The 70,849-nt window shown below is 51.0% G+C and overlaps 1 protein-coding gene across 1 annotated transcript; it reads left to right on the forward strand.

Annotated features, from left to right (window-relative positions):
- The first annotated feature begins 10,554 nt into the window (after positions 1-10,554).
- On the forward strand, positions 10,555-51,827 carry LMO1 (LIM domain only 1). Its single transcript, XM_061132855.1, has 4 exons — positions 10,555-10,658; positions 47,162-47,375; positions 49,885-50,010; positions 51,451-51,827. Exons 1-4 carry the CDS (start codon positions 10,637-10,639, stop codon positions 51,554-51,556), a joined length of 468 nt encoding a protein of 155 aa, XP_060988838.1. The 5' UTR covers positions 10,555-10,636; the 3' UTR covers positions 51,557-51,827.
- The last annotated feature ends 19,022 nt before the right edge of the window (positions 51,828-70,849 follow it).

Genomic DNA, 70,849 nt, shown 5'->3' on the forward strand with positions numbered 1-70,849 from the left:
TTCTGACTTACTTCACTCTGTATAATAGGCTCCAGTTTCATCCACCTCATTAGAACTGATTCAAATGCATTCTTTTTAATAGCTGAGTAATATTCCACTGTGTATATACCACAGCTTTCTAATCCGTTCATCCGCCAATGGACATCTAGGTTGCTTCCACGTCCTAGCTATTGTAAACAGTGCTATGATAAACATTTGGGTACACGTGTCCCTTTCAATTCTGGTTTCCTCGGTGGGTATGCCCAGCAGTGGGATTGGTGGGTCGTATGGTAGTTCTATTTCCAGTTTTTTAAGGAATCTCCACACTGTTCTCCATAGTGGCTGTACTAGTTTGCATTCCCACCGACAGTGTAAGAGAGTTCCCTTTTCACTGCACCCTCTCCAGCATTTATTGTTTGTAGACTTTTTGATAGCAGCCATTCTGACCGGTGTGAGATGGTACCTCATTGGGGTTTTGATTTGCATTTCTCTGATAATGAGTGATGTTGAGCATCTTTTCATGTGTTTGTTAGCCATCTGTATGTCTTCTTTGGAGAAATGTCTGTTTAGTTCTTTGGCCCATTTATGACAGCACCATTTTAAAAAATAACTTTATTGGTATATAATTCACATACATACAATTTACCCATTTAAAGCATAGAATTTAATGTATTTTAATATATTCTTAGATAGGTGAATCACCACAGTCAATTTTAGAACCTTTCATTATATCAAAAAGAAACCTTGTACCTTTTAGGTAGAGGATGAGATGGTTCGATAGCATCATCTACTCAGTGGACATGAATTTGAGCAAATTCCGGGAGATAGTGAAGGACAGAGAAGCCTGGAGGGCTACAGTCCATGGGGTTGCAAAGAGTCAGACACAACTCAGCAAATGAATAACAACAACAACCTTTTAGGAGCTAGCTTGTTACTACCCCTGCAACTACTCATCTGTTTTCTGTCTCTATAAATTTGCCTACTCTTGACATTTCTATAAATGGAATCATATAATATGTAAACTTTTGTGACTGCCTTTTTTCACACGGCATAACATTCTGAGGCTTATTCACTTTGTGGCACGTATCAGTATTTCATTCCTTTTTGTGGCCCAGTAATATCCCTTGTCAGTTGATGGCCATTTGTTTTTTTCCTACCTTTTGGCTATTATAAATAATGCTACTTTCAACATCAGTGTACAAATTTTTTGTGCGGATATGTTTTCAGTTCTCTTGTCTACATACCTAGAGGTAGAATTAATGGGTCATATGGTGATTCTGTGTTTACCTCTTGAGGAATTACCAGGCTGTTTTCCAAAGTGGCTGCACCATTTCACATTCTCACCAGCAGTTAGGGGTTCCAATTTCTCCACATGTTCACCAACATTTGTTTTTATCTGACTTTTTGAATTTAGCTTCCTAGTGGATGTGAAGTGGTATATTATTGTGGTTTGATGTGCATTTCCAATAGTGATGAACATCTTTTCATGTGCTTATTGACTTATTTGTATATCTTCTTCAGAGAACTATCTATTCAGTTTGATCTATTCATTGTTTTCTCTTATGAACTGAAATGAAACTTTATCATATATTAAATTATTTTCTAATTTGGATCTACATATTGGTTCTTTGTTCCTCTGATCTATTTACCACTTCCTAACTTATCCTGTACTGTTCAGATCCTGGTGGCTTTGTAATATTGTTTATTATTTAATAATGCAAGTTCTTGTCAACTAGTCTTTTTTTTCACGTTTTCTCAACAGACTCAGACACGTATTTTTCAAATATAATTCAAATTAATTTTTTTTTACATTTCTGAAATACCTTTAAATTTGAGATTCTAATAGAAATTGCATTGAAAGTAAAGTGAAGTGAAAGTCGCTCAGTCATGTCTGACTCTTTGAGACCCCATGGACATACAGTCCATGAAATTCTCCAGACCAGAATACTGGAGTGAATAGCCTTTCCCTTCTCCAGGGGATATTCCCAACCCAGGGATTGAACCCAGGTCTCCTGCATTGCAGGCAGATTCTTTACCAGTTGAGCCACAAGGGAATTTCAAAAGGCTGGCTTGTCAGGGAAATGAATTATTTTTATGAGAATAAGTCTTTTCTTTGAAACATGGCTACATTCTATATGTTCAGATTTTGTTATATGTCCTTCAATATGATTTCATAACTTTATCCAAAGAACTTTACCTTTGTGATTGTTGTTTTAAAATTATCCCGTAGCATTTTACTGTTTTGTCACTATTGTAAATTAATTTTTTGTCATTTACATTTCTAATATGTCATTGCATTGAGAAAAAAACTATAGATTTTCCTTTACCTTGTAGTTAGTCACCTTCCCAATTATCTAATTCTAGTAACTTTTAAACTAAACTTTGTTGGAATTTCTTGAAATACAATCATATCATTTGTAAACAAACATGTTTGTCATTTTAAAAAAGCAGCTATTTATTCCAATTAGTTTATTTTTGTCTTATTGAATTAATTAAAATCTCCAAAAAAATGTTGAATATTAGTGATGGTAATGAGCATCTTGGCAAGAGATGCTCTTGCCAATTTCTGGCAAGAGCTTCTGAATATCATATATTTGTTACCTAATTTTGATAGATAGTCTTTATCAAATTAAAATATTTTTCTTTTTTTGGCTTTGCTTTGTATTTTATGAGCAATATTTGCTGAATGTTATGAAATGATTTTTGACATCTATTACTATAGTCATATTTCGATCCTTTCATTGGTTGATGTACTGGACTTATATTGATAAATTTCTTGATGCAGAATCATGTTTTTGATGATAAACTCTCCTATGTATGGTGTAAATTTTTGATACTCTTCCCATATCTAGTAGCTAATATCTTATTTTAGATCTTGCACTCATTGAAACTGGTCTGTAATTTTTTCTTTCTTTTTTAATTCAATCTTTATAAGTTTGGGGAATTAAGAAGATGCTAGAGAATAAAACAAACCAGTAATATTTCCAAATTATTCTCTTGTCTGGAAATAATTTAGGTAACATTAAAAATCATCTGTTTTTAGGTTAGATGCATGAGACAAGTGCTAGGGGCTGGTGCACTGGGAAGACCCAGAGGGATGGGGTGGGGAGGGAGGTGGGAGGGGGGATCGGGATGGGGAATACGTGTAAATCCATGGCTGACTCATGTCAATGTATGGCAAAAACCACTACAATATTGTAAATAAATAAATAAATAAAATTAAAAAATAAAAAGAAAAAAAATCATCTGTTTTTAAAGGTTATATAAAACTCATTTTTGCTATAATCTGTGGCTTGTAATATTTTTATTTTATGCTTAGTTATGGTAAAATACACTTGACATAAAATTCACCATCTCATCCATTTTTAAGTGTACATGTCATTAAGGGTAAGTACATTTACATTGTTATGTAGCCAATTCCCAGAACTCTTTTTATTTTGCAAAACTGAAACTCTATACCCATTAAACAAAAACTCCCCATTTTCCCCTTCCCTCAGCCTCTGACAGCCACAATTCTACTTTCTGTCTCTATGAATTTGACTGTTCTAGGTACCTCTTTGGAGAAGGAAATGGCAACCCACTCCAGTATTCTTGCCTAGAGAATCCCGTGGACAGAGGAGCCTGGTGGGCTGCTGTCCATGGGGTCGCACAGAGTTGGACACGACTGAAGCGACTTAGCAGCAGCAGCAGCAGCAGCAGGTACCTCTTATGAGTGAAGCCATGCAGTATTGGTCTTCCTGTAATGGTCTTTTTTTACTTAGCATAATGTCCTCAAGTTTCATTCAAGTTGTAGCATGTGTCAGAATTTCCTTCCTTTATAAGGCCAAATAATATTCCATCATATATATATACATATATGTATATTTTTATGTATATATACTGCATTTAATATACCTATTCATCCACTGATGAACACTTGAGTTGCTTCCCTCTTTGGGCTATTGTGAATAATGATTCTATGAACAAGGGTGTACAAATACCTCTTTAAGACCTTGCTTTCAATTCTTTGGGGTCTATTCCCAGGAGAGGAATTGCTGGATCATACAGTATCTTGTGGGCTTCCCAGGTGACTCAGTGGGTAAAGAATCTGCCTGCAATGCAGCAGATGCAAGCAGACACGAGTTTGTTCCCCAGCTTGGGAAGACGCCCTGGAGGAAGACGAGGCAATCCACTCCAATATTCTTGCCTGGTGCAGGAAGCATCAGTTCACTTCCTGGGTTGGGAAAATTCCCCTGGAGAAGGGATAGGCTACCCACTCCAGTATCCATGGGCTCCCCTGGTGGCTGAGACAGTAAAGAATCTGCCTGCAATGTCTGGATTCGATCCCTGGGTTGGGAAGGTCCCCTGGAGGAGGGCAAGGCAACCCACTCCAGTATTCTTGCCTGGAGACTCCCCATGTACAGAGGAGCCTGGTGGGGTACAGTCCATAGAATCGCAAAGAGTTGGACATGACTAAAGCAACTGAGCATGCATGCACATGGTATCTTGTAATGTTTTAATAGCAGAGTTTTCATTAAAACAACAACAACTTCTGTTTATTGGCCTATTTAAGATTTCAACTTCTGTGCTCAATTTTGATAATTTTCTACTTTGCCTGGAAAACATCTATTTCCTCTAGGTTTTCACAGGCATATGTACGTTATTGTTACAATTCTTTAACCTTTTCTCTACCTGTGATATGCCTCTTTTCTTATATCTAATATGGTATGTTTTTGCTTTCTTGTTTTACTTAACTAAGGTTGCCTGGAAAAGTTTATCAATTTTGTTGGTCTTTTCAAAGAACCAGGGTTGGGTTTTCTTTTAATTATTTTTCTATTAGTTATTTTCTGTTGCGTTAGTTTCTGATTTTTATAACTTTGTTAATTTCATTTATTTTCTTTGGGCTTAGTTTGTTCTTTTTCTAATTTCTTAAATTAAATACTTGGTTAAAATTTTTTTAGTCTTTGTTTCATTGTTAAAAGCACTTACGATGCAACTACTTTTTAAATTTCTGTTATATCTGTAATAAATATATAAAAATACAAAACATAAAAAATATTTATGGCTATATTTTTTCCTCTGAATACAGCTGTGTCTTATAAATTCTGTATGGTATGCTATTCTCTTTTTCATTACTAGGTCATTTGTAATTTCAGTTTTGACTTTATTTTTGATCCAGTAGTAATTTAAAAGAGTGTTTCTTAATTGCCAAGCAGTATATACTTTTGGCCTTGAAATTAGTCTTATTTATATTAATATTGCTGTTCCTACTCTTTCTCTGATTGCATTTACTTGGTATATCTTTGCTCATTGCTTTATTTTCAGTCTTCTTTGTCACCTTGTTTTGAGAATATTTCTTGTAAACAGCATGTGGCTGTATTTTATGCTTTAAATCACTCAGACAATCTGTTTTTTGATAGGGAAATTCAGCCTCTTCACATGTAGTGTAACATACCGATATACTTAGCTTTACTTGTTCCATCTTATTCCATATACTTGTTGTTTCTTCCCCCCCCCCCGCCCCCCCCCCCCACACACCTTTATTGTTGTTGCTTTTGCTGGCTTGGTTGAAATTCTGCTTTACTTCTAGATTTCTGGTATTAAGAATTGAGTGGTTGGTTTACTGAAACAAGATGAAGAAAGATTTGGGAAGAAAACCATGGGCTCAATTTGGATTTTAAATTTTAAGATACATCCAATTGGAAACATTCAATGGGATGAAACATTCAGCGGGAGATGTCAAGGGGGTATGTGGGAATACCAGAGCAGAACTCAAAGGGAGAGTCCTGAGCAAGGGCCACACACACCAACAACCCGAGATGGCACCTCAAGGTGGGGAAGGTGTTCAGAGATGCCTGGGGCCCGGGCCTGAGGGATGCCACAGTTAACAGCTGATGAAAGAAGAAAAGCTGGCAATACATGAAGACTAGAAGGAATGTCCACGGGGTAGAAGGAAAACTCAGAGAATGTTTCTGTCTGAGGAAGAAACATGCTCAAGACAGAAGGGATTATACGCATTAAATTCTGAGAGGTATGGTGAGGCCTGAACATAGTCTTTTAGTGACATAAAAGTCACTGGTGACCTTGACAAGCCTTGTGGAGGCTGAAGCCAGATAGCTGTGGAGGAGGAGAGAGTAGGTGGTGAGGAAGTGCAACAACAAAGGGAATAGATGGCAAAGGGTCTCAAGGCAGATGTGAGGTCCAAGGAACTCCTCTGTTCACTTGTTTCAGGTGAAACACCAGAGTTTGTCTGCCTGCTGTGGTGAAAAGTCCATTAGAGCCAGGAGGTCAAAGGGAAGGGGAAGAACCAATGGGACCCTTTGAACAGTGGTAGCTGGTGGACCAGAGCACGTGCTGAGAGATAGGGCCCAGCAGGAAGAAGGTCATGTTCTCCAGGAGGGAAGGTATGCATGACCAGGTGCCTGTTGCAGATGTGGAAAATGATGGTAGGAACACAGACCTGGGGCAGGAGGACCTGGGCCTTTCTGTCTGACACATCTCATCTCTTAAGGTAGGAAGTGACATCACCTACTGACATTGCAGTGGAGCAGGGGAATGGATCAGACAGCTGGGGAGACAAGAAGAGAAAGAGGACACGAAGAGAAAGAGACAAGAAGAGAAAGAGAGTGTGGGAGAACACGTGTGGCTTCAGGAGACCTTCCGGGCAGCGAGGGGCAGTGGGAGCAAAGCCTTTGGTTGGCCTGATGTTGATGACATTGATGATGCCCTTTGCATCTCTGGCTGAGCTCTACTGGCCCCCAGGCAAGGCTGGCTGTGGGTGCTATTCTGGCCCATTCTTGCTCCCACAGCCTCTCCCTTCATGCCGGTCACATAACTAAAATAGGTGGGAACATGGAAGCTGTATATGTCAGGTACCAGATCTCACACATTTATAACAATCAGCTCCAAATTCTGATTCCTCTCTTCTGGGTCCTCCTCTCCAAAAAGGTGTAAGACCTTCTAGGAATGCTTACACATGTAATCCAGGTGTGCTCTGGACACCATCAGATTTTGAGTTCTGGATAAAGTCATTTTCTAACATTCCCAGGGTTGGGAGGTAGGGTTGATAGGCTAGGGATACTGATGCCTCCCATATAATTAGGGTTGCTCCCTGATACTCTCGCCTTCTTGTCATCACAGCATGCACATGCTTCCACCCATGCCACTGAGCTGCTGACGCAGGTACTCTTGACCCTCTCTGCAGTTACTCATCATTTCTAGTGACCAGCTGTTTTAGAGGAGGCTTTGATAGTAGAGCTGTAGGACTCTTAGTGACCTGCTTCCTTATCTGCATCATTGCTCTCTTCTCATTGGAGTGCTGGGCAGAAGTGGGCCAGGCTCAGCTTTGCACCATACCTGGAACTGTTACCCTTCCAAACTCCAGGCCTTGCTACTCAGTCTAGACCCCCATGGGGGATCTCCTCTCAGGACCCTCATTGTCTCTCCTCCAGCATGGTCCCCACTGGGGACCTTGATCCTTATAGTATGTCCATCCATGTCCAGATCTCAGGGATGGACTAAGTTCAGTGTCCTTTACTAGTGCTTGAGGCCCATATACATTCAGAGATGGGGCTGGGCATCTGTTTCAGTTTCCCTGACCACCCATCATGGTGAAGCTCTAATTTTCTCTTCCACTGTGAAAACCACAAGGCTGGTCTTCAAGGAGCTCACACAGGCCCTCAGTGTAAGTGAGGGTGGGGGCAGTGAAGCTGGGTGCTCAACCCCTTGGGCTGGACTCAAGTGTCAGGTCTGGCCAAGCAGATAACCCAATTGCAGGGCCATGCTCGTCCATACAGTGCTTTTCTGAAAATTAGTACTCTGTTTTGGCAGGTGCAGCCTATGTCAGGCACATGGTTTGGAGAGCAGAGAAAGGGCAGAATTTCAGCCCCCTCTTGTCCTCTTGGCCAGAAGCCCTATGCCAGGAACAGCCAGCACCAGTCTAGACAGTGACCGTGCCTAGCAACACAGAGAACTAAACAGCATGGAGATCAAAATATTGGATTCACAGGAAGCATGCACCTGGGTTCTGGTCCCTTTCCATCTGAGATCCTGGGGGAACAAAAAGATGGTACCTAAGGTTCTCTCCTTCTGAGCCTCCATTTTTAATTCTAAATTCCTCCCCTGCCTCTGTGGCTCCCATTTTCTCCAGTGACCCAGTGTAGACTCCTCATATGGTATTTGTGCTTCTACTCCAGGGGAGAGCTGAAACTGTGCCCTCAGGGACTGACCTTATTCTCCAGGCTTCAGTGGAGTAATGCACGTACCACTCACAAGTCCAGACTTCACACAGCGACACTCACTTAGAGGAACACAGGGGAGATGTTTCCTTAGAGGATTTTGAGAGGTGGGCAAGGGCTTCCTAAGCAAAGGGATGCCATGAGAAGAATCACTAGAGCAAGAACCTGCAGGGTGTGTTCAATTACAGCAAAGCAATCCAGAGGGGCAGGAGTGTGAGGCTGTTGTTGGAGGTCAATAGATAGCAATTAAATTGAAGTGAAGGGCAGTGGTGGTTACAAAGGCTTCCCCAGATCTGGTGAAGGCCCTAAAAGGATCTGATAAGCAGTTAGGGCTTGGTCTTGTGGTCAAAGGGGAACCACAGAAACTTTCTGAGCAGGAGAGTAGTTAGGGTCAGGTTTTGGCACCAGGAAGATGACTCTAGCAGCTTGTGCTGGATGGTGAGGATGATTTTCCAAACTCGGTCACTGCATGGCTATGTCCGATGCTTGTGGAAGATGAGAGCAGCAGACTTGGGAGGTCATTCTGAAGAGCACCTCTGAACAGCTCCCTTTTCTTCACTGAATTGAGTATAATTAATTCACTCATTTCACAAACTTTGCCCCATACGAACTATGTGGGTCAATGTGCAAGGATGGAGGAGGGCAGGAGGAATCAGGATGAGCCCTCCCTTCCCCTCCCCTAGCCCTCTCTCCACCCCTCAATCAGAATGTGTTTTGATAAGTGGGGGCTTGGGAGACAGCATAAGGGTGACAAACTGTGCCTCCTCCACCAATTAAATTTTTTAAAAAGCTGCTATGGAAGGAGCGAATATTAGTTTCCTGATTTATAAAGCCAAATGGATTAAGCTCATTCATTGCCCGAGGAAACAAAAAGGAAATCTTCAATACCTCTGTGCACATTGAGAACAGGAACAATACTGGTCTTTAGAAAGCAGAAACCTAATTTGGGGGAATCAATTACCCTCTGTGTCCCTGTCTCTGTGGGCTCTCTCACTGGCTTTCTCTCAATAGAGATTTCCTGGGAGGTAAAATGTGGAGAAGTTGGTCAACCATAGGCACACCCTTCGTTTAGCCTTTACAAACAGGAGGCAAAGAACTAGGGTTTGTGGAGTGGGAGTGGGGGGTGCACCTAGATATCAGACACTTGTGGAAATGGGAGGAGGCAAGCTGAGGCTGGGGAGGGCTTTGGGATAAAACCTGGAGAATGGGTGGTGGGGGTGGATATAGGGATGTGCAGTGAGAGGGCAAGAGAAGGGGATGATGGGAACCTGGAGTTTATAGCTGGGGGGAAGGGGAGCATCCTCCAGGCCGTGATGGGGTGAGGAGGACACTCTCAGCCTGCCTCCACAGACCACAACCGCCTCCTGATTCATCTCTTCTGTGGTCTGCCCTTGCCCTTGCAGGTTTGAGCCTGCAGAGTGCAATGGCCAGAAAATTAGACAAAATGAAAGGGGATGGGGCGCCGGCCACAGTAACCACAGAGTCACACTCACAGCCACACACAGAAGCAAGCTCACACATTCCTGTGCTGGGCCTCAGACGCTACCCCACGGTCTGCAGCCCCAGAGCCGCATTCACCCCGATGCACTCACAGTCACACATGGGGAGTCCCACACTCACAAGGACAGGGTCACAGACTCAAAACGACACCCCACATACTCCCCCCGGAAACCGCACACACTCCGCCTGCCCCAAGTCCGAGCTGAAGCTCCCACGGTGTCTCTTTACCCCACACAGCCCTCACTCTGGCATGCGGTCACACACACACACACACACACACACACACACACACACACACAGAGTCCCTCACACGCACACACTCTGGCTGTGCTTTTGTGTTTTGTCAGAATTAATGAGAAAAGTTCCCGTGCCCTGCGGGTAATTAGTGTCCTTGGAGTTAAATAAGCTAATGGCGGGCACCTCTGGCCCAAGCAATTATGTTTGTGTATTGAATAATTGATTCAAAGGGGGGGAAGGGCCGCTAATCAGATCTGAACATAATGAATTGATTTAATTAACAGGGGAATCTGAGGGGCCCTGGGAAACGCAGGCTTCTTCACTCGGCTGAGAGAGCGCGGGCCGCGCGGAGAGAAGAGCGCGCGGCGGCGGCGGCTCCGGCGGCTCCGGCCCGGCCCGGGCAGCGGCTGCCGGCTCGGCTCGGCCACCGAGGCCGAGCGGACTCGCCCCAGCCCCAGCCCCGCCCCAGCCCCGCCCCGTCCCGCCCCGCCCCCGGGTCTGGCCGGCCCGCCCGCCCGCGGGAGCTCCTCGCCGGTGGGGCTCAGCTCCGAGCGCGGGTCGATCCGACCCAGTCAGCGGCCGCGCTCGCCGGGCGCGGAGCCCGCGCGGGGCCGGCGGGAGCAACGCAGACGGGCGACGGCGGAGTCCGAGCCGCCAGCCCCTCCGCGTCCTCGGCCCGGGCCGGGCTGGAGCCGCCGGGGACCATGGTGTTGGACCAAGAGGACGGTAGGTGTCCGGGGACCGGCGGGGCGCAGGGCGAGGGCAGCGGCAGCGTCCTCCGCGCCCGGCCCCGGCCGCCTTTGGCCGGCTCCCCGGAAGCCCGGCGGTGGAGGTGCGCGCGGGTGCGTGTCGGAGTACCGGGCTCAGCCCGAGGCTCCTCAGCCGGATTAGGAAGTCACACGGGCCAGCCAAGCCCGGCAGCCCTGCACGCTCAGGCAGGGAACTTTCTCAGTGGCTCTTGCCGCCTCGCGGGCAAAGGAGCGCCTTTCCGATCCGCGCCGTGGGCTTCCCCGCAGTGCCCACTGACTCCAGTCTCTCTGCCTCCCCACTGGGTATCTGCATGTTCCCGCTTCTGCACCGCTTCGGAAAGGCTCCCCCAGGAGGATGCCCAGAGAACCCCGGGGTGAGGGTGCCGTCCAACAGCACCCTGGGGTCCCTCAGGTCTGGAACTTCATAGCTGCGAGATGGGTGACATGGCTTCACACCTGGTCGGGCTGGGGAGGACTCTCGCCGATGAGTTCCCCCAGCCCAGAGTGCTGGGAGGTGCACTGCTGATTAGGGCATGTGGATGGGCTGTATATCCAAGATAGCAGAGGCGGATTCACCTTGAAGGAATAAGTTTTTAAGCTTCAGAGCCCTTCCGTTGTAATTTTGTTTAGTAAATCTCCTATTCTTTTTCTTAAAGACCCTTAACCCACCCACCCCAACCCTAGTTGCATAAGGAAGCTTCACTCTCGCAAAACCACCCCTGGGTCCAGCTTACACCCTTCCCATCGTAAATGCCAGTCTCTCAGGAGATCTCACAGCTCTGCTGGTCTGTGGAGCATCCCCAGTTGCTAGGGCAGTTCTCTGGTGCCCGGGAAATGAAGCCCTGAGGCAGGAGGCTGGGAAATTGGGGGTTGGGAGGCAGCTACTGGTCTGCAGGGAGGGGTCTGGGTGCCTGGCCTTTCTCTCTGGCTCCGCTAGTCCCTTGTCCCACCCTGCTACCTCCCAATAGGGTGATCAACTGTCCTGGTTTGCCCAGGACCATCCCTGTTTTATCACTGACAATCCCAGGTCCTAGAAGCCCCTCAGTCCAGAGAACTAGGGCAAACTAGGACATCTGGTCGACAGCCTATATCCACAACCTTCTCTGGGCTGTTGTGCAGGGGTGGGTTGGCCTTCACTGAAGGGGCGGGGAGACTTGTTTTCTGGAGGGCAGATTCTGCATAGGCCCTCACAAAACCTAACAAGTTATAACGGCAGCTTCCTAGAAGGCCTGTCCTGGGCTTCCAGAAACTGAAAGAGGAAAAGTTTGCCAACTGTGTGCTTTGCCACTCTAGTTTGTTGCAAATCCCTATACATGGGCTGCTTTGTGGGAGTAGGGGGCTGGGCAGGACAGGGCACCTGAACTTGGCCAGCAGGCATCCTGATTGTACGCAAAGTCTGTAGATTCACTCTGTCCCACTCTGTGGCGGCCACTGGGAACGGGCCTTTGTCACTCCAGATACCCCATTTGAGTGTCACCTGTGAGGCCAGCTTGTAACTCCAGCTTGGAGCTGGAAGCAGGCCCTCAAGCCAAGGCACATGTGACAAGCCCCGCTGAGGAGTTCTGGAATATCTGGTCTGCTGGGCCCCCGGGGGCATCAAGTCTTCAGCCCCCTCCCCCACAACCCCAGTGCAGGAATCCTTCATCGAGACTTTACTGCCAGATGCAATGACAAACTGCTAGGACCTGCCCAAAACTTTGTAAAGCAGCCAGGCTTACCCGCTTTCTGCTCCCCGTAACCTAGGGGGTTGAGCAGCTGGCCTCCCTTTGCTGTCCCCAGAGGCATTTCAAGGGCATTTTGGAGCACTCTTGGCAGAATCACAGTGTGAGTACATGCTCATCACCTGTGGAATGTGTCAGGTGCAGATACCCCCACCTCCATCGACCCCCAGCCCCAGGTGACATGCGAATTCCACCTCAGTGTTGTGGGTGTGCCCCTGGACCTGAAGGCAGCTTGGGTGGGAGTGAGCATAGGCACAGGAGTTACCTCCCTGCCCAACAATTACCCATAAGCTGAGAGGGAGGCTGCTGGAGGAGCCAGGCTCCTGCCTGGATTTGTCAGCCCAGCAGGCCCCTTCCTGGGTGGGAGCTCAAGTCACCCAAAGCATCCAAAGGTTGCTGGGTAGCTCTGTCCACCAGAAGGCCTCTATGGAGGCCCTTCTCCAGATGAGTGTGGCAGCTCAGTGCTCATCACTGGGGCTGCAGAGGAAGCTGCCTGTGGGCAAAGGCAGCTAGCCCTTCACACACAGCACCAACTCCCTGCTCATACTCCAGCCTCTTCTACAGGCCATTGTTCTGTAACCCAGGCCTGCTCCAGTCCCTGGGTTGGGCTGCAAGGCCCCTGACTCCCAAAAGAGCTGCTGCTAACTGTGTGGCTGCTAATTGGGCACCTTGGGAGCTGGGGAGAGCTGATGTTGGGACAGAGTCCCAAGCACAATACCCGAGAGTGAGAAAGTGGCCCCAACTAATCAAGTTCGGGTTTGTGGGTCAGGGCCAGACCCTGAGAGTGAGGAGAAGCAGTCCCGGAGGCCAGGAGTAAGGCCACAGCCCTTGTAGAATGAACACCTCCAGGTAGCACAGAGGTGTCTACAGAAAGAAGCTCCCCCTTGCCAGCCTGCCGGGTCCAGTTTTTGCCGCGCTGTCAGGCCCCCAGCTCAGGCTGGGGTGAGGGGCTGGCACTAAATGTGCCGGCGGCGGCAGTGCCAAAGCCTCCTTCAGACCCTCAGGGCACAGTTGAGCTGCAGTGGCAGGGGAGAGATCAAGCTCGCAGTCCTGAGGGATGGTGAGTCTGAGCAAAATGATATATTTAACATCAAATATACTCAAGGACTATTAGGATTAAGTATTCAAGATGAAGGGGAAAGCGAAACTCTCTGAGCTGCGGATGAAGCATCTCATTAGAAGCAGCCTCTCTTCTGTTTTCTCAAAGCTTGACTTTCCTACCTAGGGTAGAGGAGGGTGGGCTGCAGCACCAGCCCCTCTCCCCTTCCCCCTCCCATCAAGCACCCCACATTGGGGCCCCCTAGGGCTTAAGGGGCATGACCTGGCCTTCAAATCTCCTTTGTACCCACTGCCTCCCACTCCTCCCATTGTCCGGGGTGCCACAGTTTACAAAGCACATTCATATGCATTGTCTCATCTGATCCCCACAGCAAATTTGGAGAAGTCTTCTGCTTCACAGACAGGGAAACTGAGGCCCTAGGGAGAGAAAATGACTTGCAAAAGTCCCCTATTGGTAACAGGCAGAGACAAGATGAAGTCGTGGTGGCCCTTTGCCCCTCCAAGGACTGCAGCTTCCTTCTCCTTGCCTGGATCTAATCCTTAGAAGTGACTGCAGGGGATGAACATCTGGCACATGTGTCTGGAGAAGAGCTGTTTAGATTTCCATCCCATTCTGGAACTCTGCACTGTCAAGAGAAAAAAAAAAAGCCCTTGATATTGAAGAGTGGCCTTCCTGGAGAAGGCAGCCTGGGCACCAGCCCCAGGGTGCACAGAGAAAAGCAGGGTTCAGAAGGAGAGGAGATGAATGCTGTATCCCTTCCTGCCTCCTGCGTTACTAAGCAAGGATCATCAACTCTGAAATAGTAGGAATCTGTTTTCACTGCTGTATCCCCAATGCCTTAGAATAGAGCTTGGTGCATAATATGTGCTCAGTAAATAGTTGTGGAATGAAAATAGTAACCTTCCAGGCCATGCTGTGGTTGCTCAGATAGAAGTTGAGACAGGATCTCATTCTCTGTGAAATCAGGATGCTCTTCCGAGGGGCTGCTGGGGTAAGGATGGTGATGAAAGACTCAATAGTGAGAAAATCTGTGCCCTGCAGAGGGTTAACTTTGCCAAACAATCCAGGAAGCAACCAGGAACCCCGGAGAGAGGAGGTAGGAAGGGAGTGTACGTGGTCAGAGAAAGAGTGCTCCTTGGGAGGGGGCCAAAATCAAGGCTGAGGGGACTGACAGACGAGTGGTCTGCCAGGCAGTGATTGGGAATGAGGACCCAGGGTCCTGAATAGAGCCACGCGCCGAGTTGAGTCCTAGAGGCCTCCAGGTGGCGCTGCGGAGCCGGGCAGCCGCGCGTCTCCACTCCCCATTAACTCGGGAGGGAGGGGGGCCTCGGGAAATGTGTGCATTTATTCAGTAGCAGGAGTGCAAACCTCATACATTGAGGGAGAAAGGCAGCGGGAGACGGCCGCCGAGATTCCCCCATCTCTTTGAATATAATTTTAGATTGAGATTCAGATTAAATCCGAGGGGAAAACACTTTATGAGGCTGAAAGCTGTGTCGTTGCCAGAGCCAGGGTTATGAGCTATCAAATGCAATTACATTAAGACAGATTATACTGGGCAAATTGAGCCATTTAGAAGGTGAGAATCAAAGAAACGGCTCTGCTCCTCTCTTCCCCCTTCTCTCTCCCTCTCCCTCTCCCTCTCCAAATTGCAGTTCGTAGTTCCTTGCAATTCTGAGGCACAAAAGTAGGTGAGACTGCTTTTGTATCTGCGAAGTGCTTCACTCCTGAATGTAATTCTAGCTGAGTGCAATCTAGGTTAAGAGCCGGACAAGCGGGTAATTAGAGTCCGCTCGCTGCCCGAGGACCGGCCGCCCCGCCGAAGCGCGCCCGGAGTCGGCGCCCTTCTCCCGGCCGAGTCGAACTGCGGCTGGACAAGGAGCGCCCGAGATGATGGTGCTAGACAAGGAGGACGGTAGGTGGCGGGCGGGGGTCCCGACGCCCCGCGCCCCTGCACCCCCGCCGCGGCGCGCGGGAACACACACGCCGGGACACGGGCGCGCACACGCCGGGCTGTGCTGGGCTGGCGGGGCGGGAGGTCCCCAGGGGGCTGGGGACTGGGGTGGGGAGGCAAGGGAGCTCTGGGCTGCGCGCCCCCGGGGCCGGGCCAGGCCGGACCGGACCGCGGGAGGGCGAGCTACGCTCTGGCAGTGTGATGCTCTGCGGGGCCGCGTGGAGGCTCCGGCTGCCCTCCGATCTCGGCGCAGCAGCGGTTCGCGTAGAGCGTTTCGTCTTTGCGGCTGCTCCTCTCACCGCAGCCATCACCCTCGCGCCGCACGCGTAACCCGAGAGGCGCTGAGCGCCGAGCAAATCAGTGGCTTCGGGAAATCGGACTCCAGAGCTTGCGGCCGGCTGGCGCGCAGAAAGAAGGTGACCACCCGGGTGCCCGGCAGGCCAGGGGGAAAGCCGGCAGGACCACTGGGGACACGGCTGCCCAAAAACTCGGTGAGATAAAGGGACGCCTCCTGTGCTGCCCACCGTCTCCCTGGCGGCTCTTGAGCTCGGAGGCAGGAGTTTGGCCCAGAGAAAGAAAGTGTCCCACTCCTGGCCAGTAGCATGCGTGCCGGGGCCACCAGGACCTACCCTGATCAAGAGCTTCACTGCGCCTGAGAGGTCAGAATAGAGGGGCCCGTGGTGACTAGAAGCCACTAGCAGGTGGTTTCACACACCCAAAGCCTTCCTGACTGCGACTGTTCTGCAGTAATTGTCCTGGTTTGTGCAGCACAGGTTGGAGAACCCAGCCCCCTTGAGGGTAAAACCAGTGGGTGTCCTGTGACCTAGGGGCAGCCCTCTTGGTCGAGAGAGTGGCCCTTCCCTGGCCCTGGCCGAGGCCCTCCTGCCCTGGAGGTGAGGGTTACCTGGTGGGTTAGAGGTGTCAGGAGACACGAATGCAATTGTTAGCACCCAGGCCCCATCTGCATTGTACTGCTGGTGAGGACCTGAGAAGAGGGGTTTTCTGTGAGTCAGCGGGAGTCCTCTTAGGGTGACATCAGCTGACCTCTCCCAGTGAGTGTGGAGGTCTGTGCCCTCTGCCCTCCAGGCTGGTGGTGCTCCTGACATGGTCACTTGGTGGAAATCTGAAGTTAAGTGACGTAGGGTCACACAGGATGTTCACTTTGCTGCCACTGTGTGCCGATGCCCCTGGCCTCCCTTCCCACCCACTGAGGCCTCCAGCAGGAAGGGCCATTTAAAATATCTGGCCCAGGAGTGGCACGTGGGGGAGCACTGTGACCGGTCAGCCCATTTTTGGGCATGTGTGTAGAAAGAGAGGGAGGAGGACTGCACGCTCTGGCCAAAAGAATCCGTTTGCCAGGGTTTGGCTAGGGTGAGACATCCGCTTCCTGTGTGCTGTTCTTTATGGGCCCCTCCCCTGGAGCCCCAGGTGGGCCATTAGAGGGCTGGGCTGGTGCAGGTGTGCACAGATTGGAAAGGAGAAGAGGTGTGGGGTGAGACCAGACAAGGAGGAAGGAGTCTTTGCTTTAGCTCCTTTCTCATTGACTCCCGGTGTTATCTTGGATCAGTCATGCCCATCTCGAGTCCAGACTTTTCCTCTTGGTAAAGTGAGGAGCCAGTGCCGCCAGGTCCTTCCTTGGTGTTTGGAGGTGCTCCCACCATGGGGAGAATTTGGAAATTGGGGTATGTCTTCAGCCCAGATTGTTTGGCATTGACTCCCTAGGCCCAAGCCAGAAATCCAGAAGATCCAGGCCCCGTACACAGGTGGCCTCAGGCAGGAAGACTGGCCTCCAGCTGACAAGATAATACCACCACCAGCACCTCAGGTCTTGTACTCTGTGCAGGCACCCCAGAATGCCTCAGCTCTATGTACTAAAGGTTTCTAGATGAGCCCCAAATGGAAATGGTTCTCTGGAGGTCATTTCAGCCAGTCTCCTGCCTGCCCCCCTGGTATATGTGTTTCCCTCAGTGTGCCCCAGACCTGTAGAGAAGAGCTGACTCTGCCCTAAGGTCCCCCACCCTGTCCAGTCTTAACGATGTGGTGCCCAGTAGTGCTGAGATCACTGAGCTCTGGGACCCCTCACAGCACAAGGAAGAAGACTGGCGTAAGTCCTGAGGAGCCATTTGTTTCATGTCCTGCCCAGCCTAGATCTGTCTTTCAAAAGCAGCCTTTTTGCTCATAAATCCACCCTCCATTCCCTGTTGGAGTCTAGCATCTCCTGGTTCCAGGAAACCTTGAAGGTGGTACCTTCAGCTAGGTGGAGGGAGAAAGGTTCTAGACCCATTCACATCCTCACCCCGCCCAAACCTGCTGCCTAATTCCTTCTTCACACTTAATGCTCTCCCAGCAGGTGGCTGCCTGGGCTGGGTGGCAGCACTGGTCCCCAGGGCCCCCGAGGAGTGTGTTCCTCCCGGCTGTGAACTGCACCCTTTGTCTGGCTGCAGCGGGGAACTCAGGCTCCTATTAACCACCCCCAACGCCTTTTCTCCACCTGACAGCATCTTGTGGGAAGAGGCCCGGGCTCCTCTGGTTGAAGTCAGGTCCGCCAGCTGCCGAGGACCAAAGCTCCTGCTCTGCTGGGTTGCAGGGCTTTCATGTTGCACTTCTGAAAGATAATAAAATATCAATCGCTTTGCCGTAGCAACGGGTTTAAGAGACTTTCTGAAGTATTGAATCGTCAGAAAAAAATTTTTTTTTTTTTTTTTTTTTGCTTTTAAGCACAGTGCATTATTAATAAAGTAATCCATTAGGTCGAGCAGTGAAGGGCCACCACAGAGAGGAAAGATCTGTTTTGCAAATGGTTAAACTTCGGGTTTCAAGATTAATTGCTTTCATTTGGATGCTTGCTCTTGGCCTAGCCAGCTCCACTTTACTGGAACTCAGGGTCCTGCCTTTCTACGTGCTGTGGGGCCTGCCTGTCAGCAAAGGGAGCCCAGCTCCAACTTTCCTGGAGAAAGCACCCTTCTCCCCCTGGCACCTGTGCTTGGACTGGCACCAGGCAGTGGGCTTTCCGGGGAGGTTTGTGGTCCAAGGGGAGCTATAGCCCTGAGCCCTGAAGAGTCAGATTAGCTCTCAGGCTGTTGGAGAAATGGCCCTAAAGTAGGGGCAGGCAGCAGCGGGTCCAGGCAGCCCCAGAAAGAGGGAGAGCCTCAGGTTGTGAAGGAATGGGCAGGAGAGCATACTGAAGTCACCCCCAAGGGGTGGCCCCACGTGTGTGATGCAGAAGGGCAGGTCTGGGTGTAAGCTGCCTCTGCATAGGCCCAGCAGGAGGGCCGGGGCGGCTGCAGGAAACAGCAGGCAGGCAGTGGAACTAAACGCCAGACTTAATTCCTAGGGCATTTTTAATAAGTTAAAAACACCTAAGGAGATTGGAGCTGGGCTGAGGAGGACCAGACAGTGCATCTTCAATTGTTAATGACCACTGTGAGCACGGCCTCCACAGCAGACTTGGTTGATCCACGGGAGCAGGCTCTCAGCTACACTTGGCTACTGACCGGCAGGATCTCCTAGAATATCCCATCATACTCTGGACCACGGAGGGTTCTAGGGGCCTCTCCCAGCAGAGTGTGGCCAGGACCTCCCTGGCCCTGGAGGAAAGGCAGGGAGGGAGTGGGTCCTGATGCTGTTCCATAGTGCAGACCCCAACCCATCGGCAGGAGGGTGGAGCCCAGTGGACACTGCTCTCTGCTGAGGGCTGGTAAGGGCCTTGCGAGGCTGGCACGGTGGGGACCAGGCCTGGCACCCACCGTGTGCCTGGAAGAGAAGGGTCTCCATCTGCACCCACCAGTCTGGCCTGGGCTGCAGCCATCTCATGCAGGGGAACGAAGTATCACAAAATCTGAGCAGCATGTACAGCTATGTCCCCTTCCTGCCCAAACCCAGTGAGGCAGGGAGCCTGTAAGGATGGCTTTCCGCAACCGCCTCCCAAAGCTCAGGGTAAAAAGCAGGTGCTCCTGTCTGTTCCCTGCTCTTCCATTCATCTGCCCATGCGGAGAACTCGGGACGGGGGGGGCAGGGTGGGGGGACAGGGAAACAACATAAATTGGTCTGTCGTCCGGAATCCATGTCTCGCTAATGTACCCAGATTAACTCAACTGTAAATTGTCTCCTTGGATGGCAGTGTCTTGCTAAAAGTTTCCCATATGATTCATGATTTGGATTGCTTTTAACGGCTATTGGCTAAGCAAGCCGGTGACTGTACAAGGTGATGCAATTGGCATTAGCGAGGGGAGGCACGGGAGCGTGTAATGCAGTCAATACTGCATTAACTACTGATGCCCAATTACAGGGAGTGGGAGAGAGCCTTTCAGGAGCATTAGGACTGGGGGAAGCTGAGATCACTGGCCGCTGCTCGCCTAAAAGCTTCACCCTTTGCGTGCCGGGTCTCGGCCCTGGCCTGGCCACTCACTTGGCCTCTGTGGCCATAGGAACTGCCTCTCTCTCTCTTTCATGTCCCACAACGATGCTTTTAGCACATGGAAATGTGCATTTTCCTAGAGCCGGGGCTTGCTTCTCATCCCTCCTGAGAATTGATTTCCCACCCCGCTCCGAGTCCCAGAGTCAGACGGGGTGGCTGCCCCACCTGCCTCCATTTAAGGAACACTCAGAAAGCCCCATCTGAGAGTAGGACCAAGAGGAGGTCTATTTTGGTCTCTCCCCCTTGGAACAGATGGATGATTGCCAGCGAGCTTTGGCGGCCGAACCTCTATGATCGGAAGAGACGTGAGGTTTAGCCTCAGCACAGCTGGACTGCTGGCACTGGCAAGGCTGCTGAAGCTGGAGAGTGATCCTGGCTGGGCCTTCTCTGAAAAGACGACAGAGCTGGTTGGCTGATGAAAGTGACCGGTCCTTAGCCAATGTGGGCCCCCTCCAGAGCTACATCCCACAAAGGGCAGAGCTGTCCCCGTGTAGCCAGGAGGCCAAAACTGTTGTTCAGGTTCAATTCCTGGGACCAGAGGGCCTCCCAGGAACCCCTGATCAGGCACATTAGCAAGTTTGGAAGCAGCTAGGGAAGAAGGTAGAAAAAAGGACCTGATACCCCAGTGTGGCAGGTACTATGGGACTGGCTGTCACATCCACTACTGTGCTGAGCTGCATAGGTCCAATATGTCCACTGTAGTTCTGTGTTCTGTGCCAACCCAGCGTTGAAGTGGTTTTGCCTCTATACTTTCTCATATCTACGGTGAGAACAACCACATCTAACCGGCAGGATTGTTATCAGGATTAACTCAGATAATGTCCACGTACACATGTAATAAACCAGGAAGCTTCATGCGTTGTGAAATAACAGTGCTATCTGCAAAACCACAGGCTGATCTGAAATAGTCCTGTGCCCAGATCAGTGCCTTGTTTGCTGCCCGGCACTGGGCCCTCATCCTTCCTTTTCTCTAGTTTGTCCATCATGGCCATCCCTCACCACTGTCCAGGAGGCAGGGTGGACTCACTACTCACGACTGTTCAGGTACTTACAGTCAGGTAGCACCATGGGAAGAAGCCTCCAAAATCACTCTTTGTAAGCCCTTCCATTTATAGTGGCACAGTTGAGACTCAAAGTTGCCCAGAATTACGTAGGGAGTTAGAGCCCAGAGCTTTAGCATCTTTCTGTGTTCCATCCTGGCTTCCATGCCTCTGCCTGTACCCAAAGTGTGACAAGGCTGGATGGTAGAAATCTCTGATAAGGAGGAATATGAGCTTAACCAAGACCATGCGTCTGGGCATCCTGCTCATGGCCCCACTGACGGCCCAGGGCACGTGTTCTCAGATGTAGGTGGGTGCTGATGGGTGCTAACCTGACCTGGGGCCTTCATGGGCTGGAGAAGCCCCAGAGGTACGTGTGGCCTGTAGCCCAGGCTGCCTGCCTGCCCTGCCTGGAGCTGAAGGACACTGAGGCCCACAGGACATCCTCCCAGCCTCGGCTGAACTTTTCGTGGTGCTGCTGGCCCGAGTTTTCCTGGCAGGTCTGTACCCTAGATAGGGCTACACCAGTGGAGTCACCTTGTGCTGACTTGCAAAAGCTGATTTTGCACATCCCTCCCCAACTCTGAGTTCAGTGACATCACATTGGTAACTTGATACAAGCCATGGTGGAAATATTAACACCACAGAAGTTGGCAAACACCGGAAATCATGGTGTTTTTTTTTTTCCCCCAGAGAATCAGTTGTGAGATATTTATCAGCACACCACTGGATTGCATTCATCTGGGACTCTGGTCCTAACTCTTTTACCACCATTCTCCCATCCCATCTACCACCTTTCCTTTGGTACCAGAAGACCCAGCCCTTTGACACCCTGACATTCTGTCAGATACCTGCTGCTACACTAGGCTGGGCAGGACTGATATGTCCACTCTGGTTTTGTGTCCCATGCCGACCTGGCATTTGCCTCTGTAGCCTTGCTCATGCTGTCCCCCTTGCCTGGTGCATGCTCTACCCTTCGGTTGGCCATGAGGGAGCCTACAGGCAGCCTTGGCTGCTTATAGGCCATTCCAGGTCCTATTCAGAGTCACATCCACCCAACTAGCTACAAGCTCATCTCTCATTGGTTGGAGGATGTTTATTTTGTGTTCTGGCTAAGGCAGGAGCCTATAGTGGCTGACGTAATGGAGGTGGGGGGGAGCGGGGAGGGGGGCTGGCCCAGGTGCAGGGACAGATGCCTCAGAGAGCAGGCCTACCGGGTCAGATTGGATCCCCAACTCCACCTCCTATCCCTTCCTAAGTGGGCTTTCTTGAGTGGCCTACTCTCTTCAGGTGCAGCCTGCTAGCATAAGTCAGGAGACCCAGCTGACTGCTGTGTGACTTCAGACAACTTCCTGGGCCTCGGTTTTTACATGTCTGCAGTGGGAGCAACACTTATCTGGCACCTAATGTCCATGTGAAGTGAGAGTGCTCTCTACACAGATGCAGGGTGATCTCTTTGGCTTTGGCCTCTTGGTCTTTACACAGCAGCTCTTGTTTCACTGAGCCCTTAATTAAAAGCAAGCATTGTCCTGTGCATGTATATGTTAGTTATTGCTGCATAACCAACCACCCCAAAACTCAGAGGCTCAAAACAACAAGCATCTATTTAGCTTTTGAATCTGTGGGTCAGTGATGAAGGTTGGGCGTGGCTAAGGGGTTTTTTGGGCCTTGACTGAACTCACTCATGCCTGGGGGATGGCTGACCAGCTGGATGCTGGGGATAACAAGACTATGTCCCACATCATCCAGCAGACTTCTCTGGATTGTTCCCATGCTGGAGGCAGGTCCAGAATGAATGCACACAAGGCTTCTTGAGGCCTATGCTTGGCTCTGGGATATTGTCACTTTGTATTCTGTTGGCCAAAATAAATTACAAGGCCAGCCCCAGTTCAAGAGATGGGGGAACAGTTCTATCCTTGAAGGAAAGAGGTGAAAAGTCACATTGCAAAGGGTGTGAATATGGGGAGGGGTAGAGACTTAGAGCCACGTGCAAGTTGCACAACTCACAAGACCAGAGCTGGGCTGTGAACCCAGGCCATCTGCTCTCCTTCTCTGTGCTCTGCCGGCTGCCAGCTCCCCGTTGCAGCTGGCAGACTTGAGGATGGGCGAGAAGGACACTTGTGACCCTGAGTAGGATCAGGAGTCATCTGTAATGGAGCTGCAGGGGAAGCTCATGGGAGAGGGGTGGAGCCAGCAAGAGGATGGTGTGGGGTTGGGGGTGTGGGAGGCTTCCTGTTGGGGCCATTGTTGGGGGCCAACATCAGAGCCTGGCAGGTTCCTCCAGGAGGAAGCCTGGAGGGGGACCACAGTGAGGTCAGGCCCCACTGCCTTGTCTGGCTTTTTCTCTGTCCTGCAAAGCCACCCGTCAGTTGGAAGGGGCATGAAGTTCTATGGTTCCCAGAGCGGACTGAAACCTGGACATCCATGCAGATGCAGCCAGGCGGGAATCAATTCATTGGTTAGCCCCTCGCCTCAAAACAGGGCAGTAAGTGGGCTGGTGAGAGGCCCGTGTACATTCATAAACCAGCTGATTGAAAAGCAATATTTCAGATAAATACAAGCCAGCGATCTATCAGTGGTTGTAATAAAACCCAGGCTTCAGGCTGTGATTTTATTTTGAAATAATAAGAATTGCTTGATTCTTTTTACTTGAGTTACCATGGTAATTCCAGCGTGGAGCAGTGTTATATTGATTTAGAAAGTGGACAGTAATATTTCTTTTGTGTTATTCTGTTTCTAGGCCTTGATTTCTAATTTCCACTTGGAGATTACTTTTATAAATTTCTTAAGTCCTTCCACTTTTTTTCCTCTCACAGTATAATTTTCCTCTCATACGCTGCTATGTTCTGAGCTTATTGGTTTGCTCTTATTTTAAATTAAACTTGCTGGTTTCAAATATTGAAATGACATCTTTGTCTGTGTCTGTACTTTGGTTTAGCAAAATATTACAGTCTGACGCTTTCTGCTTAATAATTTAAGGGAGGCATTCTGTCGGCCCTCACTGGGTGCTGATAACTTATGACTCAACCAACGCAGACCTTAAACTCCTGACATTTTAATATTGTGCGGCGGGAGCGGCCGCCCCTCTGCTTGGAATCTCAGTGGAGAAAAATCCATGTGGTACCCCAGAAGGGAGTTTTAATAATTCACCTTTGCTGGTTGGCACAATGACTTGATAGAGAAGGGGAGGGAGTCTGGTTCTTCTCAGATAAGTGGGAGCAGCCCTGGTCTGGGCTCCAATGGCCCCCACGGGCACCCACTCCATCCAGACTTTCCTGTCCTCTGAATCTTTAAAAACCCCAATTCCTGATCTCTTGGTGATAGACTGTCCAGCCTGGATTGTGGGGGGGCTGCCTATGAGCACCATCATGAATGCTTGAACTCTCCGTTTCTTAGTTTCCCAAGTGAAACTAGCTTGGGTTTAGTCAGACAGACTGAGTTCAAACCCCACTTTGGTCACTAGGTAATTCTAGGTAGTAAACTGAATAGTAATTCTAACTGGTGAAATGGGTATGATCACGACCATCTTCACACAGCTCTTGATGGTCTTCAAGGTGATTGATGTGGTTTCCCTCCCATTCCTAGGATTTGGGGAGGAGCAGGGGAGAAAGTGGATGTGGCTGTGCTGTGGAACGGTTACTCCACTCCAGATGTGCCTGGGTTCAGAGCTCTGGCAGGAGTGTTCTCTGGGGAGGACCCAGAGCAAAGACTGCATAAGGAAGTGGGTCAGCCCCACCCATCCTGGTCTGCCCAGCGGAGAGCAGGGAATCTGCTGCGGCAGGCTAGAGGGTGTTCTCTGTCCTCCAACCTCTCCATTCTACACAGCAAGAATGGGGCTCCAGAAGGAGGCTTACAACAACGGGGGTTGTAGGGCAGAGATCCGTACACAGGCCCCCTCTCTCTGGCCTGAGGAAAGGTCCTTCCTGTCCTGTGTGTATCCACCAGTGTGGTGGTGTGTTAGTTATCTCTTGCTGTGTAACAAATCATTTCACAATTTAGCAGCTTAAAAAAGCACCCACTTTTTAATCTCACAGTGTCTGTAGGTCAGGAGTCCAGGTACTTAGCTGGGTCCTCTGCTCAGGGTCTGTCATAATAATCAAGGCATTGGCTGGGACTGTGGTCTCATCTGAAGATTCATCCGGGGGGGATGAGCTTTCAAGCTCACTCATGTGGTTGTTGGTGGGATTCAATTCCTTGTGGGCTGCTGGGCTGAGGGCCTCCTTTCCCCACTGAAGGGTGGCCAAAGGCTGCCTTCAGTTCCATGCCTCATGGGTTTCTCCACTAGAGCAGCTTGCTTCCTTGAAGCCACCAAGGGAGAAAGTCTCCTAGCAAGCAGGAAGTCACAGTCTTTTATAAAATGTGACACATCTAATCACAGATGTGACATTCCATCACTTTTGCTGTATTTTCTTCCTTGGGAGCAAGTCTCTAGGTGCAGCTCATACTCAGGGAAGTGGGTGGGGGTGGGGTTACACAGGGTACAGAGGATCATTGCGTGCATGCGTGCTCAATTGCTTCAATTGTGTCCAACTCTTTGTGACCCCAGGGACTGTAGCCCACCAAGCTCCTCTGTTTGTGGGATTCTCCAGGCAAATTTACTGGAATGGGTTGCCATGCCCTCCTCCAGGGGATTTTCCTGACCCAGGATCGAACCTGCATCTCCCAAGACTTCTGCATTGGCAGGTGGATTCTTTACCCACTGAGTTACCTGGGAAGCCAGAGGATCACTGGGACAATCTTAAGAAGCTTCCTATTGCTTGTGAGAGGTCAGCCTCTGGAATAGCATCTCAGGCCCCCGGGTGTCCAACAGCTTAGCTGCCCCCAGAGAGAGTGACTCACCTCTATCCCCGGGAGGCCCAGCGCCTCTGTTCCCTGCATCACCTCACACCAGGGAAGGACACAGATGTCCCAGCACCCTTTGTTTCATCTTCACAGCACCTCCGGGAGGCTGGAGCTCAACACTAGTCCCATTTTGCAGAGAGGGTTATGCCCAGAGAGGGCAGGCTTGCAAAGCACTTGTCTGTTACTCCAGGGCCTGTCTTCTCTCGGAGGAGATGAGAGTCGTTCCTTCCTGTGGCAGCCTCCCCACAGCAGTGGGACTGAGGGCCTCAGCTCCTTGCCCACTCTGCCCAGGCCAGGTGGAGCTGGTGTCTTTGAGGTGGCCTGGGCAGAGACCACCTCAGCAGTTTCTCCCCTGTGAATAGGGCTGAAGGAGACTCTCCTGTGGGCTGGGGCACAGGATGGAGACCCAAACTCACGCCTCTTCCACCTGGCTCTGCCACCAACTCACAGTGTGTCCCTGGGCAAGCCTCTTCCCCTCTCTGGGGTTATGTTTTCTCATTTATGTTTCCAGGGTTTCTGGCTGCTTGATGCCCAGCTATACCATGCATGGAAACGTGACCACTGGTGGGAAGCAGGTGGGGTGAGGCCAAGACCAGGAGAGAGACACCACTCCACTGATGTTTCTGTGTCCTTCTTTCGTCTCCAAGGGTCAGGAGAAGTAGAGATCCCAGGTGAAAGCATTTGTGGCCTCCAACCCTCCACACTTGGTCAGGTAGACGATCCCATCCCTGGCTCTTCCCAGGCAGAGCTCGACTAGGAGGCAGAGGGGACTCTTGGAATAGGCCTAAAGCCTGGAGGCCAAGTGAGCCTGTCACAGCTTCAGACCTGAGAGGACCCTGGTCAATTATGTCCTTTTATCAGTGGTTGGGGATGGGGGGGATTAATGCACCAAGAAGCATCCATTAATAATTCTTTGCTGATGCTGAGATACTCAGCTGATACTTTCTGAATAGAAAAGTCCGGGGCCCAGCAGAGGCTGCCTGCAACCTGGGATGGGACATCAGGGCTGAACCTCATCTCTTTGCCTGTTGACCGGAGGCAATCTCTTGCAGGCAGCCGTTCTCACGCCAGCCAGAGGCTGCTCCCCAGCTTCCAGGCATCCCGGCAGGGCTTAGGGCTCCCAAGGAGCAGAGGACAGTGGGCGGGGCTAACTTGGGCACAGGTCCTGATTGGTACTCAGCCCAAGTACAGGGTATGATGTTTTGACCTGCCTTTTTGCCCCTTAGGATGTTTTCACACTCCTCTGATCCTCAGAATGCTTTATCAGATCAGTGCTAAAATATGCCTTTTACACAAGAATAACATCTCATTAGTATTATTGAAAATGTAAAGAAAAAAAATTCCAGGAAAACCTTAAATTGGTTGAAATAATTAACACAAAGCAAAACTGGCAACAGTTAAGACTACACCTGGCGAAATATGTTATTGACTAAAAATTGACAGAAGAACCAAATCTTCCTGATATAATTTAGATCTGCCAAAGTTGGCTCAGGAAATATTTTCTGGTCTAAATAATTACTACAAAAAAAATTCTCGGCAACAATGAAAATTCTAATTTGAAAGATTTGATTTGAGCCCCAAACTGATCATGAACCACATAGTAACTTAAAAATTTAAGAATAATTTATCTCAATGAGAATAATTCCAGTATAATACAATGGAGAAGGAGAAAGAAATGGTTTAACACTAGTGAATAGAAAATTGATCAAGGCATCAAACTGACTTAATGAAACTCATTAAGAACTACTTTCTTGATGAAATATTATCAAGATATAATGCTTATTAACATATAGCTGTTAGGGGCTAGCCCCTAGTAGTAAATGTTTAGTAAATATTTGTTGCATGACCTGTCAATGAATGAGTTAACAGTAAAGGCAGGAGAGAAGCAGACAGAATGAAGAATTCCTTTATCCCAGAAAGACGGCAGATTTTCATTTTTTTAAGATCATTTGGGCTACTCTGGAATGTTTTCTAAAACCACCAAGCAATTCTTCAATTCTCAGTGGTCACTGGGTGACCTACAGATTTAACTCAATTCTGACATCTATCTACCCAGAGGTGACGTCAGATCCCACAGGTCCAGGACCCATTCCCCCAAGACTGACTTCACTTTAGAAGCCAATTCCAAGTCCAGGTGTCACCTGTACTTCAGACCAACATGCTAAAAATCAGGGTTCCCCATACCCCCTCCTCAGGTGAGATCATCTCCTAGAATGGCTCACAATGCTCAGGAAAGCATTTCCTTACATTTACCAGTTTGCTCTAAGGATATGACAATGGATACAGATGAGCAGGTCGATGAAGAAGCACATAGGGTGAGGTCTGTAGGGTCCCAAGCATAGCAGCTTCCATCCTGTGGAGTTGGCATGCATCACCCACCTAATATGTGAACATGTTCACCAACCCGAGCTCATCAAATCTTGTTTAGGACTCTGTATAGAGCTTCATCACTAACCACCTCCCAGCCTTTCCTGGAGGTCAGTGGGTGAGGCAGAAAGTTCTGACCATCTAATCGTAAGGTCTTTCTGGTGACCAGCCCCAGCCTGAGGCTATCTAGGGGCCCCACCCTAGGTCCCCTCATCAGTATAAACTCAGAGGTACTCAGTAGGGACTCCTTATGAATAACAAAAGATACTCCTATCACTCAGGAAATTCCAAGGTTTATAGGAATTCAGTGCTAGGAACCTGAGACAAAGACAAAGATATATTACTGTTATATCTGCTCAGCCTGTTCAGTTCAGTCACTCAGTCATGTCGACTCTTTGCTACCCCATGGACTGCAGCACACCAGGCTTTCCTGTCCATCACCAACTCCCAGAGCCTGCTCAATCAAACTCATGTCCATTGAGTTGGTGATGCCATCCAACCATCTCATCCTCTGTTGTCCCCTTCTCCTGCCTTCAATCTTTCCCAGCAACAGGATCTTTTCCAATAAGTCTGTTCTTCGCATCAGGTGGCCCAAAGTATTGGAGCTTCAGCTTCAGCATCAGTCCTTCCAATGAATACTCAGGACTGATTTCCTTTAGGATTGACTGGTTTGATCTCCTTGCAGTCCAAAGTACTCTCAAGAGTTCTCTAACACCACAGTTCAAAAGCATCAATTCTTTGGCACTTAGCCTTTTATATGTTCTAACTTAGCCTTTTATATGTTCCAACTCTCACATCCATACATGACTACTGGAAAAACCATAGCTTTGACTAGATGGACCTTTGTCAGCAAAGTAATGTCTCTGCTTTTTAATATGCTGTCTAGGTTGGTCATAGCTTTTCTTCCAAGGAGCAAGCGTCTTTTAATTTCATGGCTGCAGTCACCATCTGCAGTGATTTTGGAGCCCAAGAAAATAAAGTCTGTCACTGTTTCCATTGTTTTCCCATCTATTTGCCATGAAGTGATGGGACCCAATGCCATGATCTTAGTTTTTTGAATGTTAAATTTTAAGCCAGTTTTTTCACTCTCCTCTTTCACTTTCATCAGGAGGCTCTTTAGTTCCTCTTCGCTTTCTGCCTTAAGGGTGGTATCATCTGCATATGTGAGGTTTTTGATATTTCTCCCAGCAATCTTGATTCCAGCTTGTGCTTCATCCAGCCTGGCATTTCTCATGATGTACTCTGTATATAAGTTAAATAAGCAGGGTGGCAATATACAGCCTGGACATACTCCTTTCCCAATTTGGAGGATAATTGGAGGGGATAAAACTAGGGGCAGAAAAAAAAAAAAAAAAAACAGTGATGACGTAGGAGGGAAGTGTTCTTTGTTTTGAGTTTATAGGATGACCACTCGACCAACTCCAGCCTCAGACTGCCATCTGCTCCTTCCTGCAGTTCCCTTCCTTCCAAGAGTCATTCTGAGCCTGTGGGTGGGTGGAGTGGAGATGGGGACTAGATGGTCAGACTGGAGGCAGTCGAAGTCCTGGAAAGAAATGGTGGAGGGCATAGCTAGAACTGTGGCCTTGGGAATGTGGGGGCTCCTCTGAAGTCTCCTGGTGGTCAAGATCTTGCCTGGAGCATTTCTACTACCAGTAGCAAGGCTTGAGTTTCCAGAGTTGAGCCCCAGGGAAGGCAGACAGAGTCCTCAACTGCAAGCCTATCCTTATCCACTTTTGTCCTGGAGGCTCCTGCTGACCCTGCCCATCGTTGGCCTGAGGCTCCCTGCTCCTACATGTGCTCTCTTCTGTGGCTGCCCCATGATTGGACCAACCTCCTGGCTTTCCAGGCTTCAAAGGAGTGAGCTGAAGCCCTTGGCCTGAGGCAGGCGGGAGCACACCAGGGCAGGGGAGCAGCAAGTCCCACCCAAACAGCTTCCCACGTCCCAGCTCCCAGAATCTCATGTGATCGGCCTGTAAAGTGTTTCATGGCCTTCACAGCTCTGGGCCTGTTTCCTCTCTCAGACTGGCTTCCACGAAAGCTCCTGGACTTCCCTGGTGATCTAGTGCTTAAGAATTCGCCTGCTAATGCAGGGGACATGGGTTCAATCACTGGTTCAGGAAGATCCCACATACCGTAGGGCAGCTAAGCCTGTGCTTCGCAACTGCTGAGCCTGGGCTCCCTAGAGCCTATGCTCTGCAACAAGAGAAGCCACTGCAGTCGGAAGCCTGTGCGTCACAACTAGAGCGTAGCCCTCCGCTTGCCACAACTAGAGAAAACCCAAGTGCAGCAATGAAGTGCAGCCAAAAATAAAATAAAATTTTAAAGAACTCCTGATTCTGGGAAAGAGCCACATCTCCCTACCCTCATCCATGTCTAATACAGTCCACCTCCTGATTATATGAGAGTATGACTGGCCTGAGAAGATCAGAACCTGTGTTTGAGGGCACTTCCATGGTGAGCTGAGTATAAGGCCCTGGCCCTGCAGTGAGCTGTCCCTTAGGGCCTCGGGGTGCAGCACCGCTCCTTCCTGGCTGCCCAGGGCCTGGGGAGCCACCCAGCCCATTCCACCCTGGCCGCACTCTTTTCCCCATGGCCCACAGATGCTCTGCCTTCCCTTCCAGGGTAAAGGCTGCAAATTCCCTCCCCCAAGAGGAGAGAAACCCCAAGAGCATCAGTCCAGGCCCCAGATTCAGGGGCAGCTGGGTGCACCCTGCCACGATGGGCCTGGCTCCCTCTGCTGACCACAGGCTGCATCTTCTTGAGTCACCTTCTCAGATTAGCCACAAGGAGCACTGCCCTGGCCTGGGCACTGTACTCTCTCCCTCCTGCAGTTTTCATTTGACCCCAAGGCAGCCTAGTCGCCTTCCTTCCTGGCCTTTGTGGCCTGGATCTGAGCTTATACACCCTGCCTAGGGGAGACTCTCAGACCCCGAGAGAGGGGGGGTAGCACTCCTTACTGAATCTCGGCTGGGGACACGGAGGACCTCACTCTGATCCTAGTCTTAGTGCTATACTGTAACCTATGGTACCTGATGTAGGACAAGCTCAGGGTCTGGAATAGGGACCCCCCTCCATGAGTATGTTGGTTGCAGGTGGGACGATAGCCTCAGTGGGTGGAGAAATTTCAACAGAGAGCACTAGGGAGACAAAACACAAGTGTAGGAGGAGAGTGATACACCAGTATGGTCTGAGCTGCCTGGGGAGCAGGGCTGGAAAGAGAAGGCACAGTCAGATTTCTGGATGGGAGTACTGAGGAGGGAGCCGCTAGGAGTGGGGAGGGTGCTCTGAAGCCCTTCCCTTTGGAGTAGCTGTTATGAGACAGGGTGACCATGGCTGAGGGCTGGCTGTTAGACCTCCCAGGACCCCTCCCCTGACCCCAGAACTTACTTTTTACGAACTGTTTTCTCTTGTTCTCAAAGGAATATTTGTTTTGTTGTTTGTTTTGCTTTTCTGAGCTTAACAGCTTTACTGAGAATAATTTGAATGCCACAAAATTAACCTTTTAAAAATGTGCATTTCAGTGTATTTAGAGTGATGCAGCCATCACCATTATCTAATTCAAGAACATTTTCATCACCCGAAAAAGAAACTCCATATCCATTAGCAGTCACTCCCCATTCCCCTCCTCTCTGGCAACCACTGATTTACTTTCTGTCTCTATGGATTTGCCTATTCTGGATATTTCATACAAATGAAATCAGACAAGTTGTGGTCTTTGTGGCTGACTTCTTTCCTAGCATAATGTTTCCAAAGTTCATCCATGTTGTAGCTTGTCTCAATACTTCATTTCTTTTCATTGCCAAATAATATTCCATTATCTGTATATACCACATTTTATTTATCTGTATATCAGTTGATGGGCATTTGAATTGTTTTTACTTTTTAACTATTGTGAATTATGCCACCATGAACATTCATGTACAAGTTTTTGTGTGGACATATGTTTTCATTTTTCTTGGGTATATATTTAGGGGTAGAATTGCTGAGTCATATGGTAATTCTATGTTTAGGGATATTTGTTTTTCACTTTAAATAAATAGTAGAAGAATGTTGAGAAGATAAACCATCCTTGGCTGTCTGAGCTTTGGGAAAGGAGGTTGCCTGCAGCCTGGTCCCCTGGGCACCCAAGGTTCAGCAGGACCTTGGGTAAGTCCTTTTCACCTGCTGGCGTCAGTTTCCTGATCAGTGAAGTGGGATTTCTTATGGATCTTTGCTCACTTCAAGAGCTGTTGTTAGTAATTACTACTTATATAGTGTGTCCAGGATTGCAAAACACTCCTCTTGCTTTAGCTGCTTTGCTCATTTGGCCCTGCAGTTTGGATATTATTACTTGAGTTCTGCTGATTGGAATGCTGAAGCTCAGAGAGGCTGAGGACTTGACTGAGTTTACACTGTGGATTAATGGAAGAACCTGAACTTGAACCCAGACTCATCAGAGTCTAGGTCCCTGGCCTGAACACCTGTCTCACCTGTGCCTCTGGGCACAGCAGGGTGTTACGTGAGGGAAATCCCTGTCTGAGCAGCCATCATGTTCTTGTCCCCATCCTGCGTGCTGGGAAGTCAGGCCCCAGATGTGGCAAGGTGTGGGCTCTAAGGCAGAATGCTACTCTAGGATTTGTCAAGAGTCCAGTTTTTAGCTGTGTGACTTTGGATAAGTTACTCCACCTCTCTGAGCCTCAATTTCCCCATCCACCAAACTGAAGCAGTAATTACTACTCAGAGCACTGGAAGGAGAATGTGGTAAGATGTATAGGAAATGCCAAGCACGATGTGAGGCAGGTGCTAGAACACCTGAGGAGGGCTTGGGGAGGGTGCGGAGTGCTGTGGGACCTTTGAGGAGAAATGGGTGGATTCTGGGCTGTTCAGAGCCGGTGTTGGGGAGGCGACATCCCTTGGGCTGGCCAGGAAGCTGAGAGGAGGTGCACTCTGCCAGCGTTCTGCAGCCTGGGGCTGCCAGAAAGCAGGAGGGGTTTCCAGGGGTCTCACTAAAACCTCCCGTCTCCAGGAGAGCTTGTAGACAGGCCCTGCTGCACCCTCAGCCCTCACCCCCAGCCTCGCCCATGATGCCTGAGATGGGGGCTTGCATGACTGCTTTAGTTAGTCCGAATGGTAATAAAACACTTTAAATTTATTGTGACATTTGGATTTAATTAAAAAGTACACACTTAGGGAAGTAGAACATAATGGGGAGAGAGGCAGGGTGGCTTTTCCCCTCCTTTCTTCCCCAAACTAATTAGCGTTGTATTTTAAATTGTTTATGTGCCGCTAATCATTGTAATAAATCATTTATACTGAAAAAGACACAGTTGGCTGTGCCCGCCGCGCGGGTTCCGCTCGCCAGGCTCTATCGCGAACAAATTGATCTGGAAGTGAATTTATTAACCACTGGGGAAGAAATCATTAGTGCTTTCTCTAAACATTCCCCAGGTACGCTTTATTGCCGCAGTTTATGCTGTAACTAAAAGGAGCATTACCCAGGCCCATGTTGTAATTTCCTCGCAGAGCCGGCAGCCCACTCCCAAGACAGGGGGTGGGAGGGGTTGGGGCATTCCTGCCTCCTCGCCTGCAAGTGGTCTGATGACCCCAGCCCTTCTGCAGGGCTGCTCATTCCAGAAGGGGGCTGCCCTCCTGGTGCCTTTCAGTGGAAGAGTGGTTCACAGTTGCTCGTGTTTATGTCTCTTTCAGTGTGGCTTCCAGTTGAGGGCTTAGCCTCAGGTTTGGAAAACTGAGGGGCAGGGGCGGTGAGTCACTGAAGTCAGATAGGCTTGTCATGGACCAGCTTCCACACCCAGAGATGGAAGGCATCAGTGGTGGGCTGATCGTATGCTTGGAGGAACAAATATGCCTGAGCAGGGACCCAGGCAGAGCAGGGGCTGCTAGGAGCCTACTCTTCCTACAAACATCCCCAAGGCCCTCCTCCTGCGGGCCCAGGGGTCTCCTCCTAAGTTTGGCTGGAGCAGTCTGTTCTGCTTGGCTTCCAGCTGAGGCCGGCTGCCCTGTGAGTCCCGTCCCCTTCCACTGCAGGGCCAGGGTGGTGCTCAGCACACCCCACACGGCCTGACGGGTGGCAGGCAGGGTGACTGTCAGCTCCCTGGCTGCAGACCCCATGCCTCAGTGCAGCCTGCGGCCACCCCGGCCCTCCCAGCAGTCCAGCTACCCAGCGATGCTTTCTCTCCCTTTGCCCTGGGAGGCTTCAGACCCCTCTCACTTCCCAGGGCCTGCACGCCCAGGCCCTCACAGCAGGCTTCCTCCCACCAGGTTTCTGGAAGGGAAATTCACTTCTGAACCAACACCTTCTCCCTGGGAATCCACGGCTGGTCTGAGATACACATGTCTGAGACACAGATTCCTGCCTGTCTGACTCCACTGCTCGCGTTCTTAGCAGCTTCCTCCACTGGGGCCCCACGAGCCTCCTCAGCCAGGTTAGGGGTTTGTGGGGATCTGGCTCGTGTGGGCCTTGCCTTCAGTTCTTTTCATCGAGGTCTGCAAAGGAGGGAGGAGCAGCCCCCCAGGCCTCAACAGGAGGCCCCAGGATGGCACCTCAGGCAGGCACCCTAGGGGCTGTGCTGGGTCCACTGGCACCTAAGAGGCTCCTCCCACTCCTGGGGTCTCCCTCCCAGCCTCCTCACCCTCCCCTGCCTCATCCAGCCCAGGGGCTAGCAGATGGGCCCTGGCTGCTCCAAGAAGCAAGCAGGACCCAACAGCTGGCTAGGCCAAGCCTGCCTGGAGGGTCCCCTCGTGGCATCTAGAGAACACATTTAAAAGTTTGAATTCAAAATTGATTTTGAAGGGCCCTAATCTCCGATCCCCTGGCGCTCACGGTGTGTCTGCAGCTCCTGCCAGACTCTCGTTTTCTGGTTCAGCGCGTTGGTGCTCGCGTCTCTGATGCTGTGAAATTGAGACTCGTCTGAGAGTCCGTGCCCTCCTCCTCCTCTGTGGAGATTGCAGGTCCCTTGGGAGCCCTGTTTCATTAGATGGGTGACACGGGCTTTGCCGGTGCCCAGGGAGCAGCTGAGTTGCCGCCTGGGGAATTCAGCTTCCAGACGTTTCCCTGCTAGTACCCACAACTATGCAGCTGCAAGCAGCATCCTGATAAATAACTGGGGGCTGGCTGCAACAGACCAGGATGGGATGGGGCTTGGGGAAGCTGCAGATAGAGAGAGGCTTGGACCTGGGGGTTTTCTGTAGCAAACTTCAGGGGCTTTTTCCTCCAACTGCCCCACAGAGGTTCAGACTAGGCAGGGAGGGAGGAGTGGTTATATCTTTAAGCTCAAAGGACCCTCAAGAGGGGAGCTGTGGGAGTCTGTGCCAGGGGAGGGGTGCCCCGGCCACAAGTGCAAAGAGAATGACTGAATTGCCAAGATTACACAGATGCCTGAGCTCCAGGCCTCCACCCCAACAAGAGAGTTGGGATGGAGTATTTACTCAAGAGGCCTGCAATGCCGGAGACCCGGGTTCAAGCCCTGGGTTGGAAAAGATCCCCTGGAGAAGGGAGTGGCAACCCATTCCAGTATTCTTGCCTGGAGAATTCCATGGACTGAGGAGCCTGGTGAGCTATAGTCTATGGGGTCACAAAGAGTCAGACATGACTGAGCTACTAATACTTTTACTTTCAGATGCACTGAGGGGGGAAGGGGGCTTCATTCCTCACGGTCTGCAGGGCTGAAGGACAGAATTGCTGTCCCTGTATCTAAAAGGTAGAGGGTTTATATTGGGTTGGTCAAAAAGTTCATTCAATTTTTCCTTAAGATTATGTGGAAAAACCCGAAGGAACTTTTTTGGCCAATCCAATATTTGCACAAGAGCAGTTATTTCTCAGCTGGAGCCCTGGGGTGGGCCTATTCAAATTCCTGAGAGTGGCAGACCAGGCACTGCTGCAGTTGCGTCTGTGTTTGTTTCTTTGAGCTACATAGCTCCAGGTGTGTGATTCAGGACAGCACCAAGCCTGATGAAGGCACCCATCTCTGGGGAGCCTGCCTATCTGCATCAGCTCACTTGGCCCAGGAGACTCTGGTCAGTAATATCTCGATAGCTTCTGTTCAGTCTCTTCATTCATTAACTGAACTGATGGTTAAAAAGTGATCACTGTAAAAAAAAAAAAAAAGTGATCACTGTGGGGTTCAGTGCTGGAAACACAGTGATGAATAAGACAGAGTCCCCAGAATAGGTCTTCATGGCACTTGCATTCTTATGATAAAAGACCAAACATTTTTCTTAGGTAAAATCACAAAAAAGTAAAAACAATTACAAATTGTGGTGAAAACTCAGAAGGAAATGACCAAGGAGTTATTTAAATAAGGAAATCAAGAGATCAAGGCTGGCCTTCTAAGCAGATAACATTTAAGCTGAAGCGAAAAGATGAGAAGGAGTCAACCAACCTCATGAAGAAACAGGAAGGGTGTTCTGACAAGGGAGAAACAGCAGGTGCAAAGGCCCTGAGGCAGGAGGGAGATCTGGACTCTGGCTAAAGCTCGTTGGGGGTGGGGGAGCAGAGACCAGACCACACAAGGATATCATGGGTTTGATGAAAAGTGTGGGTGATATTCCCAGCCCCCTGGAAGTTGAAGGGTTTCAAGCGAGCAGAGACCTGACCTACTTTGTTTTGAAAGATTTCTCCAGCTGCTATTTGAAGTTGGGTTATCGATACGAACAGAAGAAGCTGGTGGGGGGCTTAGCTAGTAGTGTGGTGAAAGACGGTGGTGGCTCTGGAAGTGGAACAAAGTAGGTGAGATGGGATACAGACCAAGCAGGGAAGAGGAATGAGGATGATGGAAGATCTGAGGATGACTCTGAGTTTCTGCCCTGAGCACCAGGATGGATGATGGTGTTAGGGCTGTGAACAGAAGCCTAGGTAAGGGTATAGGTTTGAGGGAGGAGATCTAGAGTCCTATTTTGGATCTGTTGCTTCCTAGGCATGTCTGGGGCTTCCCAAAGATGAGAAGAGAAGACCTCCACCCATGCTGGAGGGGCACACACTGCAGATAAGTATGCAGTTAACTTAGGCATCATTCCCCATGACAACCTCCAAAGAGAATGTGCAGCTTCTGATGTTTCAAAGTGCCTCTAGGTTCTGTCTGCAGCTGCTCCCGTGTCTCTCAGAGTTCCCCTTCCAGTTCTCTACTGGGTTCCCTAAAGCTGGTGCCTGACAGCAGGCTATGCTGGGTCCGGCTTCCCTCAGCAGCAAGGACCCATGTGGTGTTATCTACCCCCGCTGGAAGGTCCCCACGGGCTCAGGCTTCTGGATGCACCATACCTCAGGAGGTTTGCCTCCACCAGAACCGACTGTAGAAGTGCCAGCTGCTTTTGGATTCTGGCACAGAAATTGGCTCCCTTGGGGGGCCCTGGGGACCAGGGGCCCATTCTTCCCTGATGCGTCCCTGCAAGGGGTGTTTCAGAGCCACCTTCTTTTGGCCAGGGCCAGGCCCAGATTGGGTCCAAGCAGAAGTTCACTTTCCCCATCGCTTAGGAAAAAAATGATGTGATGCTGCCTCTGGAGAGAGCAGGGAGGGGGTGGGGCACTTCCTGGCCAGCAGCCTGGGTCCAAAGCCCTGCTGAGTCACTCACAGGTTCCTTGGGCAGGTTTGTGATTTCCCTGACCTCGGGGTCATGAGGAGGATGAGCGTTAACGAATCTAAAGCGTTTGGCTGTAGTGGGCATTCATTGTGGAGTGTTATCATGAGGTCAAACACACCCACCGTGGCTGCAGATGTTTGGGACAGGACTGGACAGTGCTTTCCTTCGGCCTCTACAGTGGTGGTCTGTGGAGACCAGAAGGAACTTGGCACTTTAGAGAAGGCAAGTATTGCTGGACCCCTTTAAATTTCTTACCTAGGCTCCTCTCCAGGCCCCCCTTCCCCAGTCATCTCATTCACCCGAAGCTCCTGGCTATTGACTGAGGCTCCCCCACCCTTGTGGCTCTGGGTCCGGAGCCATCAGCTGTCCTCTCACAGCTCAGCCTTCCCCAGTGAAGCTTCTTCGTCTCTCTTAAGGCCACAACGCAAACATCTCAGCCCTGCCTCCACACAGCCTTTCTGCTCCTTTCTCAGCCCCTGAACCATCTTTGTCCTTAGATTCCAGTCCACATCCCCTTGCTGGCCCAGCCAGAAGCCCTGTCTAGATCCCATAGCAGCCACAGCTTCTGAAGGAGCAGCAGGTGAGAAGCCTGTGACACAGCAGAGCCTGGAGACAGTGCCCTGCCCGTCACTCCTCCTGGTCTTAGCCCAGGCCCTGCTCTAAGCTTGCCCCCAGAGTCCCACCGTAGACTCACCCATGTTCAGGCTGCACAGGAGAACCCAGAAGCTGCTCCAGCAAACCCTCTTCACCTGGGCTGTTCACGGAGGCCATGGGGTGTGTGCAGGGGTGAGAACTTGAACCTGGGAATCAGGCAGGCTGGGGATCCAATCCTTGCCCTGCCACCTTCCGGCTGTTTGACCTTGGGTAACAGCCTGAGCCTCCTTGGGGCTCTGTTGAGTGAGTTAATCATTTAGTGCCTCGGGGTAAAAATGAGGATTCTCTGAGACAACAGAGGTAGTGAACGGTGGGTAAATGGTGGGTTTTATGAAAAGACATATAAAGTCCCAACTGAGGGGCCTCCTTAGTTTTTTGGTGTTGCTGAGGTATAATGTATATGCGGTAAAAGGCCCAAGTCTCAACTGTTCAGAGAAGTTTTCTATATGTGTGCACCCATTCACACACCACCAGGTTCAATATAAAGGACATTTTCCGGCCTTCAGCAGGCTTCCTCACACCTCCTGACAGGTGATAATACATGCCATTATTCTGACACTGATCACCATGGATTGGCTTTCTGTTTGGGAAGTACATACAAATAGAATGATACAGTGTGTGCCTTTCTGTCTGGCTTCTTTTGTGCCACATTGTACTGTCTGATTCATCTATGTTGTTGTATGTATTGGTGATTCATTCTTTGTTGTGGCTGTGTATTATTCCATTGTATAAGCATAGCATAATTTAGTATCCATTTTACTGTTGATAGACATCTGTGCAGTCTTCAGTTTGGAGCTATTGAGAACTGGGAACATCCTTGTGCATCTCTCTTAGTGGACATAAACTCTCACTCTTTGGGTGCATACCTAGGAAGAGAATTGTTGGGTTGTCAGAAGTACATAAGTTTTTTTAGCTGACTTTGTAAAGCCACTTTGCCAAACGTTGTTATAAGCAATTCATGTCCATTATCTAATTTGATACTCTAAATAATCCTTTAAAGTAGGCTGTCCTCATTTAGCAGGTGAATATGTTGAGCCTGGGCTGGGGAGTGATGGAGTCAGTTGAGTGCATCTCTCTGTGTGGACCACTTTCAGGGTCTATATGGTCTTCCTCTCCTCCAGAGTCAAAGGGGCCAGTCCCCCCACTGCACTGTCCAGCATCCCAGGAGCCGAGCCCCCACCACAGGGAGTTGAAAGTCACGGGAGCCCCACATCCCTCCGTCATCAAACCCAGTACGCAGCCGCCTGCCTGCAAGGGGGTGTGCGCACAGAGGTGGTAATGAGCGTGCTCTAGGTGGCTGTGGCCGCGCGCTTCAACAGTTGTTCTCGTTGGCTTTTGATTCCAAATGAGTAGGAAATGCTATTAGTTCAGGCCTCGCCTGGCGCATGGCAAGGCCCTGGGATAGGAGTGCAGTGAGACGAGAAATTGTGGAGATAAAACTGGTGTGAAATGGAGGCCTTCGCACAAGGCTGGATGTGTCCGTGCGAAATGAAGTTACTTCTGAGAAAACGAGATTTAAAGAGATTCTGCAGAATTAGATTACACTTTCAAATTTCCTTATTAAACGGGATTGATGCTGAGGAGGGGCCGCCGGCTGGCTGTGTTTGGGATCCTACATTGCAGTTCCAGGCCCAGGTGTGGACCCCGCTGGGTACAGGCGTCTTGCAGGTGGCAGGGACCCAGACCCTACCCTCCAGCAGCTGACGTGGATATGATGATTGTAGACTGATCATTTCTGGATAATTTCAGCCACTTCATGTGGGTCCCTGTGGACAAAACCTCAGGGCTCGTGCTCCTCCATTTCCTGGGGAACGTGATATTGAGAACAGAGTACCAGGCTTTTCACTTGTGGGTTTTGTTCGAATCAGAGCTTGATTTTGAGCTACGATCCACTTTTTGGATATGTTGTGGGTTTTTTTTTTTTTTAATATAATTTTATTCATTTATGGCTGTGCTGGGTCTTCACTGGTGCACAAGGGCTTTCTGTAGTTGTGGAGAGTGGGGCTACTCTTGCGGGCCCTGGAGCTTGCAGATTTCAGTAGTTGTGGCACACAGGCTTAGTTGCTCCACAGCCTGTAGAATCTTCCTGGTCCAGGGATCAAACCCATGTCCTCTGCATTGGCATTCTTATCCACTGCACCACCTGGGAAGTCCTGATATGTTGTTTCTTTAAAAGACAGTTAACGATCATATGACCACTCGAGTGTATATGTGTATATTTACGTGACACCCATGCATGCATGTGCTTGGATGCAGGGGTATGTCTTTTCATGTGATTTACTGAGCACCTACTAATGCTCGTGCTGTGCTGGAGCCTGGAATAAAGTTGTTCTGGGGAGAATAAGCAGACGTGGCCCTGCCTCTTAGGGACCTAGTTTGCAAGTGTGCAATTCCATGCACATGTGAAAGTGTGTGTGCAGCTATGTATGTTTGTAGGTGTGACCTGCATCTGGGTACCTTCTGTGTCTCCTGACCGCTGTGATGTCTGCCTCCTGGGTCTGCTAGCACCTCTAGGTGAGCAGTGCCCAGCCCGACATCAGAGCAGATGAATCCTGAAGACAGGCTGCTGGGCTTCAAATCCCAGCTCTGTATGACCTCTGACAAGTCACAACCTTTCCAGTGCCTCAGTTTTCCCACTGTTAAAGTGGAACTAGTTTTCATCTTCAAGGGCATTTGCTGGTTTCTGTGAGGAGAGGTGCATTTAATGCCAGATGTCATCCTACATGTGCCTGAAGACAGCCAAGAAATACATGCTAGAGTTATTCCCTCTGTGCCGGTGGGGAGACCAACAGGTCTTGAGAGACGCAATGATTTATCCAGGATCAAGACCAGGGCTCTGCACAGGAGACCAGACTGGGGCTGATCCATGGAGCCCCCTGCTTCATCGGCCTGCTGGAGGAGAGTGGGTGCCCTATACGACCAACAGAGCCTAGGACAAGTTCAGAGGGGGCAAAGGTATCAACAGTGGACAGGAATGGGGTCTACATGGTGTGTCAAAAAATAATGAAAATCATCAGGGTACCGTCTCATAAGGCAGTTGGGAGGCGAGCACTGCTAAGTATTCAATCATAGGTAGATCTCCCTCCAGAATACCCTTAGTCCCCAGGAGAGTCCAGCCCTGGCTCCCTGCCTGCCCCTCGGGTGAGAAAGGGAGGCCTAGCGCTATGCTGGGCAGCTGTATTGTGCCGTGTGAATGCGGTTTTGGAACAGTACCAAGGCAAGTGGGGCGATGACAAGAAATCCCAAGCCCACACCTGCCTGTGTCCCAGGCCTCTCAGGGCACCCAGCGGGACCTGCCCTGAGCTGTCACACCTTGAGCTGCCATAGCCCCCGTCTCCCCTGACTGGTCCCTGAAGCTGCCTGTCAGATAGATGCGGCTGAGCTCCTCCTGCAGACGTTTGCAGTGGCCACTAGACGATCCTTTGGGTAAGGCTCGACTCTAGTCAGTGCCTGTATGACTTTAACCGTGGTGGCACGTTCAAATCAAGTGATTCCCCTCAAAATGTGTCCATCACGGGCTGTAGGGCCCTGAGATGGAGCTGTGACTAATGTCAATCTTCCCCACGTGCTGAATGGGCTGACACTAATCGAGGCTAAGTTTGGACTGCTAGGTTTGGTTAGTCCAGAGCACTTCACTTGTATTAGCTCCCGGATTCCTCACCGAAACTGTAGCAGTACTATTCTCATATTCGTTTTATAACAAAGAAGCACAGAGCAGTTAAGGTCATATAGTCAAAGGTGTCAGATAAAACCAAATTGAAGGAAACTCCATAATAACTGCCCTGTACTCTTCAAAGATGCTAGTGTCTTGAAACACAAAGAAGAGCTTAGGAATTCTTCCAGATTCAAGTAGACTGAACTTGACGACTGAATGAAATGCAGGATCCAGACTTTTATTTTGCCGGAAAAGGTATATATTGGGGGAACTGATGAAATCTGAATGGATGGGTAATGGTATTAGATCAGTGGTAATTTTCTGGTTTTGATCATTGTACTGGAGTCATGTGAGAGACTGTCCTTTCTATTAGGAAATCACACCAAAGTTTTAAGGGGTGCAGGGGCTTCATTACTGAAACCAACTCTCAACTGAGTCAGGAAAAGAATTATAGGAAGGGAAGGAGGAAAGGATGTAGCTGCATAGATAAGCAGGGAAGGATAAAGTAAATATGGTTTTAAAAGTTCATATTTAGAGGTTTGGGATAAAGAGTATACATGAATTCTTTCTGTTCTTGCAAAATCTGAAAGTTTGAAGTGTTGACAAGATAAAAAGTTAAAGAGCAAGAAAACAAGTGTCAGAACAGGGAAGACTTCCCAGGGTGCATGGTAACAATAAACAGACACCTGTTTGTCAGTCCCAGCCAGTGACCAGACTCTGGGCTGTGGCTTCCTATGCAGAACCTTGTCCTGTCGTCACCACAGCCTGATGGAAGGAAACTGGTATGGCCCCATTTCACAGAGGAGAGTTGGAAAGATAAAGGGATTTGCACCAGGCCCTCCAGTGACTTGGGACAGTTCCCAGACTGGAAAGTAGACTTTCTGAGTTCAGGGTCTAGGCTCTTCACCTCAGCTCCACTGTTGACTCTGACCTCTGGGAAAGAGTGGGGTGGGCAGGACCAGGCATTTTTCTTCCTGGATCAATGGTGAAAGGAAGGCTCTGGGGCAGAAGCAGACGAGATCCATTTGCAGGATGGAAAGGGAATATTATTCCTAGATTTTGCAGGGAGCGGAGCCAGCAGTGCCAGACAGTGGAAGGAGTCTCAAATACCAGGTAGAGTTCTGGGTGGTGGCCACAGTGGCTTCCAGCAGGGGGGCCACAGGGCATAACCTGGAGTGACCCGGGGCTGGATGGGGTTGGCTTTCTGGGGAGGAGGACCGGCCCTTGAGATCACTAGGAGCGGAGGGAGTGCTCCACAGCTGGGCTCAGCCTGCTCTCCAAACTGTAGACATGGGTGGGCCCAGGAGCCAGTGGCCTGGGCACTTTGGAAAAGTCCGATCTGAGGGGCAGGCTGGCCGGGGGTAGGTGGCAGGAGTTGCTGAAGACTTGGGTGTGGCCTGGCAGACCACTCCGTGGGGTGTGGGAAGAGCTGAATGACCTCTGGCAGTCCCTCCTGGTCACCCGGACTGTCTGGCTTTTCCCCAGATTAAAGAGCTGAGGGTTAGTGTCTGGCAGCCGGATGAGTCAGACTGGGAGCCTGCCTTCTTCCTGCATCGGCCCGCCCAGGGATTCAGCCTGACCAGGGTAGGGGTAGGGTAAGGGTTGGGCTCATCTCCCCTCAAATATCCCCCTGCACGCCCCAAGATTTGGGGGAACACTCGAGCTGAGTGAATTAGTTTATTTTGCTGGGTCCCGTGTGTATGTGTGTGTGTGTCTGAGCGTGAGCCTGCACGCGTGTGCAGGGGCAAACACCATCCATTGTAAAATATCAGTGTTTTCATGGGTGAGTAGTAATTACTGGGTAATGCTTTAAAACCTTTCCTGAAGGAGCGCAAAGCTGTTTTTTTCTAAAGTCAGGAGTACATTAAAAGGATTACCATGTAGATTTGATTTTTAGATAACACTAAAATGGATCCCAAATGGACTTCAGCAAAAGGATGCTATCTCCTTAATGGAAAGTGCATGGCCCGAGGCTCAGCTCCCAGAGCCGGGCAGGGGAGGGAGGGAGGGAAGAGGTGTCTGCAGGGCCGACTGGCAGGCTGGGTGGGGGCTGGGGAGGCAGGACAGGGAGGAAGAGCCCGGACCCTCTGGGGAGCATCTTGCTCCAACTGGGGAAACAGGGAGCGTAGGCGTCCTCCTTAAAGCCCTTTTACCTTGCCAAGGGTGTTTTCAAGTCCTGGACCAGCCCAGGGAGAACAAATAGCGTGAGTGTTCCCTAAAGAAGGGAGGGGTGAGTCAGACTTTTTCCAGGACCTCAGACTTTCTAGGCAGAGCAAGCACAAGGTCCCTGGATGCTCTGGAACCTTCTTGGCCAGGCTGACCCTGGTGTTCCGTGTCTCAGTGTCCATCAGACACTTATAGGAGCCACGTGGCTTCTTAAGAGTTCTCCAGAGCCCAGAAAGTAGAGCGTCCAGTAAGCACCCAGCCTGGAGCTGGGTGTTCAGGCCTTACAGAGCACCTACGTTATGCCAGGCTGGGGACCTGGGGCAGCATGTGGGTTCACTCCCCATAACCTCCCTGGGTCATCCAGGTACCCCGTCCCAGTGGCGATGGAATTACCATGTGGTCCATAGCCCTGTAGGCTTAGCCTCTCCAGGAGTCAAGCCAGATGGAATATGGAGCAGGACAGACACTCCTAGTGCTGGGATCCCCCTTCATTTGGGGGTATAACTTAGTGGACCCTGAGTACATCCCCTGAGTAAGGATGTTCCAGCCACCCCCAACCCCCCAGCAGTGAAAGCACAAGTGTAGAGCCCTGGGAGGGCCCAGCACGTCTGGGAAGGGAGCCAGGCCTGCTGCCAGCCCAGGGGAACAAGGGGAAAATCAGCCTTAGGGAGGCTGGATAGAGGCTTTGCCTGGGGTTTTCCAAGCTGGAATTTATATGCATAGCTATGCTGGCTGGCTATCCCTCCACAGGCCCCAGGGACAGTTTTGCCCCCGGGAGCCCCCAGACCTTCCCACACCCAGCTCTTTGAATCCTTCCTGCATTTGCTCCCTGTAGGCCAGGCCTTGGAAGGACCCCCTGGGCCCCCCTCAGCTCGCAGGCATGTCTGCTCCCCAACCAGCCTCTCTGGGCTCCTCAGAGCTCTGTGACCAGGCTGGCCCCTGTCAGCGGAGACACAGGCAGGCCTGAGGACACAGCCAACCTGAGCCCCATCACTCTCTCAGACCAATTAACCTTTAGAGCTGCATTAAGGAAATTAGGCAGCGGACTTCCCAGCTAACAGATGGGCCCTGCGGGGACTAGAGGAGGGAGGAAGGAGCGAGCCCAGCACAGGAAGCCTGGCCTGCCTCCACGCCGCCCTCACCTGTCTTGCTGATCCTGGGTTCTCCAGGGCCGCCCCCTCTCCCAGAGGAGGCAGCGAGGCCCAGAAGTGCACAGGAGGGACGCAGGACCCCAGAGGCCAACTTGATGCGGGGCTTACATGAGCCGTTTGGCCTGTCTGGGTCTCAGTTTCCCCACCTGTAGAATGAGAGCATTTGCCTGTAAGAACTCCCGGGTCCCCTCTGACCGGACACCTGTGGACTCAGACTGAGGTCCTTTGGAAGCTACTTCTCTCCTGAAGCCTGAGGAAGGGTCACCCCTGGAGGAAGGAAGGGAATGGAAGCAGCTCGGGTTGGAGTGGGGGTGGGGGGAGCAGTGAGGGGGAGGGCCGAGAGGAGGGGTGCCCTGGGACTGGAACTGAACCCAGAGCCTGGGGAGTACGCGGGTCCTTGGGAGAAGATGGGCCCGGGAAGAGGGAGCCTTCAGGGGCTTGTTGGAAAACTGAGGGGACAGGAAAGAGCGGGCTTTATCTTCCAGAGGAGACCCCTCAGCCCAGCAGTGCCCTGGTCAGGGAAGGAACACCCCCTACCCCCACCACCCCTGTGAGGGGCTCTTAGACAAGGGTCACAGGCAACCCCGCTGTCCAGCCTGTCTCTGAGACCCCCCCACACTTTGTCCAAGCCTGGAATTCTCCGCACCGGAGCCTCAGGGCTCCGCATGGATGTCCAGGTCCCCTGGGGACGTCTGCCCCCTCCTCCTTCTCAACCACCCCTCCCCGTGGCCTCAGGGCTGGGGCCCTAGGAGCCGTGCCTCTACGCACATGCAAGCCCACGCCTGCATGTGGTACCAGTGTACAGTGGTTGCGTGTGAATGCACTTGCTTGCTGCTGGGTGGTCTGCCCCTCCCTCCAGGCAAGGCCATGCTGAGATTCCTGTCCTCTGTACTCACCATTTTCTTGTATGCTGGGAATCATATGGACCCTGGGAGCCGGCCAGAGTCTCCAAGTTTCTTACTTTGGTAGGATGGGCAAGGATGCAGAGGCACTGAAACTACCCTTCCTCAGGCTAGGGCAGGTAGGAAGTTTGAATCTAGCTAGAAACATTCCTGGGGGCTTTGCAGGTGGCCCAGCGGGAATCAGTCTGCCAATTCAGGAGATGCAAGAGACACAGGTTTGATCCCTGGGTCAGGAAGTTCCACTGGAACAGGAAATGGCAACCCACTCCAGTATTCTTGCCTGGAGAATCCCATGGAGAGAGGAGCCTGGCGGGCTACAGTCCACAGGGTCACAGAGTTGGACAAGACTTAGCCACCGAGCAGACACACAGGCAGAAACATTCCTAGGAAGGCCACCAACAAGGCCAGGGCCCGCTGTCTCCTCAACACCAGCCAGGAGCTCCAGAGCTCCTGTGCCCCCAGGAGTATCATAGGAGCACCCCACTTTCTTCTCAACACCCCCACAACCACGAGACTTTAGCCTGATGTGTCTGGTTAAAAAGAAAACACACTGCAATGTGAGGATGACCTGAGGTGCAAACAGATCTAGGAGTCCTAGTGGACCCCAAGCCCATGATGAGCTTCTCAGGGCTGCTGGAAGAGCTGAGGGGCTGCCTGAGGACGCCTCAGATATACGGTGGGCCACACAGCACAGGGGACATTGGCTGGATGGAGAGGGGTGACTCAGGGGGGCTGGGCCCTGGGGCTGGTTGTGTGCCTGCAGCCGAGCGGACTTGGGGCTCCTGCAGCTTCTGGAGGGAACTTCATGGGCCAGGGGAGGAGGCTGGGCCTTGCAGCCCCACAGCGTGGGACCCAAGGCCAGGAGAGGTGGTTGCCAAGGAGACAGGGAGGGATCCTGGGAGGGGGCAGCAGAAAGAAGCAGAGGGACATGTCCTGAGCCCCAGCGCCCACCGTGTCCATCTGTCTGTCCGTCCGCAGGTGTGCCGATGCTCTCCGTCCAGCCCAAAGGGAAGCAGAAGGGCTGCGCGGGCTGCAACCGCAAGATCAAGGACCGCTACCTGCTGAAGGCACTGGACCAGTACTGGCACGAGGATTGCCTCAAGTGCGCCTGCTGTGACTGCCGCCTGGGCGAGGTGGGCTCCACGCTCTACACCAAGGCCAACCTCATCCTGTGCCGGCGCGACTACCTGAGGTGGGCGGCCTCCCCCCACGCCCCCCACCCCGGCCCACACCCCGGCCCTGCCACCCCAAGAGCCCCCTTCTCCACGGCTGGCACTGCTCTGCCCTGCCTCAGCCCGCACACCCAGTGTACACACATGCCTGCCCCTGACCCTCGGTGCCCAGCACTTGTCCACGGTGGGCATGTCTCTAACCATCGGGCATCCAAGAGGAGCCTCCCAAGGGCACCAATATGGTTCTGCCTCTGCCTTTGCCAGGCACTTCTGACCCACCCTGTCCCTGGAATCTAGGAAGGGACATGGTGGAGGAGCTTCCAGGAGCAAGTCGAGGAGTGAGTTCCATCTTCCCTGAGCCCCCCTGGCCTGCTGGTTTCCTCCTCAATCTCCCCAGGGCCCAGCTCTCCATCCTCCAGGTGGGCCCTGGGATTAGACACCCCCATGCCTGCAGAGTCTGGTAGGTAGCCAGACCCTAGAAGAGCCACTGATGCTGGATTTAAACTAGTTCTGAGCCTCTTTCCCCAGCCTCAGTTCACTCCTCTGTAGATAGTGAAAATACCAACACTTCCCCACCTTGCATTCCTCAGAGTTCCAACTCACCCCTCCCCTACAACCTGGATCCTATTCCCTGGGGCCGCCTCCCCCAGTTAACCCCCACTTAGGCCATCTATGACATCAGCAAGGCTGGAAGGGGGCCACCAGGCAGGGGCCTTGGCTGAGACCCAGCATCTGCATTTGGCTCCCATGCAGGGTGCTGGGTGGTGGCCGGGCCTTGCGGGGAAGGAAGGCCCATCGCATTAATTAGTAGGTCGTGGCCAGGGTTTCTTGGCGCTCCCTCTGCTCAGGACTGGGCTTGTTGCAGGGGAGGGTGCGATTATCAGCAGAGGCTCCCCTCCTTACCCAAAGAGCCTAAGATTTACCTGCCTACACCTTCTGCCTTTGCAGGAGGTTTTGTTTTGTTTTTGTTTTTTTTTAAGTGGTGCTGTAAACCAAGATGTGTGACTCAGACGGGCTGGAGGAGAGATGCTGAGGCCAAGAGGAGGGGTTAGGCACTGGGGACTCGCCCCTCGGCAACCTGGAAGCGGCCTCCAAGTCTTGAGGTTTAGGACATCACCTGGGGGCTAACCCAACCAGGCTGAGGGGAGATGGCAGACCAGCTGACATGGCCAGGGGTGGCCACAGTGCAGGAGGGGCTCACCCACAGGGTCAGTGCATCCACAAGCACCCTCGGCCCCGCCGGCTACTGGAGCCTGAAGATATTTTCCTGGGCTCTGGCAGAGGCCCAGGAATGACTCTGAGGCTACCTGGGCCAATAGGCCAGGGGGCCTGTGGGGCTTCCTTGAGTTGCTCAGTCCCAGAGAATGGCTGTCCAGAACCTGCCCCTCTGCAGTGACTTCTCATTGGACTGGTGGCCAGAAAGGCCCCTCTTGGCAAGCAGATGTTGTGGCCCAGCCTTTGTCTGCCTTAATCTGAGCCACCAGGCAGCTCAGGCTGATGAATAATGGAGCTACGCTCATCTGCAGGCACCTGAGCTAGAGCTGGACAAATCAGGGATTAGAGGGCCTCCTGCCTGCCTCTCGGTCTCTGCCTCACTTGGGGCTTGCTCTGCCAGTGTGCAGAAGGGAAGCGAGGAGGAACCTGGCTGGCGCATACCCCTGGAATGTCCAGTCAAGGGCAGGCCTGCATGGGGAGGGAGTGAGTTCCCTGTCCTTAGAGCTTTGCAATCAGCAGCCAAGAGGAGGGGTGCCTGCCCCAAAGAGGCTTTGTGCCAGATGTCCTTGAAACTTCCATTTGGCATCGGTCCTGTTTTTAGAATCATCTTTAAACAGGATCATCTAGTCCAGCATCCCCATTTTAAAGAAGGGTAAACTGAGGCTCGAGGGAGTTAAGCAAGTCACACCATGAATCAGTAGCGGAAAAAGACCACCCCATAGGGTTTTTGTCAGGACTGAATGACTTGGTCTTTGGAGAGCCCCTAGAACAGTGCCTGGCATATAGCAAATGCTATGCAGGCATTCACTAAAGGAGCTGTGGCTGAGAGGTTACAGTTTTCACAACAAGCCTGTGAAGGGTACGTTTCAGTCCCCATTTTACAGTTGAAATAAATGAGGCTCAGAGAAACTCAATGACTTGCCTAAGGACACACAGCCCATGACTGTCAGACTATGTCTAAGTTCAGGCTTGTGTGAACCTGCAGTCCTTGCCCAGGGCCCAGCCTACTGTTCTGGTAGCCCCAGGTACTTGAGGGACCCCAGTGGGAGCCCTCATTGTCAGTGAAGCCAGGGGACAGGCAGTATCAACCAACTCCCGAGTCCCCACAGTCTCCTTCCTGAGTGGCTGTGAAAATTTCTCTGAAGCCTGCTCTCTTAGCAGAAGCTAGATACTGTCATCTGTGCTCCTTCCCTCTGGCCGGGGCCCACCTGCTGAACTATAGGGGTAGGGGGCAGGTGGTCCCCCGAGTCGAGGCAACTCCCCTGCCCCCCACCCCCACAGGCCCCTGAGCCCTCTGCACCCTTCCCTCTGCAGGCTCTTCGGCACCACAGGAAACTGCGCTGCCTGCAGTAAGCTGATTCCAGCCTTCGAGATGGTGATGCGGGCCCGGGACAACGTATATCACCTTGACTGCTTCGCCTGCCAGCTCTGCAACCAGAGGTGAGTGCTGGTCTGCCCCAGACCCAACCCACTCAGCAGCCCCTATCAGACACCTGCTGCCACAGACCAGGAGCGCCGCGGAGGCATGCATGGAGACGTGGGTTCTGAGTGCATGTTGTTGTAAGCATGTACGTGCATGTGTGTGTTTTATATATGCCTGAGCCTTCTAGCCAAATGCGTGTGCTCTGATACCGTGTGCGCTCATTTGTGGAGTTCAGGTCTATGCAAACGTGACGGACAGGGCCATGCATGAGCTGTGTGTACATTGTGTGTTGTGTCCATGCATGTATTTTTAAATGTCCATGTACAAGGCGGGTCTGTGTGTGCTGTGTGTGTGATGGGTGAGTATGCCTGTGCATGTGTGTTTTAAATGTGTGTGCACAACAGCCCTGTGTGTGTGCTACATGGAGATACCCGCATGGACGATCTAATGAGAAGGGGTTCCCAGACCTGACTGGTGAAATCCCCCTGGGGAACTGTCACTCATTCCTGCGATTCTGGTTCCAGCCCAGCCTTCTTTCTGGTCTCTTGGCCCCTCCTCTGTGCCCCGCCGCCCTGTGGGAGACCGTGGGGACCTAAGGAACCAGAGCACTTCAGCCCTGACTAGGGGCCAAGCCCCAGAAGGCAGGCCCTTTGCTCAGGAGCCCCCAGGTCAGGAAAGAACTCATACAAGTCTTCCCAGAGGTTGAGGTCCAGGGGGTCCTGCAGGGAACACTGGTTTGTCTGGGGCTGTGCCCAGACCCACTGCCAGGAGGGCGCAGTGAAGTTGCAGCGCCACCTGGTGGTTGAAGCGGGATTGGCTGGGACCAGGCCTGTGACCCTGGGGTCCCACTCAAGGCCTCCGACCCGCTGGGGACACCTTTGGGGGGAAGGGCTGAATCCTGCAGGGCTTGAGGAGGATGGGGAGGCGCAGGGCCTTCTCTGGGTTAGAGGGAAGATGGTGGGACAGGGTCACTTCTTCCCGGAAGGATGTTCCAGGAAACCCACAGATTCTGTTTAGAAGAAGAGTGCCCTTCACTGAGCCATCTCCTTAAGGTGGGGTGGGGAACAGAGGGTTAGAAAAGTCAGCCATTTTATCCCTTCTTCCTTCTCCATCTCTGCCTCTCTCCTTCCCCCTCCTCTCTTGGTCTTTTCGTATCTCTTTGTCCACCTCTCTTTCTCCCTCTCCTGGGCATCATTTCTACACCTTCCCACCAACCCCAGCCCTGCCCCCACCCCCTGAGAGACCTGGCAGAGGAAGCCTGTGGCCTGGGCTGAGCCGGGGTGACTGGCCAGGTTTGCTTGGGACTTTCCGGGATCCTCTCTGGAAAGCTCAAGGCACAGACTCCCAGGACCTCACTGCCCACATGTCCTCCTCCTGGGCCAGTGGGGTTCTGCCTGGAGCCCCCACCATCCACTGGGACCCCACCATGGCCTCATTCTCCTGCTTGGATTTTCCAGATTTTGTGTGGGAGACAAATTCTTCCTGAAGAACAACATGATCTTGTGTCAGATGGACTATGAGGAGGGGCAGCTTAATGGCACCTTTGACTCCCACGTTCAGTAACGCCTGGCACCTGGCCTCCAGGCCCATCTGTCTGTCCATCCACCCGCCTGCCCACCCGCCTGGCCGGCCAGCCGCTCTCCTGTCGATCAGAACTCCTCCGTCCTCGATGGGAAGGACAACCCTCCTTCTGCCGCTGCCCGTCTGTGTGTGACCCCTCCTGGGGCCAGGCTGGGCCTGTACAGTCTGTCTTCTGTATATAAATGGGAACATTTATTTTATGAGAAATGTAATGCGATTTTATTACTGGCGTGGATTAAACTTATGAATGTTTCCGGAGAGGTTACTCTGCATTGATCACATGACTGACACAGACCTGGGGGACCCTCCCCTCAGCTTGGGAGTAAAACAAGGCCCTCCCTCCGTTCTTGGCAGGGAGGAGGGCCCTAGAGCAGGATGTGGGCCTCTAGTGTGTGCTGTTGTTGGGCAAGGGAGTTCCAGGTGGGGTTTACAGAGAAAAGCTGAAGGGGAACGGACAACCCCCAGTACCCCCCAACCAGAAGTGGGAGTATGCTGTCCACCCCCCATCCTCTGGCAACCATATACCCTGGCCCCCAGATGAAAACTTCCCTTTCCTGGGATCCTGTGTTACATTCCCCCCAGAATGCTCAGTCAGGAACCCAGCTCTGATCTCCCTCCATGGTAAGACCCCAAATCCCCAGCTCCCTGCTGTGGGAGCACAATCCTGAAACCTCTCTTCACCTTCAGGGGGACAGACAACATTTGCTGTCTCTTCCTTACAGCCTGGGTCTTGGCATTCTGCTCCTCTGGGTGAGAGCGAAAATCCTGTTTCTCTGTAACTCAGCCTACGCAGGCTGGAGGTTTTCATTCATTCAGTCGGCAAACCTTAATCCGCTCTGTCTCAGCCCTGTCCTGCAAGTACCAGACGAGGATGAATCACGGATCGGACAGAGTCCGTGCCCTTGAGGACGAGGGGGAAAGCCAGGAAAACAAACAGATCACATCAAGGTGAGGACGAACGCCACGGGGAGACCCAAGACAGGCCGATTCCCTCCAGCAGACACAGGACTGTTTGCGATGACTCCAGAGAGTCAGACAGACAAGTCAACACCACACAGACAGATACGTGTGCTGACGAGGAGATGGACACACACGTAGGTGGGTGTGTCGGCAGAGACAGGTAGGGACAGCCAGGAAGCTGGCAGGTACTCAGACCGGAAGACAGCCAGACAACCAGTGGCTGAGGGAGGCCGTGGCTGTAGCCACAGTGCCGAGCACACGGTCTGGAACTGAAAAGGTGTCACTGAGCAGTATAAGAGAGAGGCTCCTTGGATCCAAAGCCGGAACAGTGAAGGCTGAATGGACAGGCTCCTCTAACCATCAGGCCACTCACTCCCCTTTCCCCAGGGACTGTTTTTATCCTGGCCACAGACCAGAGCCCAGATGAAGTCAGCCCACAGCTTCAAGCTCTGCCTACTCCTGGACAAGGGACTTGTTGCCTGGATGGAGTCGGGGCTGCACTGTGACCTCACATCACCTGCCCCAAGGCCTGCTTCTCCCCTGGAGTGACGTGGGAGGACACCTGGGCTCTTGGGGGCACTTGGAGGAGGTTGTGTCTCTAAGATATGATTTTATGGCCAGTGACCCAGTCCACAGGAAGGGATCGCTATGGCCAAGGATCTTGGGTTAAGAGTTCTCCACTTTGGGTCTTCCACCTTCTGTGAAGGAGCTGCATCCATGTATATGAGAGAGAAGAGAGGCTGCAGCGGGTTTTTTTTTTTTTTTTCAGCAGGTATTTTTGAGTGAGTCTGGTGAGACCAGGAGCTGTCATCTATATGTGACCATGTGAAACTGTGAATGGATCTGAGCACATGAACTGGAGGCTGAAGTCCATAGTGAGGGATTTTTCTTGCTCAACATGAACAAGTAAATTATTTCTCTGGACTGTAGCAGAGTCCCCAATGCCAGACCCTCCCTGGGCCCTGATGTCTAAGGATGGCTGTGCCCACCCCCAAAAACCCAACTCCTAACTTCGGAGTTTGCCACAGATAAAGTTGTAATGCAAGTTAATTGCATGGTTATCGAGAGATAACAGAGCCACTCAAATGCAGTTTCTGGGCAATTACAGTTGTTTCCAACAGAGTTACCATATTGCAGCCATGAAATAACGTGTCATTTTGCAGTAATTATGTAATTAACTTGTCTCACACTCTAGGTTGCACAACAATTAATTCATTCACAATGAGATTGACTCAAAAGTCAGGCAGCTAGGCTTTGAAAGCCCCCAAGAGCAGAGCCAGCCTTCTAAGATGACCCCAGCCCCACTCTGCCTGACGCAGACCTTGCCGGGGTGCTTCCTCAGCCTAACATGGTGTGGAAAGTTCCAAGTCCAGCATCATGGCTCCACTTACTTCTGTCTCACTGTCCTCCTCCAGGAAATGGGGATGATCTGTTTCCTGGGACAGCCACAGGGCAGAGATCTACACTGTGAAGTGCTGTGCTTACATGAGCTGGGGTCACCATCCTGAACATCATGAAGTCCTGAGTAGGAGACCCTTTGCCCAGGAAGACCCATAGCAGTTCACAGCTGCCCCCATGAAGAGGCCACACAAGGCCTTGCCTCCGCAGGTGTAGAACCAATAGGTGGGGAGGAGAGTAAATCAGAGAGGGGTCCAATCTCTCTGTAGCAGGGCAACCAAGCTAGGGCTGGAATGGCTACTGGGAGCCAGGAATTATGTGCCTGGAAAGGATTTGCAACCCCCCAGGAGAGATGCAGGAAGACCCTGATTTTCTCCACTTCCCTGGTCACTGTGTAGGAGAAACTTGGTTAAGTATAGCGCATAAATGGTCCTGACCTGGTTCTCCTTGAGGCTGCCTCCCACCACAGAAGAATGGATTAGAGAAGCCAGGTTGTACTGAACATGAACCAATAGAGGCTCAAGCCTCAGCCTGGGGCTTGTGGGTGGTGGGGATATGGAAGGCCTTGCACTGTAGTGGTGATTAAATCCCCTCTATCCCCAAACAGCCCATGGGACCCCATCTCCCCTCCTGCTTTCCTTAGTGGCTTGGCGTCAAAAATACTCTAACAAGAGGCCTGGGGCCCATGGAACATGGCATGTGCGTATGCCCCCGCTCCTTGGTCTAAAGCTGGACCACAGAGTCTGTGTTTGGAAAGAAGTTTGATTCTAGCCTTGAGACTACTATAGGGCCCATCCTGAAATCTCACATGGCCCAGAAACTGTGCCCCATACCATGAGACACATAGGAGCCACAGGTGGGATCCACATGAAATCTCTGCCTGGGAAATCTCATTTCTACATGGAGACAGCTGCTCTTTCCCTTAAAGCTGTCAGAGATAGTGAAGGGCAGGCTGAATCCGGCACTGAGTGATCCCCAGCATCACCCACCTGGGGATGCCGCCACCAGGTGAGCGTAGGGTCAAGAAAGATGTTTTGTAGCTGAGATTGTGTGTCACTCTTGGTGAAAACTCCAGTAAGAAAATTCTGTCCATCTGCAAATCATTATTTCGCTATATGTTGTTGGTGTTTGCTTAGTCACTCTGTCGTGTCCGACTCTGCGACCCCATGGACTGCAGCACTCCAGTCTTCCCTGTCCTTCACTATCTCCCGGAGTTTGCTCACACTCAAGCCATATCATCCTCTGTTGCCGCCTTCTTCTCCTGCCCTCAGTCTTTCCCAGCATCATCAGGATCTTTTCCAGTGAGCTGGCTCTTCGCATCAGGTGGCCAAAGCTTGCTATGTATTACCTTCCATACTATAATTGCTTAATAATGAATAGAGAAGAGCTGACATGAACGTGAGTTGGTGCAGAAAAATACTTGATCCAGACTGGTTTATCATGAGAAAATGATCAAATGAACCGAACACACACCCACACACAGAACTAACATCCAGCAAAAAGTGCTGGTTTATCAGTACCTAGTGAGCAAGCCTCATCTCTGTTCCTGGCCCCTGGGGCAGACTCTCAGGCTAGTTTATCCCAGCAGGACTGGGAACCTCCTGCTCCCAGATGCAAGGTTTGAGGGGTGTCCAGATTCCTTCCGACTCTTGGTACCTCCAGAGTAGATTGTTCTTAAGCTCCCTCCTGTTGGGGCCATTTTTTGTCCCCCACCAACAACCCCTCCAGCCAGTGGGTCTGCCCCCAGTCTACCAACACCTCTCTGTTCCTGCTACCATGTTGAGCCCCTGAGGACCCAGTGGCCTCCAACACTCACCAACTCTCCCCTTGGGACTGGATCCAGTGTTCACATAATAAGTTTCACAGCAAACTTCTTTCCACCCTGTGCTTTCTCCCTTTCACTGCCTACACCCTTCTTGTGGGATCAGGGTGCCTCCGGTGGTGTGGCTCTGCGTTAGACCCTCACGACCCTCTCTAGGGTCTCAGGGCTGCACCTAAGGAAAGGGAACGCCATTGCTGCTCCGGCATCCATCAGGGGTGTGGGGCAGAGGAGAGAGGTGCTTCACTCTGAAACTGCTGTAGCAGGAAGAAGGAGAGGCTGGACCAGGCCTCAGGTAGGAGGGAACCCTGTAGCTCAGAGACAGAAGTTAGGTTTAAGAACCTATTTTCAGTGTTGGGGGCAGGGGAAACTTGGATGCAAATATTTTGGACTCTACAAGATGTTTTTTATTCTGGGGCCACATCGTTCTCCTTCCTGAGAACTCATAGAAGCCCTCTGTGCTTCTGGGTTCCCCAAAACACCGGTCGCTCCTGCTCTCCAGATGCCCAGGCTGCATAGCTACCCAAGGCTTCCAGTGGGTGCTGCTCAGGCCCCTATTCTCTGCACATGCTGAGAGCCCCAGACAAGCAGCCCAGTCCCAAGTCCATCCCACCGGCACTGGGCTTTACAGAGACTATGACTTTGGCAGAGAAAGGCTGAGTCCCTCGGGCTGCTTGTAGCACCCAGTTCAGGGGTCTGCATACCTACATTCTCTTGCCTTTTCTGCAGGCACAACCAGATCCCAGAGAGAAGCTAAGATGGGGACTTGTCCCTCTGCTTGACTTACAGACTCATACCTCCTGGATCTGCTTTGTGAGCGGAGTGGAGTTTCCTATAGTTCTGGCAAGTCCATGGTTGTCTCCCAGAGTCTGAGATGCTGAGGGACTGAGGCAGTTTCCAGGCCACACCTCTTGTTCCACCTGGTCTCCCGCTGCACTTGGGAACATGGGGGCTTGCCCCATAGAGGGGCGAAAGGCTTCCCTAGAGGACCCAGGCTCCCCTTCTTCCTCCTCCGTCCCCATCTGCCAACACAGATCAGGGATCACTTCCCCGAGATAGAGGGACAGGAAATAAGAGAGGGAGCAGGAAGGGAGGAAAGGGAGGAGGAAGGGGATGTAGGGGAAAGAAACAGATGAAAAGAGATGAGCCAGAGCGGGAGAGACAATGGGCAAGAGTCTGGGAAGAATCTGCTAACTGCAGGGAAGACTTGGGATAGGGGCCACCATGGTGGCAGAGGGCAGTGTGGTGTGGTGGTGGCATGTGGCCCAGGAGCCAGTTGTGTGGGTTCAGATGCTCCTCCTCTTGGCAGCTTACAGCCTTGGGCAACTTACTTAGCTTATAGATCAGGCATTCCTCATCTTTATAAGGGGTGTGTCGATGGTACCTACTTCTCAGAGCTGCCTTGAGCATTAGCTGAGTCATCACATGGACAACGCTTAGAACTGCAGCAGGCTCATGGTAAATACCAGAACATGCAGTTCCACTGCTGGAACATTCACTGCATTCAGCCATGTCTAGGTCTGGTCCTGAGGCTTGGAGCCCTCTCATAGGAGGCCTGGGCTCCCCACGGCAGCTTCCAGCCACACCCCGCTGGTTGTTCTCGGGCATCGGTGTGTGCTCCCTGGAAAGGGCACTGCACTCTGGGACCCAGTGGGCTTTCAAAAGCAAAAACATGCCAAACCCAGTGGAGCCATTCTAGAGCTCTGTTGTTTAGTTGTGTCCAACCCTTCGGGGACCCCATGGACTGTAGCCTGCCAGGCTCCTCTGTCCACGGGATTTCCCAGATAAGAATACTGGAGTGGGTTGCCATTTCTTTCTCCAAGGGATCTTCCTAACTCAAGGATTGAACCCACCTTTCCTGCTTTTCAGGCGGATTCTTTACCACTGAGCCACCAGGGAAGCCATAACTCTATTAGGGAGGTGCTATTTTTGTTACCCCCATTGCTATGGGTGCCACTATTATCATCATCCCCATTTTACAGCTGAAGAAACAGGCTCAGAGAGCTGTTCTAGTAAGCAATAGAACCTAGATCTGAATTCAGACCTGGCCTAACCAGATTCCATGCAGGCAATTTCCATATGAGGTGAATAGCTAGAGGCAGCCTCATGCAGGGAAAGGATCTGAGAAGACACAGTTGGTTTGACCTATGACAGAGCCCCTGGACTTCCACCTCCCCAGACTGCCCCTGTGTCTCACAACCCATCCTCCAAATGAGGACTTATTTCTTGGGTAAGGATGGCCCTTCTGTCCCTTACTGCTCATCCTAACTGAGCCTGTCACTGGGCCTGGCCTGTGCTGGGTGCTGGGTTGGAATGGAGCAATTCCAGGTGATGGATTAGAGGCAGTGCAAGGTGGAGCAATGGTGAGACTCCAGCAGCTCATCCACTCCTGAGGTTGGAGGTTTCTTAGTCACCAATCCCAAGGCTGGAGGTTTCTCATTCACCCAATCCCTGGGTTGGAGGTTTCTCAGTGAGACAGTCCTGAATGCATCATCATTCATTCAGTCAGGGAGCCAGCCCATCAGTCAGTTGACAGTCATGAATCAAGTGTCTGCCACATGCCAGGCATGGTTCTGGGTGCAAAGAATGGAAATGCCATTGGAGAAGGCATATAGGGTCCTTCTGTCTGTGTCATTTACACCCTAGTGGGGGAGACAAATGATAAACAAATTGATCAATAACAAGCTAAATATAGTATCAAGTGGCTTGAGGGAGGCTTACTTCAGACAGAGTGAGAAAGAATAGCCTTTTCTTGCTCACTCTTATAGACCATATTAATCAAAGAGCTCACTTTGGGGAAGTTGAGGCCCAGAAAGAAAGCAATGTCTGTAGGCACACTGTAGCCAGACTGGTTTGGAAGCCTGACCTCCTGCGCCTCAGCCTGACCCAGGGCTCTGTCTCCTGCATCCTGAGACCTGTATTCCAGCCAAGGATCTTCCTTGGGACACAACGCCTGGAGGACAGAGAGCATCTCTCAGCCCTGATGCCTACTCGCTGCTCCTCTCCTTTTGTTTTCTAGGTTAATGAGAAATAGTATTCCTTAAAATACCAAGAAACTGGGCTTGGGTTCTTGGCTGCCATCACCAATCTCCCTGCACTGTAATACCACTAACTTGGGACACACTGGCTGGATCCATGGCTTCTGGGGATTCTAGTCTGATTGTTCTAAACACTTGGAATTACTGCCCTCCACAGAGGATGCATCAGGAAAGTAGGCTTCTCTGCAGACTCTGCATGACCAGTTTTCCAGGGAAGAAGAGGTGCTTTAAAAGCAGAAATTGGCAGTGCCCAGAGGGCCACAGGACAATCCTTTACCTCTTCTCCAGACCCTCACCACCCTCAGCTCTGCTGGTCTGTTCTGAGGGCTCAGTCTTAGGGCTCCTACTGGACTGACCTGGCCCAGAGAGGGGCCAATGGAGCTGGGTTTCTCTTGACTGTGTGTCACAGAGCTGAGGCTGGGGGTTCCTGCTGCTGCCAACAGTGCACCCCATCAGGCACCCTCTGAAGGAAGGGTGGTTTTGTCTGACCCCTGAGATGCCCCTCCTGCTTCATCCTGGCCTTTCATCCAGGGCTATAGATTTCCAGAATCCCCCTGACAGTAGAGCCCCTTACTTCTAGATGAGGGTCACTAGGCCCCCACCCAGCCCTATCAGCTCGCAGTGAAGAAGTGAGGGGAAGTTTCACAAAGTAGGGTTGGTGTAGACACTGGTTCTGTGGGGCTCAGGAAACACTGGACCCCCTTCTCCAAGTCTGCACAGGCTGGATGCCCCTCATTCTCAGACCCAGCTGGCCTGGCCTGTCCTTCACCCCCTCTCCTGCACCTGTCTTCTTACTCAGGGCCTATTTGGAAGCTAATCCCTGTGTTCATTAGGTGACCCCTCCTCCTGCCCCTCTGCTTTCATTAGAAACAAGAGAGCTAATTACCAACTGCTCTGAGGCCCCACCACAGGCCATTTTAGAACTGATGCAGCCCTTAAAATGTGATTTAAAAATCTCATTTCCCTATAATGAAATGGGCTACCCTTCCCTCCCTGGTAAGGCTAATCACCACCACTTCCCATCTGAAGAGGGACCTTGCTCCTTGTCCTCCCACCTAGCCTCAGGCTGTGGCTTTTTATAGATGCCTTTCCAGGCTCTGAAGCAGGGAGGCAATGGGAGCATCATCAGAGGATCCCCTCCCTCCAGGCAAATGTCCAAGAGAGTTCAGGAAAGCTAAGCTTGGAGGAGACTGCGCAGGATAGGTCCAAACTGGTAGGGTTGGATGGAGAGAAAGTATTGAGGAGGAGGGATAAAGGGAAAAGCAGAGCTGAATGGTGGCGATCATCCCCTCTGGAGCTTCAAGTTTTTCCTGCTCAAACCCAAGGCTTGAACATGCCCTGTAGAAGAGAGAATGGGATTAGGGCTACAGCGCTCCCTGGAGCTCTCCATGGTTCTGAACTTTTTGAGCCTGAGCTCTCTGGTTCTGTCAGCTACCCAGAGTGGAAAGGATGGTGGAAAGCACCTCCAAGTATCAAGATGTAGCCTTTATCTGGAAGAGAGGTGCTTACTGTCTCCAGAAGTATCTGGAGTCTAAGAAGGGAGACCCCTGTTCAGGCCCCTCTAATTCTGGGAAATGATGGCCAATACTGCCCTTCATAGTGACCCATCTTCTTCTTCTCTGCCTCCTGCCTGGAATGTGCAGGTGGAAAAACCAAACTAAAAAGGGGCAATCTTCTTTTCTTGGGGGGGGGGGGCCACAGTTTGTGGGATTAGTTCCCCAACCAGGGACCTTACCTGCCCCCACCCCCACCCTGAAGCACAGAGTCCACCAGGAAATTCCCAAAGGACAATCTTAATTTTGTCATATATGTAAGTTTGTTTCATCTCAAAAATGCACTTTTCTTTTGCACTTTAGATATTATATTTATTTTAAATAACATAGGGAGATGCCCGCACATTGTTTCCTTAATTTAGGGCCTCTGACTTGGGCTCCCAACTCCATCTGGCTCTGCTTTCCTGAGTTCACTGGGGTATTTACTACATAATCCTAGAGATCCCTCCCCTCCCACGTTCTGGGAGCCCTCAATTCCCCTCTCAAAGTACATGTGGTGATACTGAATGCTCTCTTCCCAGCCCCAGCAGCAATAGATATCCACCAATGTTCAGCCCATAACCTGTTAAAGTGGGAATATAAGAGGGGGGAAAAAGTAGTGTGTTCTGTCCTGTTGGGGACCTCCAGGCCTTCATAGTGCAAGCCCTGGGCCCTCTGTTGATTAAGGTCAGGGGGTGCCCTTTATTGGGAAGGACTTTGAGGTCTGAGAGACCAGAGAGTTCAACAGGTGGCAGAGTTCAGCACCATGGGGTGATATTTTTAAATGCTGCCTCTCCCAAGAGATAATAATGCTGATTGCAGGCAGAGAGGGTCACTCTCTTGGCTAAAAATTGGGCATGGCATGGCCTAGGACAGAGTTCTGTATCTGATCACTAGGCACCTCCTATCAGGCTACTATATTTGGTGCTTTTGAGGGGCAAGTCTTCAGACACCTAAGTGTGTGTGATGTAGACAGGAAAAAAATGAGGTTGTTTTAATTTCTCCATCCATCCCTCCCCACTTCCATTCCCCCTTCCATTCACTTCTCTATCTAGCCAATGTATGTTGAGCATCTAATACAGGATATGACAAGAGAGATACAAAAGAAATGAAGCAAAGTAACTGCCTTCAGAAACTCTCACAGAAAGGAGGGGAGGCAGGAGCCAGCCAGTGAAAAAGTCATAACTCAGAGTGTCAGTGTCATGATAGAGCTTCAGAAAGAAGAAAGAGAAGGTGACTGACTGAGCCTGGGAGACAAGAGATTTCCTGAGGAAACGATGCTTCAACCATCAAACAAGCGAAGATGATCATGGCAGGCAGTGGGTAAAGGCCCAGAAATGGGAGAGAATGAGCTCAGGTGGAGGGTAGCCCACAGCTCAGTATGCCTGCCACAGAGAACACAGAGGCCCAAGGGAAAGCAGCCAGGCTACTGGCGGGAGCCCTCACACTGGGCTGGGGAGATGGACCTTTGTCCTGGAGGTGACAGGGAAATGTCAGGCCTTTGTAAATGGAATAAGGACATGATCAGATCTGCACTCTTTGAAAGATCATTCTGGAGTGACATAAAGGGTGACTCAGAAGGAGCAGACCCCAGGGGTTGGAACACCTGTGGTTTAAATTGCCCAGGTGAGAAATGAGTTTTGCTTGACTTGCTCCTCATGGGCCCCTGCTGGGATTTTTTTTATGTTTATACCCATTCAAAAAACATATACTCAAACCCCCCTGGGGATGCAGAGGTGAGATGCTCTACCTCCCCTACCTTCCAAGGTCTGCCTTTTCCCTTTTCAGAAAATCCAGCCTCTCAGATCTCCTCCCAAGGACTTTTACCCATGTTCTGCTCCCAGGGCATCTGCAAGCACAGAGAATAAAATGGCCAAAGGAACAGTGTTCACATTGCGTAAACAATTTTTTGTGAGTTGAGATGGACTGTGGCCAGCTCCTCAGTATCACCCCCTCCATTACCAGAGAAGACATTTGGGGCTCATAGAGAAAGGAATTGAGAATGGTGCCAATATCCCAAATGACTCAAGTGGGAGCATTTTCTGTGAATGGAGAAGCCTGGGAAAGCAGGATCAGAAATGAGTCAAACACTTCCTTGGCACGGTAATTCCAGGTCATAATTATTGGAGAGAAATAAAAATGAAGTTATTAGGAGGAACACACATTCCTCTGGTGAGAATCAGCTATGTTGCAGTGGCAAATTTCTCTTAGGTAAATCCGGGGAGAAGCCATGTATGTCTGGTTGAGACACTGAAGCAGAACCAGAGCAGCAACATCCTTTTCTCTCTCAGAGGAACCAGGGAACCCGGAGACACCCTCTCTGGTGGACATTTGGTTCAACTTCCATCCCACAGATGATCAGTCTAAATCAAAAGAGGCCACCTGACACCAATTATTGGTCCACGGTGAGTAGGCATCCAAGTTGTCCCAAGGAAGCTCTGTTTGCAACTGGAAGCATCTTATGACTACAAAGGAAACCAGCCTTAGAATGAAGCTGACACCCAGGAAGGCAGAATGAAGGAATGGAAACACCTATGTTCTTGATGACTTCATTAAGTCTACTGGGAGTACATATTGGCTTGGCCAAAAAGTTCATTCAGGTTTTTCCGAGCACTGGTATGGCAAACTCAAACAAACTTCTTGACCAACTTGGGGTCCCACCCTACTTCTGGTGTTTTTATTCTTTTTGGTTCCTTTTCAGAACAATGAATCTGAACCTTGGAGAACAGGTAGTACTGGGGAAGAGAGGGACCCTTGCTAAGAACCTCATTGCCCACGAGGTTGCATTAACACAGTATAGTGTCTACAATGTGGAAGGTGATGGGCTCACTCTTCTCTCTCCTGGCCAGACCACCTCTGGGATTTGCACAGCAGGAAGGAGGCCCAGGATGGCAGGAAGAAGGGAGACCTTGCTAGACAAGGAGCATCTGCGGCATTAACTGCTGAAGACCTGCCTCGGGGCCACGGTGTTCCTGTCTGCAGAGTAGAGTGGTCAAAAGTAGGGTCTGGCAAAGTGGGGTTTGGTGTCTGATGCTGTTACTTTCATGAATGACCTTGCCTAGGTAGTATCATTGTGTCTGTGGCTCAGAATCCCACTTCCCCCCCACTTATTTAGGAAGACTAAATAAGGTGGTGCATAATAGGTGCCTAATACTATGTGAGGCGAGGCTTCCCGGGGGGCACAGTGGTAAAGAATTGGCCTGCCAGTGCAGGAGACACAAGAGACATGGGTTCAATCCCTGGAGAAGGAAAGGGCAACCCACTCCAGTACTCTTGCCTGGGAAATCCCATCGGCAGAGGATCCTGGTGCGCTACAGTCCACGGGGTCGCAAAAGGTTGGACGTGACTGAGCAACTGAGTGCACACACACGCACACATACACACACGTGTGGCACATAGTAGTTCCTCAACTAACATTAGACACTATTATGATTATTGTTATTAGAGCTAAATTGTTGACAAGAGAAGGGGAGACTCTGGGTGGGGGAGGTGTTGCAGGGAGGAGCATGCAGACTTCATATAAGAGGACCCTTATTATTAAAGTTTCCCTCCCCGGGAGGTCTTCAAACAGAAGCAGAATGACTCCCCCTCCTCAACTCTAAGGGCCCCCTCCAGTTCTTAGCCAGACTTCTGGGTCCCTTCTACAACTTGTGCACCTGGTAGGGATGCCCATGACATCTGTCAGGCTGTCCACTGGGACTCTATTCCAGCCCAGAGGAAGGGAAATGGGCAGATGGCATGATCCCAGCCAGTGTCTGCAGAGAGGGATGCAAGACCATCTTCCTGACTCATCTCTTTGCTCAGAAAGCCCTCAGAATTCCTCTTTCTAAACAGAAGCAGCAGGATAGGGACAGGAACAAGGGCAGGAAGAGGTGGCTTAATAAAAAATCCCAATAAAACTCTGCAGCCCCTGGTGGCCAGGGCCAGGTCCTGGGCACAAGCCTTCCTTAGACCCACCCACCAGGGGCCCCTGACTAATATTCCTGGAGCCTCTGTCTGCCCTCAACTTCATTAATGATGCTGAAGGGGGCTGGGAGGTCCAGCGGGCTCCCCGATGCTGCCTGAAAATATTGCTGAGCCTTCCACGTGAGCCCCACCCCAGTGCACATACCCCTCTCAGTTCCAGACCCTCTGCTAAGGAATGGGTTTGATTCAATCAGCCATTTGCCTGTGGGACCGCCTAGGTCAACTTATTATGGGCAGGTGTCAGTTACAGGGAGTCGGACAGCCCTTGCGTGGAATTCAGAGCAGACTTATTGAAGAACAGCAGAGAGATGTTGGGATGGGGTTCTGTCCCCTCAGAGCAACCAGACCCCGGTAGGCTCGGGTGAGGGAAGGCTGGGGGATGGCAGGTGAGGACAGGAAACCAGGCTGAGCCTCCAAGCGGTGCTGCTCCGCTGGGGAGAGCTGGCCTGCCTCCACTGGGAGTTCTGGGCGGGACAGGCTTGGACCTTGTTCCCTCTCCCCACCCACTGATAGAAAGCAGTGCTTTAAGGAGTTGGGGCTGCAAAAAGCGAAGTCTGGCCAGTTTGAAGACAGCCAGACAAAGGCCTGGTGCGGGACCGCCCGGAGTGCCTCGGCCCTCAGCTGCCTACAAAAGGGAGGCGAGGAGGAGTGCGGAGGCTGCAGTTCAGCTTAAAAAACAAACCTGTGAAACAGAACCCGCTCCCCCCACCTCCCCCTCGCTCCCGCATTAGCAGGAGGGGCTGAAAACATTTGTTCAGAGAGAGAGGAGGGGGGAGAAAACCCTAAGTGCTTCTGCTTCCTTTTTTTTGCCAAATCATGCAGAAGATGCTGGCAGCTGCAAAGATTCAATTATGCACAATGCGAAAAATCATTTACAAAAATAATGGCACTCAAAAAAAATGGCCTCTCCAGAAATGGCGTGGAACAATAAATCCGTTAATTAGCTAATTAATATTCAATTGGGGTCAGTGGGCTTAATAGAACCTTTCTTGGAGACCCAAGAAATTCTAAACTGCCGCTAGGCGCCTGCCCACTGCCATTATCTCGGACGAGCAGGCCCTTATCGGGCCGCCAGCTGTCCCCGAACAATGCGGGCCCTTATCAGCTGGGGCAGCAGCCCTGGCCGCTCGCTCCGGCTCCCTCCGCCCAGAGGAGCACGCAGCCTCTTGGTAATTGATATATGGCGCAGCTTTGTCTGAAACTGTTTGCTCTGCTGGTATTTAAGGCAGCGCGGGCCCCCTGATTGATTGCCATTGGCCAAGTTTCTGCCGTCGATGACAACCTGTCAATGAGGGACCAGCCAATGGCAGCGACTGACATTCTTGATGCCCCGGCCATCTGGGCCAGGCCAGTGGCTTGACACGTGGCAACATGGCCTGCTAGGGTCTGGCTTGAGTTTCCTCAAATGGGAGCCTGAGCCCATTGACAGGTCTTTGCGTTGCTGGCCAGCATCCCCTACCCTGTTTTGCTGGGAGGTTGAATCAGGTCTTTGTAACTGTAAGCGTGGTCCCTGGGCCTGCAGCATCCATCACCCCGGAGCTTGTTAGAAATACGAATTCTTGCTGCCACCTCAGGCCTTGAATCTGAATATCAGAAGAGAAGGCTTGGGAATCTAGGCTTTAATCAAGTTCTCTAGATGTCTCTGATGCTTGTTAAAGTTTGAGAAGCAGTTGACAACACCAGAGTTCCCACTCCTGGCTGTCTTCGAATTACCTGAGCTGGGGGATAGTTAAATATACAGATTCCCACTGAAGCATGTGTCCTGAGTACTAAGATACCCTGGGAACAGAAGGACTGGCCAGCAAAAAGGCCCGGAAACAGGCTGCCATGGTCAAGGCCCTCCCAGGGTAGGGGTGCTGGGTGGGGAGGACTTGTCCAGCATGGAACAAGGCTGCAACGGTGCAGACAAGCTCTGGCTACACAGGGTTTGGGCTCCAGGAACCCACTTGGGAGTCATTAGGTATTCAGAGTGCATTCTCTATAGAAATGATGTTCCTCATGGGAGAAAGTGTCCCTAGACACTTTGAGACCCGTAGTGAGGCTGTCTCAGCACATCTCCTTAGCAGAAGGGGCCATGGGATGGGGAAAAGAAGAGAAGGAAGTAGAGCTAGGGAAGAAAAGGATAGAAAAGAAACTTGTCAGTTCTCTTCTCTGGGCTCACAACATAGAGTTGGGCTTCAGCTGCTCTCCAAGTGGGCAGGTTCCTCCATGTGCCATCTTGCCCCATCTTCTCTCTTCACCCTACTGGGCCATTCTCCATCATTGTACCCTCTCCAGTCTGCCTTCATATGTAGGGCTCAGGGTCCCAGCCTTCTGAGGCCTGCCCTCTCCCCAGCCCAGACACACATGTCAAGAGTCCCAAGTATTCAGGAAGCAACATGGTTATGTCTCTACATATGAAAGAGTCTGAGTCATGAGGATAGAGGGGCTTTGGGGGACCTGGACTTGGAGCCCTCCTAGGATGAGGAGGTTGGGAAAATCCCTTGCCCTTATTGCACCCCACCTTCTCTCCAGGGCTGAGTGAGAATTAGCCATGAATTAGCAATAGAAACCAGGAGGCCACAGGGAGGGCCAATCACCAGGCATAACCCAGCTCTGGTTCAATGCCCTGATCCCATGCAGTGCAGAAGGGATCTGCAGGTCAAGGAGCTTGGTGGTAGGAATTCACAGCCAGGGCCAGGTGCAAGGAGGCCTGAGCATCAGGAGGCAACAGGGCCCCAGCCACAGGGGCTGTGGGCAGGGCTGCTGGGGCAAAGCTGCTCTAAGCAATGAGCAGGGGACCTGGTGGAGCCTCAAGCCTCATAACACATTAGGATAAACGGCTCAGCCCAGGGCTGGAGGCTGAGGCCCAGTGATAACAGAGGGATGCCACCTGGGCCCCACTGAGGCCACAGGTGTGGGAAAGTGGCTGATGAAAGGAAGGGAAGCATTGAGCAGCCAATCCGAGCAGTACCTTCGTCTTTAATGCGGCTCAGCATCAAGGGCTCAACATGCTGTTCCCCCCTGGTCATTTCCAGGGGCCTTTCGACCCCGGGGCCTTCTGGGCCTTGACCTCTGTGTGAGAGGACTAACAGGCATTTCTAGAGCTGCCCAGGCCTTGGGGGAGGCTCAGACATGTGCTCCATCTGTGTGGAGGTTACCGGCATGCCCCACTGGAAGGAGCAGAGCTGAGATTTGGGTTCCTGACTAAACACTCCTCATCAGTGCCTTCTCTGGGGCTTCTGGTGCATCGAAAGGCTGTCGAAGAATAGCAAAGGTAAATACCCATCATCTGTCACTCCGCTAGGTTAAATGACTGCCATTTTGATATTTGTACAAACCCTAATAAGGAAAATAACTTTCTGTCAAGTAAGCAAACCACTGACTTGAGAACCCATGGATTAACCCAGGCCCTAACCTACTAACTGAATAGTTCACTTCTAAAATTACCCAGTACAACAAAAACAGTGCCTTCCTTCTCCTACACATGTGCACACACATGACTTTTGTCTTCCCGGTGACCCTTAATTCCTCACTGAGCAAGTCTGCTCCTCTGGGCAGCTTGGCTTTGGCCCATCTCATCAGATCTTGGGGCTGGAGGCCAAAGGTGGGCTGGGCTGTGCACTCCCTTTGGGGAGTGAACACGTGATTCCAGGTCAGGGGTGCTGCCTTGCATGAGCTGGGGCAAGAGCTTCCTTTCCCAGATCAAATCTGCTCTGGTTTCAAGAGGTCACTGAATGCTGGCCCCCTTTGCAGAGGCCTCCATAGCCAGCTGTTTTGGGAAAGAATGAGAGACTCAGAGAAGAGGAGAAGGGCGGAGGGAGCTGGTTGGTTTGTGTGAGAGTTGGGGGAGCACTCACCATTGGTTAAATTATCTGGACTCTCCTTTGGCTGCCCCAGAGACTTGCTGTGTCTATGATGACAGTTGCCAAGGTACAGGTCATAGCAGGCTGGGACCCTGCAGGTTTTCCAAATCTCTGTTCTGATCTTGAGTCACTGGCTTCCTTCAAGCCCAAAGTGAGTTCTTTGAGTTCTTTCTTGAGCAGGAAAAGGGCTGAAAAGTGAAAGTGAAAGTCGTTCAGTTGTGTCCAACTCTTTGCCACCCCATGGACTATACAGTCCAAGGAATTCTCCAGTCCAGAATACTGGAGTGGGTAGCCTTTCTCTTCTGCAGGGAATCTTCCCAACCCAGGAATCAAACCAGGGTCTCCTGCATTGCAGGTGGATTCTTTACCAGCTGGGCTGCCAGGGAAGCCCAGGAAAATGGCTGAACTTACTCCCAATCCCCTTTGCCACTTGTCCTTGAAACACTAGACTACTGGGAACCTCAGACCAGTGTTGACCCCAATTTACAGATGAGGAAACTGAGGCTGCCCAAGGACACACTAAACACATGGGGTCAGGGCTGGGCTGGGCTGGCACTCTAGGAACTCTCTCTTTCACATTTATCCATCCACCTACTGCCCACCTTCTCACACCCCTCTCAGGTCTCCATGGCAGGGGAGTCCAGGCCTCAGAGGCAGCTGAAAGGAAGTCCCACTCCCCTGAAAACCAGCCAGGGGAGCAGGAGCTCTGAGTGCCCCTGCAGAGTTTGGAGCTCCCTCAACTTCACGACTAATTGCAGAGAGGCGGTGGGCGGGCTCTTGGCAAGCGATTAGCTGTCCCACTGCATGAATAATTTGCATAGAAAATGCTTTATTTTGGCAATCTATTAAAGGGCCCACAGTGCTGTGGCTTATCTCCGTCTCACAGCAAGGAGAAGGCTTGGCTATCTCGTTAAGTTCTGTTGATGCATAACAATTTGAAATGGGCACAAGCTAGTATGACATTTAAAGATGCCTTCACTTAATTATATTACACAAACATGGGGTTGTTTATCCTTGGGAATAAAGTCTTTTTGAAGTCAAAGTTGGCATGTGCATAAAGGAAGGCATTTTAACTGATTTTTTCAAGAGGGGGCCTCCTCACTTCAAACTTGGGGGGTTGCATTTCCCTAGGGCCTCGTAACACAGAGGGCTCTGTGGCTGAGATGCAGGCTTTGAGATTGGTTCTCTCCTTCTTCTTCTCTGGGGGTGGCCTACAGTTTGGCACTTAATACAGAATTGTGGAAAGAAAAGCTTATTAGAGCAAGGAAAAGAGATGTGCTGTGTGACCTTGGGCGAGCCCCTCCCCTTCTCTGAACCTCCAGTGTCTCACGTGCAACATGTTGGGGTGGGACTTTCCAGCCCCAGGCAATGACTGGCAAACCGCAGTGCCTTTTTGCTTTCTCTCTGCCTCTGCTTGTTGACTCTGTAAATAACAATACAGCCTCTTTGGTAAAAGTCAAATGAGATTCAGGGTCCACGTCATACTCTAAGGACTAGAAACATGCTGGAGGAGGGAGATGAGGAAAAATAGGAAGGGGCTTGCTGCTGCTGCAGGTATTGGTATGTTTTTGCTCTGCCAAGCCCGAAAGCCCCAGGAGACTCCAGAGCTAACAGCCTTGCCTCACTTCCCTGACAACTAGGAATTGGGCCCTGGCTGGAGGAAATGCAGGGAGAGCCTGAGGACATTGAGAAAATCCCTGAAGCCCTGAGAAGTCTACCTTGCAGACCTGGGGCTCTGCTTCAGAGCAGAGACGTGGGAGGAGCCCTGGACACAGGGTTAGGTGGGCTGGTTTCTGGCACGGTAGGGTCTTTGATGTTTCCAGTGACAGTGCTCCCAGAGTAGGTCACTCAAGAGAAAAAGATGCAGAGAAAGGAGGCCTTTGTCCACAGCCCTGGCTTCCAGGCTCTGTGTTCCTTCTGGATTCAAGCTTTCTGGAAAGCAGACTCTCATCCCTCTGTCCACCCGCTTTCTTGCCCCTCCAGGACTGAGGACTGCAGTCTTCTTTGCTCACAATGAACTTGTTCCTGCTTCTGCCTCTTCCTGGCTTGAAAAAAAAATACATACTTGTGATTAATGGACATGTTATCTGTGATTAAGTGTAGAGACACTTCCCATTCCATTATGATTTCCTGGAAATACAACTCTTAAAATAATTGAGGATATTATTTAGCATTAGTAGTTAACTTTATATTTAACTATGCACCACTTTGAATAAGACCTAAAGGAATATCAACTCCGAGACACAGTTAGGTAGCTCCCTGGCTAGTCTTTAGCTGTGGCAGTCACTGCCTGATCTAAGGTGATTGTCCCCAGTCTTGAGTAAAACAAATGCACTGAGTGTGTAAACCTTGAGTCAAAACCTTCCTGGTGGTGCTAGAGAGAGCTTCATCTCCAAGTGTCAGCAGAGACAAACAGTTGAGGTAAAGGAACCCACTGTTAAGCTTGTACCTTCTGGAAAATAAGAAGTGAAGGTACTACTTACTAATAATTGTTCTGTACCAAGTCCTGTGCGAAGTGTATTGTTAAGTTAAAACTGTATGACATTAGTGTTTTTGTAGTTCAAAAGAGCCAGCTGGTGGCAATTTCATATTGTTCAACCTCAGATCTCATTTGATTCTTACTGTGGTTATTACTCTACATATTACACATTAGGAAAACGAGGCACAGAGAAATGAAATAATTTACCCAGATTATGGAGGAAGTCAGTGGGGCCAGT

This window comes from Dama dama, chromosome 1 (genome assembly GCF_033118175.1).
Source record: "Dama dama isolate Ldn47 chromosome 1, ASM3311817v1, whole genome shotgun sequence".
Taxonomy (NCBI): domain Eukaryota; kingdom Metazoa; phylum Chordata; class Mammalia; order Artiodactyla; family Cervidae; genus Dama; species Dama dama.

Bases quoted from the DNA above. Each gene is read 5' to 3' on its own strand.
- LMO1 (XM_061132855.1), top strand. From the start codon at position 10,637: ATGGTGTTGGACCAAGAGGACG. The intron at 10,659-47,161 runs GTAGGTGTCCGG...GTCCGTCCGCAG, and splicing joins GGTGTTGGACCAAGAGGACG to GTGTGCCGATGCTCTCCGTC. The intron at 47,376-49,884 runs GTGGGCGGCCTC...TTCCCTCTGCAG, and splicing joins TGCCGGCGCGACTACCTGAG to GCTCTTCGGCACCACAGGAA.